Source organism: Cannabis sativa, chromosome 8, assembly GCF_029168945.1.
Source record: "Cannabis sativa cultivar Pink pepper isolate KNU-18-1 chromosome 8, ASM2916894v1, whole genome shotgun sequence".
Taxonomy (NCBI): Eukaryota; Viridiplantae; Streptophyta; class Magnoliopsida; order Rosales; family Cannabaceae; genus Cannabis; species Cannabis sativa.
In genome coordinates, this window is record NC_083608.1 from 25,239,487 (window position 1) to 25,311,575 (window position 72,089).

General features: G+C 32.9%; 7 protein-coding genes across 11 annotated transcripts; 2 read left to right on the forward strand and 5 right to left on the reverse strand.

The window, feature by feature from the left end:
* The first annotated feature begins 24,868 nt into the window (after positions 1-24,868).
* Positions 24,869-27,147, forward strand: LOC115698579 (uncharacterized). Its single transcript, XM_030625681.2, has 2 exons — positions 24,869-25,411; positions 26,129-27,147. The coding sequence occupies exons 1-2, from the start codon at positions 25,092-25,094 to the stop codon at positions 26,994-26,996; spliced, it is 1,188 nt and encodes a 395-aa protein (XP_030481541.2). The 5' UTR covers positions 24,869-25,091; the 3' UTR covers positions 26,997-27,147.
* LOC115698578 (pentatricopeptide repeat-containing protein At4g20770) lies at positions 26,994-31,502 on the reverse strand. Of its 3 annotated transcripts, none has more exons than XM_030625680.2 (5): positions 28,400-31,502; positions 28,163-28,225; positions 27,471-27,595; positions 27,276-27,376; positions 26,994-27,185 (listed from the first exon to the last, which is right to left on the reverse strand). In XM_030625680.2, exon 1 carries the CDS (start codon positions 30,828-30,830, stop codon positions 28,506-28,508), a length of 2,325 nt encoding a protein of 774 aa, XP_030481540.2. In that variant the 5' UTR covers positions 30,831-31,502; the 3' UTR covers positions 26,994-27,185; positions 27,276-27,376; positions 27,471-27,595; positions 28,163-28,225; positions 28,400-28,505. The 3 variants fall into 3 exon arrangements, with proteins under 3 accessions (XP_030481540.2, XP_060958623.1, XP_060958624.1); XM_061102640.1 differs by having other exon boundaries at positions 28,163-28,255; XM_061102641.1 differs by lacking the exon at positions 28,163-28,225.
* A 7,630-nt stretch (positions 31,503-39,132) lies between these two features.
* Positions 39,133-39,642, reverse strand: LOC133030507 (secreted RxLR effector protein 161-like). The gene has a single exon (XM_061103272.1). It carries the CDS (start codon positions 39,640-39,642, stop codon positions 39,133-39,135), a length of 510 nt encoding a protein of 169 aa, XP_060959255.1.
* A 6,503-nt stretch (positions 39,643-46,145) lies between these two features.
* Positions 46,146-48,501, reverse strand: LOC115700663 (small ribosomal subunit protein uS11x). The gene is made up of 6 exons (XM_030628282.2): positions 48,324-48,501; positions 47,549-47,671; positions 47,423-47,468; positions 46,863-46,948; positions 46,603-46,732; positions 46,146-46,480 (listed from the first exon to the last, which is right to left on the reverse strand). The coding sequence occupies exons 1-6, from the start codon at positions 48,324-48,326 to the stop codon at positions 46,413-46,415; spliced, it is 456 nt and encodes a 151-aa protein (XP_030484142.1). The 5' UTR covers positions 48,327-48,501; the 3' UTR covers positions 46,146-46,412.
* Positions 48,502-52,968: 4,467 nt separating this feature from the next.
* Positions 52,969-57,771, reverse strand: LOC115701383 (primase homolog protein). Of its 3 annotated transcripts, XR_009684084.1 has the most exons (14): positions 57,485-57,771; positions 57,275-57,396; positions 57,056-57,111; positions 56,929-56,980; positions 56,722-56,826; positions 55,836-55,916; positions 55,321-55,404; positions 54,913-54,978; positions 54,694-54,807; positions 54,528-54,575; positions 54,351-54,436; positions 53,992-54,052; positions 53,722-53,914; positions 53,303-53,437 (listed from the first exon to the last, which is right to left on the reverse strand). XR_009684084.1 is itself a non-coding variant. In XM_061102645.1 (13 exons), exons 1-13 carry the CDS (start codon positions 57,678-57,680, stop codon positions 53,348-53,350), a joined length of 1,161 nt encoding a protein of 386 aa, XP_060958628.1. In that variant the 5' UTR covers positions 57,681-57,771; the 3' UTR covers positions 52,969-53,347. The 3 variants fall into 3 exon arrangements, 2 of the variants coding, with proteins under 2 accessions (XP_060958628.1, XP_060958629.1); XM_061102645.1 differs by lacking the exon at positions 53,722-53,914 and having other exon boundaries at positions 52,969-53,437; XM_061102646.1 differs by lacking the exons at positions 53,722-53,914; positions 57,485-57,771 and having other exon boundaries at positions 52,969-53,437; positions 57,056-57,114; positions 57,275-57,399.
* A 9,858-nt stretch (positions 57,772-67,629) lies between these two features.
* Positions 67,630-68,666, reverse strand: LOC133030508 (uncharacterized). The gene is made up of 2 exons (XM_061103273.1): positions 68,358-68,666; positions 67,630-68,238 (listed from the first exon to the last, which is right to left on the reverse strand). Exons 1-2 carry the CDS (start codon positions 68,664-68,666, stop codon positions 67,630-67,632), a joined length of 918 nt encoding a protein of 305 aa, XP_060959256.1.
* A 384-nt stretch (positions 68,667-69,050) lies between these two features.
* Positions 69,051-71,091, forward strand: LOC115700756 (uncharacterized). Its single transcript, XM_030628397.2, has 2 exons — positions 69,051-69,906; positions 70,023-71,091. Exons 1-2 carry the CDS (start codon positions 69,587-69,589, stop codon positions 70,858-70,860), a joined length of 1,158 nt encoding a protein of 385 aa, XP_030484257.2. The 5' UTR covers positions 69,051-69,586; the 3' UTR covers positions 70,861-71,091.
* The last annotated feature ends 998 nt before the right edge of the window (positions 71,092-72,089 follow it).

Below are 72,089 nucleotides of genomic sequence, written 5' to 3' on the forward strand. Positions count from 1 at the left end.
GTTGACCAAATACAAGATCAACACCACTCATACTCAAACTACTTCATACTATTTTTCTATAGTTACTCAAATTTTATAAAAGAATCTTAATTGATTAATTTCTTTTAGTTACTTACACATTTTTTCTCATATTTTTTTAACACTCTTTCTCTTTCAAAAAATTAGGAGCGCTCCTCCTATATTTTTCTCTCTTACGTGATTAATAAATGTAGTATTTTTTTTTAGATATTTTGTAGTTTATTCAAAGTTCATTTATTAATTATTTGCATATTACAACCATGTATTCTATAATTATTATTTTGTTATTTTTATGTATTTATTTTATTTTACAAATGTCTTTTAGTACAGTAAAAATGTAAAAAATGTTGGGTTTTATGCCCTAAATAAAACTCATTTCAATATAATCAAATTTACTTATTAATATAGATCAGAAATAACATTTAATGTTGCATGGTTCACATGATTTATTTCATGATTATATGTACATAATGTATAGATTCATCTGAAACCCTTTTCACATACTTGATCCTGTTTATTGTGCCGTCAACACATTGGAAAGTAAACATGACTATGTGAATAAAGTTTCCTAGATTTATCAGACTTACTGATATGATAATCTACAACAAGAGTTTACTTGTATTTGGAGAAATACTATGTTCTTTCCAGAGCATTGGTTAAAGTAAAGCTCAGGTTGGATGCATGGAGTATGCATCGGAAGGGACCGATATTGAACTTTGACTTAGATTTAATTAAACTTACCGTAAAATCTATTCAAGTCAATATCGCCTAGTTGATCCTAGATCAAATGATCTTAATCCTGTTATGATTAGGCTCAATCTTGAAAGGCTATTCGTGTTCCTTGAATTGTTAGTTAAGCCTACCTTTTGGTCAGGGTGATACGTACTTTTTGAGAACACGGTAGTGCAATTGAGTGGGAGCGCTAGCATAAACATGGAATCTATAGCTTCTATCTGGCGAATAGTAAGCAAAGGATGATCACCTTCGAGCTTGACCAAACGAAAATAAATGGTGGAGATCTCATTTCACATAAGCTGAAATATCATTTATACGGGGTCAAGTGTTTTAAGGATAAAATACATAGTAGGGTGTTACGGTAATTTAATCCCTTTACTGTGTAAATCATTCATATAGAGGATAATTGATCACATTAGGATTATAACAATGGATAACTAATGATGTGTCTATATGGTGGAACATATAGAGCATTCTATATACTGAGAGTGCAATTCTAAGTTCTATGCGTGGATTCAACGAAGAATTAATAAGTTAGTGAATTTTAGTGCTAAATTCTTGATCTACTTATTGGAAGCTCGGTTATATAGACCCATGGTGCCCCCACTAGTTGAGATAATATTGCTTGTAAGACTCATGTAATTGGTTTTGATTAATCAATTATAATTCTCAAATTAGACTATGTCTATTTGTGAATTTTTCACTAAGTAAGGGCGAAATTGTAAAGAAAGAGTTTATAGGGGCATATTTGTTAATTATGATACTTTGTATGGTTCAATTAATAAATATGATAAATGACAATATTATTCAATAATTATTTATAGTTATTAAATAGTTAGAATTGGCATTTAAATGGTTGAATTAGAAAATTGACGTTTTTGAGAAAATCAGATGCAGAAAAGGTAAAACTGCAAAATTGCAAAAAGTGAGGCCCAAATCCACTAAGCATGGCCAGCCACTTTTGTAGGAAATTTAAACTGATTTTTTCATTATTTTAATGCCAAATAATTCAAACCTAACCCTAGTGGAATGCTATAAATAGATAGTGAAGGCTTCAGGAAAATTACACTTAAATTTTCTACTTCTTCTGATTCAGAAAACCTGAGCTTTCTCTCTCCCTATCTTTAGCTGCCACTTCTTCTTTCTCTTCCCTCTTGATAATTTCGAAATCCTTAGTGTATGAGTAGTGCCCACACACATCAAGTGATACCTCAATCATAGTGAGGAAGATCGTGAAGAAAGATCATCAGCAAAGGAGTTTCAGCATCAAAGATTCAGAGAAAGAGATCCAGGTTCAGATATTGATAATTCTCTGCTACAGAAAGGAATCGAGGGCTAGATATCTGAACGGAAGGAGTCATTATATTCCGCTGCACCCAATGTAAGGTTTCTTAAACTTTATATGTGTTTAATTTATCGTTTTAGAAAGTTCTTATTTAGGATGTTAATAAATATACTTGTGAGTAGATCTAAGATCCTGGTAAAATAATTTCCAACAAAAAATATGTATAAGAATTTTCTAATATAGGGGTATCAAAAAAAGACCCCATGTATGGGAGTGTTTTGTAATGAATCTTGTTTTGATACGTCATTAAGTGAAATTTGTTTTTTGTTACCTGTAAAACACTGGATTATTATTTCTTTCTTGTATTTTTTTTTAGGTTTTTTTTTTTTAAATGGTATGAAGTTAATCATTCCAAATTTATTTTCTTGTTTTTGGGGTAATGTAATTTTTTGTTCCTGATTTATTTATTTATTATTTTTTTATCTTTTTTTTCTTTAAATAATAAGATAAATTTTCTTGAGAAAAAAAGAAGAAGCTACAACCAAAAAAGATGAGCATCGTCCGATTCAGGGTTAGGAAATTCTTGGGGTGATTAATTTTTCGTTCTAGTTTATTTATTTATTTCTTAAGATTGAGAGAAAAAGAAAAATGAAACTACAGCCAAGAGATGAGCACTGATAATCGTCCACAAAACAAAAAACAACCAAATCACGATTATAGTTCCATTAGTTTGAGAAAAAAAATGAAACTAGATCTGGTTCATTGACAAAGCTTAACGAGACCTGATTCGTTGAAGACATCTTACTGTTCAATAGAAGCTAGATCTGAGAGAAACTCGAGAGAATAAAGGAATGTGAGGATCCATAGTTGATGGAATATCAAATCTAGATTGAAATTTCATAACTGTATTTTTTTTATGGATATTCATAACTATATATATTTGTGCTTTAATTAGATGTGTTAGCTCCATCAGTTGGGGAAAAAGGAAACTTAATTAGTTTTTTTTTAAAATGGGGAGAAGACATTATGTTCTAGTGTTTCACACCCTTCCAAAATTTGCTTTCACTTAATGACGTGTCACTTTAATATTGGTTTTGAGACACCTAAATTGATGGGGTCTTTTTTGGAGCCCCTATAGAAGAAACTCCCTATATGACAGTAAAAATGTAAAAATAACATAAAGATGTGTATTTTTGTAAGAACTCTAAAAAAAATATGGGTTTGAGTACAACACGGTATGGAAAATGTAAGTTTAAGCACAATATGACACGAAAAATCCGTAAGACACGATATGTAAGTACGAATAATCTAGTCTGAAAGCTCAACACATTAAAAATCTTATAATTTAATAATAGTAATAATAATAATTTAAGTATTTATTAGTAAATATTTAAATTTTAATAATTCTAATAAATATTTATATGATTTTTTTAGATAATATTGTTAAGAAATTATATAAAAATAATTGAATTTATAAAAATATAAATACAGTTTAATAATTATTTCATTAATTATAAAAATAAAATGTAAAAAATAGAGCACGGATTTGAGTCAGTACGTATAAGAAAACCGATCAACACCACACAACTATATTTATAACACAACTCAACTCGTATTTTTTATAGCATGATATGACACAACCCATATTTATAATACGATATGCATTTACACCTCATAACATTAACATATATAAATGATATCATGTAACGTGCCAAAGCCCCATTTTCTTAAAAAATAAAATGTCATGGTTGCTTATGTTATTTTAATAGATGTATAATTAGTTATATATAGTTTCTTGCCTTATGTCACAATTACATTAATTTGGTTGATCACATTTTATAATTAGAAGACGTATTTGCAAAGTATAACATGCACGAATTATTTTTGTTAAAAAAAAAACATGGACGAATAAAAGTATAATTATTTTTGTTGGTTTTATGAAATCTTCCCTAAAAAAAAAAAGAAAAAAAAAGGAAAAGACAACATGACGAATTATTTGTGGTTTTGGCCTGGAGGCTGGAACCACATACAAGACAATAGTTTTGCGTGTGAACGTGTACAAATTAATTATACTAACAACACATCTCTAAAGTAAAGTATTTTATGGTTCATCTAAGACGCAAAACCATAAACTAATCGAGACATAGGAATCTTAAATGTATAATACTTAGATTATTTTGTTTGTTGGGGAAATTTTTGGCTTAGACTTGGATTAGAAGCAATGGTAATTTATATGTATTTATATTGGTGGAAATTACATAAAATATGTTTGTTTTTTACTTTATGTATTTTTATGGGTTTGATTTTTTATTTTTATTTATGACTATTTTTTTCCTTAAAAGTTAAATATATGAGATTATTTCCTCATAAATTTGAAAGAAAAATATTATAATTACTATGATTTTAAGGATTATTTTGTAATTTCATTGAGTTTTTTATATTATTTTAATTCTTTTAATTTAGAAAAATTACATATTTTTACATAAATTTTACAAATTTCATTATTACATAATTACTTTGTTAGTTGTTATATACATGCATTATTCTACTACATAAGTTATGTGCAATACACACATACTTAGTTTTATTTTAGATAATGCATAACTTATTTTGGCCAATTTATTGTGTATAATAATAGCTAAGTTAAAACCAAAATGAACAATACTTGAATAGAGCAACTATCAAAAAATGACAAAGAGATAGATAGCAAAAATAATATTGACACTAAAACTCAAACCTCAATGCTCTCCTTACAAGTAAGCTACTGTAGAGATCAAAATAAAATCTTTTGTATATTAGGCAACAATCCTACTATATATGGAACAAATTAAAATTTAAATCTAACAAAATATGGCTTTTTTATTTTTCATATATAACTTACTGCATTAATTAACTATTGTTTTCTTTTGCTTTAACATTTACACCACTGAAGCGTAGGAATAGTGCCTTTTTTGGTCTGTTGCGGTTAAGTGATTTTAACTTCCTTTGCTTTCTTTTTAACTAACTTCCCTTTCAAATTCTTTGTTTTTCCCTCCCCTTTTCAGTTTTTCTGGGTTTTTTTCCTTTAGCCTTCAACCTGTTTGTTTCCCCTCCGTATTCCTTGCACCTCATGTTCCTTGTTGTTCCATCTTTCGCCTGGTTTTATTCTGATCATGGATCCCATTGTTAATGCTCTCAACACTACCCTCTCTCTTACGGAAGAGGAAGGCTCTGTTTTTACTCTGCCTCAGGAGTTCACAGCTTCGTCATCCACACATTCCAACCACATGTTCATTGCTCGTGTTCTTACAGAGAACTATGTCCATAAGCCATCTTTTATTGACCAAATGTCTGGACACTGGAAGGGTCGTTTTCCTGCTGTTATTTCTGCATATGGTGAGGATTTATTTAAGGTTTCTTTTGGTTGTGCGGGTGACAAATTAAGGGTGATGAATAAGGAACCATGGCACTTCCAAAACCATCTTATTGTAATGTACACTCCAAGTGCTCTGCAGAATGTCTCAATGAATGATCTATCCTTCACCCCTTTTTGGGTTCAAATATATAGACTGTCCTTTTTAAGTAAGTCAAAGGCGCTTGGAAAAGCTTTGGGTAATCTCATTGGAGAGTTTATTGATGTTTTTGAAGATTCACTTGATGAGGGTTGGGGTCCCTTCCTTCGGATTCGTGTCAATTTGCCAATTAACAAACCCCTTCCTCGTGGCCGTATGATAAGCCTTCCCAAAGTTCGTGATGAATTTTGGATTGATTTTCGTTTTGAGCGTCTCCCAGAGTTTTGCTTTGAGTGTGGTCTTCTTGGTCACCCCTTTGAAAAATGCATCAAATTTATGGAGAGAATGGATGATGGTAATGATGATGACCTTCCTTATGGTCCATGGTTGAAAGGTGCCAAACTTCCTTCTACGGGTTACGATAAATATCGTACTGATTTTGCTAAAGGGAATGCTTGGCCTTTATTAACCCGCCTTGCCCGAAACACCCTCACTTCAACCTTTCCTCGCCTTCACTCTGCTGCCAAGCCTCAACCAAATTCGCTTATTGGCTTTGAATCTTCATCAACGGCCTCTGATCCTAGTCTGCCACACAACACTCCAATCCTTCATCACCAACATAATCCTCAATCTTCCACCCCCATTTCCCCACTGCCTCCTGCCCCTACCAATTTCCAAAGAAAGTCTCCTCAATTACTTACACCATCCTTTCACAGTAACTCATCCTCCAAAACTGCTTTAATTGATATATACTCTCCAGATATTGGCTCTTCATCACGACCAACTTATCCTGTAGCTACTTACCCTCCCTCATTGACACCAATTATCTCTACTACTAACCCTCCTCATAATCATTTATCTCCTCGGTCTCAACCAATTTACACTCCTTCAACCTCCACTACACTTTCGGGTATCCTTCCTAACCCTTTCTCTGTTATGGCTGCTACTAACAAAGAGAATTTACCTCCTGCTTCCACCCCTAAACGGCACAATGATTCTCTCACCATGAGACAATTTCTTAAACGCTGCCGTAATCAAGGTTTTCAGGCTGATCCCTCCCCTTTGTCATTGGGAGAAATCTCTGGTCAAAACGTTTCCTGTGATGTCATGGATTCGGATGGCTTCATTGACAACTCCGCGGAGATTGCTTTGCAATCCCGCAACTCATTATGAAAATCTTGAGTTGGAATGCTCGGGGATTGGGGAACTCGAACGCATTTAGACACCTTCGATTGCTTGTTAAACAACAATCGCCCCAAATTTTGTTTCTTATGGAAACAAAACTTCCTTCAAACTCCATCTCTCGTTTCAGACAATCTTTGAATTTTAATAATGGTTTAGAATCACCACGTTCTGGTCTTAGTGGTGGTTTAATGCTCCTTTGGCAGCCAAGTATTGATGTTACTTTACTTAATTTTGGGCGTACTTTTTTTGACTGCTATGTTAAGGAGGACAATGAAGCTACTTTCCATTTTTCTGCATTCTATGGTTCTCCGAGTGCTATTGACAAGGCTGATTCCTGGGTTCTTTTGAAGAGATTGGCTGATGTCTCTCCCACCCTACCTTGGCTTGCCATTGGTGATTTCAATGATATCCTTTCCAATCAAGATAAATCGGGGGGCTGTCTTCGCAATGAGAAACAAATGGAAGCTTTTCGCAAAACTTTGGATCATTGTAAACTTCATGAATCTCCTTTTGAAGGTGATCCTTACACTTGGATCAAAAATAGGACTGGTGTTGATACAATAAAGGAGCGCCTTGATTGGTGTTTTATTAATCACCTTTGGGACTCCACTTTTAACACTCCTCTCATTCAACACTTGGACTATTTTAGTTCGGATCATAGAGCAATTTCAGCTGTTTTTGCACCAGTAGGTAGTCGGCTACAGCAGGACAAAAGAGTTAGTAGATTTCGATTTGAGAAAATTTGGCTTTCAGACTCACAGAGCAAAGATATTATTACTTCTTGCTGGAACACTTCATCTGCCATTAATCCTATTCAAGCTGTAATCTCCAACTTAGGAGATTGTGCTAATCATTTGCAAAAATGGCACATCAGTAAATATGGTAACATGAGGAAGAAAATTTCTGATGCTCAGCTTCAAGTCGAATCTCTGAATAATGCTCCTACTCGTTCGGCTAATACAATGCAAAATCTGAAGCGCTCTGAAGCAATTCTTGAGGACTTATTAGAGCAAGAAGAAATCTATTGGCACCAACGATCTCGGGTGGATTGGTTGTCTGCGGGTGACCGTAACACTAAATTTTTCCATGCTAAAGCTTCAGCAAGGAAATCTAATAACTCCATCAAATTTCTGGTTAATGAAGGAGGCCATCGGGTAACTTCTAAATCTGGTATGTTGGATGCTATCCATGATTATTTCTCCTCCATTTTTACTGCTTCAACTTTGGATGAAGAGGCGCTGGCTGCTACTTTAAATGTCATTCCCACTTCAGTCACGGATGATATGAACCATGAGCTTATTAAACCTTTCACTGAGACCGAGGTTGAGTTAGCTTTACATTCAATGGCTCCTGACACAAGCCCGGGTATAGATGGAATGTCTCCCATGTTCTACCAGCATAATTGGGATACTGTTGGTGGTTTAATAACTGAAGCTGTGTTAAGTGTTTTGAATAATGGTGCTGATGCCACTGGTCTCAACCGAACACTCATCACTCTTATACCCAAGATTAAAAAACCGCAACGACTTACAGATTTCCGCCCAATCAGCCTATGTAATGTGGTTTCTAAGCTTATCACCAAAGTGCTCGTCAACCGGTTGAAACATGTTCTTCCATCTGTTATATCTGATACACAAAGTGCTTTCTTGCCCAACCGATTGATAACTGACAATATCCTTGTAGCCTTTGAGTTAGTTAATGCTATCAAGAACAAAACGTTGGGACGCAATGGTATTGCATCACTGAAGTTGGACATGAGCAAGGCTTTTGATCGTGTTGAATGGAGATTCATTGAAGAAGTCATGACTAAAATGGGATTTGCTTGTGAATGGATCACTCTTATTATGAACTGTTTGCGCACTAACAGCTTTTCGTTTCTGCTGAATGGTGAACCTTTGGGGTCTCTTATTCCATCTCGGGGTCTTAGGCAAGGTTGCCCACTCTCTCCTTACTTGTTTCTTATCTGCTCCGAAGGACTTTCAAGATTACTTCAACATGAAGAGACCAGCGGTAATCTCAAGGGTTTCAAATTAACTCGGCATGCTCCTTCCATCTCCCATCTATTTTTTGCCGACGACAGTCTCCTCTTTTGCCAAGCTAACGAATCTTCATGCCTTGCTCTTAAGAGATCTTTGGAAATTTACAAGCGAGCCTCGGGTCAGGTCTTAAATACTGATAAATCAGTCATGTCCTTCTCTCCCAACACAACTTTGGCGGCTCAAATCTTTTTCCATCGGCAACTTGCCATGCCTATATGTGAATGTCATGAGCGATATTTGGGGTTGCCTTCATACTCAGGAAGGGATAAAAAACGCATGTTCAGTGACATTAAAGAGAGAATTTGGAAGCTCATGCATAATTGGAGTGAAAAAATCTTTTCCGCAGGAGGGCGCGAAGTGCTTCTCAAAGCAGTGGTTCAATCTATCCCAACCTTTGCAATGAGTTGTTTTCGCTTACCTGTTTACTTTTGCAATCAGCTGGAATCTATGATGGCCAATTTCTGGTGGGGTTTGAATGAGAATGGCAACAAAATTCATTGGAAATCATGGAACCTTTTATGCAAACGGAAAGATAGTGGTGGTATGGGTTTTCGCTCATTTGTTCACTTTAATCGTGCTATGCTTGCCAAACAAGCTTGGCGATTAGTACAACAACCCGATTCATTGCTGGCCAAGGTGTTGAAGAGCAGATACTACCCCAACAACTCTATACTTGAAGCTAATCCAGGGCATTCTCCCTCTCTAACGTGGCAAGGAATTCATTGGGGTAAAGGCTTACTAGTTGCGGGTCTACGATGGAAAATTGGTGAAGGCTGTAGAGTGAAGATTTCAAGAGATCCGTGGATGCCAGGTCACTCCACTTTTCTACCATACCATTACTCAGGTCCACCTGAAGCAGTTGTCTCTAATTTGATTACAGATGAGAGGATTTGGGACTTGAATCTGCTCAATGAGTGGTTTTCTCCTCCTGATGTTGACCGAATTCTCACCATACCTCTGAGTTTTTTTCGAAAGGATGATGTACTTATTTGGAATCCTAACTCCTCGGGTATCTACACGGTTCAAACTGGGTATCATTTCGCTGCTTCACTTGAAGATTCGGACAACAGCTCTTCTTCCTCTTCAACGGCTGCTTGGTGGAAGTTTCTATGGTCGCTGAAATTACCTCAAAAGATTAAAATCTTTGTTTGGCGTACCTTTAATGAGGCTCTTCCAGTTGCTACTGCCCTTGTTAAACGAAAGGTTATCTCAGATTCAACATGTTCCATCTGTCATCAGGCTTGGGAATCAATAGGACATGCTTTATTTGGGTGCAAATATGCTAGAGCGGTCTGGAGGCACTCTAATTTTCTGCTGGACTGGAATAATTCTTCAACTATGCGTAAAGGTGACTATCTGGTACATTTGTCTTCTATATACTCTAAGGTTGAGATGGAACAAATCCTTTGTATCATGTGGTCAATTTGGACTGAGCGAAATAGAGTGATTCATGGCAATCGGGCCAAATCTGCCAAGCTACTATCTTCCTTTGCTTTGAATTACTACCAGAATTTCTCCATTGCACAGCTAAGGCATAGTTCAGATCATTCTCCTCAGAATTCTGGTTCACCAACAGCAGCAGCAGCTATGCAACCGTCTGCTACAACAATTCCTCAATCTTGGAAACCTCCTGTTACAGGTCAGCTAAAGCTTAACGTTGATGCAGCAGTCGACTCAACCAAGAAAATTACTGGAATTGGAGCTTTAGTCAGAGATTCCAACGGACATGTAGCAGCTGCCTTCTCTAAACCAGTAGTAGGCTGTTTCGATTCACACGAAATGGAGGCCATTGCACTGTTTCATAGTTTAAACTGGGTGCTTCAGCTTCAACTTCCAATATCACAAATTGAAACGGATGCTCTTCGGGTTTCTAATGCTTTATGCAAACCTTCTTCTGCTATCTCTTCTTTTCAAGATTTGATTGTAGATATTTCTAGTCTTTTATCCTTTTTCCCTAATGTAAAAATTTCACATGTTAAGCGCTCAGCTAATATGGCAGCTGATTGTTTGGCTAAATTTGCTTTAGGGGTGGATGAGACTTGTTTTTGGTCGGATTGTTTACCTCCGCCAATGAACTCTGTTATTGTAAATGACTTTCATATCTAATTTATAATAACAAGTTTATTTCTCAAAAAAAAAAAAAAATCTAACAAAATATGACTATAATCATGCCAATTGACCAAAATAGAGTAGTACTAATTTATTGTGTACAGTAACGACTAAGTTAAAGCCAAAATGAACATACTTGATTAGAGTATGCAATTGGTAGTTTAGACTCGGCAAAAGGAGCATGTCCATGATTTTTAATGTAACAGATTTCCTAATAAGTTGCACTAATTATTAGGACATGTGAAATTTGTATTCCAAACAAAACACTTTTTCAAGCAGTTCCTGTGATGCTTCTTGTCACATGTTTAGCAAGAAACATCCTAACCCAAATACTTATGGACAGACTCTAAGCAACCAACTCAGATGAAGGCAGTAGTTGTGTGATTAGCAACTGTTAGTGAACAGAATAGTTAGTTAGTCTGTTATAGTTAGTTAGTTTGTTATTTATACAGCTGTAACTTCTAACTTACTCTTGTATATATATTCCTCTCTGCCTTTGAGCAATAATAAGACTATTCATTTTTCCTCAAATCTTTACTTTGACATGGTATCAGAGCTCTTTTTCTCTCTGTGATATTTTTCGTCTCCTTCATCAACCTTTGTGATCTTTCTTGATTCATCAATGGCGGCTTCTGCTTCTGCCAATACTGTAACTACTCCTCCAGTTATCTTCTCTCACAAACTTTCAGTGAAGCTCGACAATCAAAATTTCTTACTCTGGCGTCCTCAAGTCCTAGCTGCAGTCCGAGGCCATGATCTACTTCCTTTTCTTGCAGCAACACCTCAGATTCCAAGGAAGTTCCTCACTGAAAATGACGAAAGATCAGGTACTATCAATCCTGCTTATCTTTTTTGGATCAAGCAAGATCAATTACTCTATGCCTGGTTACTTTCGTCTATGTCTGATACAATTCTTATGCGTATTGTTGGCTGTGACACGTGCTCTGCTGTCTGGAGTATTCTGGATCAATGCTTTGCCTTTCAATCTGCAGCAAAGATCGATCAATATCAGACTCAGCTTCGAAACTTCAAGAAAGGGTCCAAATCGATCAATGATTATCTTCTTGGAGTCAAAACTCTCGTCGATCGTCTTGGATCTGTTGGACAGTCTCTTTCTGCAAAAGAACATATATCAGCCATCTTTAATGGATTACCCCAAGATTATGATATCTTCATCATCTCCATCAACTCTCGTCATGATGAATATACAGTTGCCGAGATTGAATCACTTCTGCTAGCTCAAGAACATAGAATCGAGAAACACAGTCAAGATCTTGATTCAGCTCCCTCAGCTAATCTTGCTCATAACAGAAGTGCCTTCAAGAATCGTTCTTCTTTTTCTGATCAATCGAATCAAGGAAATACTAATCAACCTAGAGGATCTGCTCCTCCATCTGCAAGAGCTCCTTATTGGAATCCCTATGCTACAGGATCTCGAAATTTCTCACCCAACAGTCAGGGCCAAGGTTCTCCAATGTCTTCCACCAATCCCAGAGGTCCCTCTCCCACTCAATTTGGCAACAAACCTGTCTGTCAATTGTGTGGCAGGGTTGGTCATGTTTCCTCAAAATGCTATCAACGGTTTAATCTGGAGTTTCCAGGCCTTGGTGCTGGCCAAAATGACAAATCGTCTCCGATGCAAGCCATGCTTGCTTCTGCATCTTCTGTTAATGATCCAGCATGGTATCCAGATTCTGGAGCCACCAATCATTGTACTTTCAATGAGCAGAATCTGATGCAGAAACAAGAGTACTATGGCACTGATCAGATCCATGTTGGTGATGGCACTGGTCTTCCCATAAACAATGTTGGTAAGACTTTCTTTCATACTAATCTCACTTCTAAAACCTTTATTCTCAATAATCTTCTCCATGTACCTAATATCACTCGAAATCTTCTCAGTGTATCCCAATTTGCTCATGATAACCGAGTTTATTTTGAATTTCATCCTGAGTTTTGCCTTGTGAAGGATCAGGTCTCACACCAAGTTCTGATGGAAGGCAAACTTAAGAATGGCCTCTATGCCTTCGATTCAGACACTGTCTCCCCTAGTCCTGCAAGTTCTTCATCTGCTGCATCTGATTTGCAGCCTCAAAGTCTGTCTTTAGCTGTCAATGTAACTAGTTCAGACTCCAATGTTTCCCTTTTTTCATTGTGGCATGGCAGATTGGGTCATCCATCTGCCAAGACTGTCAAAAGTGTACTGAATATATGTAATGTTCCTAATGTCAATAAAACTGTCTTTGATTTCTGCACTGCTTGCTGTAAAGGTAAGATTCACAAGTTTCCCTTTCCAAATTCAGAAACTAAGTACACCAAACCATTACAGCTTATTCATTCTGATCTTTGGGGACCTTCCCCAATCTTGTCCTCATGTGGTTACAAATATTACATACATTTTATAGATGCCTTCTCTAGGTACACTTGGGTGTTTTTACTAAAATGCAAATCAGATGCCTTACCAACCTTTTTAAACTTCAAAAACCAGGTGGAAAATGAGTTTGATTGTAAAATCAAATCACTCCAATCTGATTGGGGTGGTGAATTTCAAGCTTTTGAACAAACTCTTCTCACACATGGAATTTCCCACAGACTTTCATGCCCCACCACTCATGAACAGAATGGTGTGGCTGAAAGGAAACATAGGCATCTCATTGAGACAGGCCTCACTCTTCTTGCTCATGCCTCTCTTCCTCTTCAGTTTTGGGATGAAGCAGTTCGAGCATCAGCCTATCTCATTAACAGATTACCCTCTCCTGTGATTGCCAACATGTCTCCATTTCAAGTCCTATACAATCTCCAACCAGACTATAGCAAACTTAGAGTGTTTGGCTGCTCTTGCTACCCTAATACTCGACCTTATAACAAAAACAAGCTTCAGTTTCGATCTGAGGAGTGTACTTTTTTAGGTTATAGTATTAAGCATAAAGGGTATAAATGCTTAGCTAAGTCTGGTAGGATCTATATTTCTCGTGATGTTCTGTTTAATGAGTATGCTTTCCCATACTCAACTCACATACCTCCTACATCACCTCACACTAATGCCTCCTCATCTGGTACTACTGCATCTATCCCTACTGTCCAAAGTCTCCCCTGCTTACATCCTGCAGGGTCTACTAGTTCTATTTCAGACTCTGTTTCCACATCCACCAGTCATTCCATTCCTCATTCACCTTCCCATTCCATCTCCCCTCATGAGTCACCCCCACCTGAGTCTCCATCATTGTCCTCCACCTCTGCTTCCGCACATCCATCCAATCCTGAGACTCAGTCACCATCCAACACATCTGTAGTACCTCCTGTTACAGTGAACAATCACAACATGGTTACTAGATCCAAAGTTGGGGTTTATAAACCCAAAGTCTACATAGCAACAAGAGAACCACCCACTGTTCAAGAAGCTTTGAAAGACCCCAACTGGTTCTCTGCTATGCAACAGGAAAACACAGCCCTGAAAAATAATGGTACATATGTTCTAGTGCCACTCCCTCCAGGCAAGAAAGCTATCGGCTGTAAATGGGTTTATAAAGAAAAAGAAAATGCAGATGGCAGCATCAACAAGTTTAAGGCCAGACTTGTTGCTAAGGGGTTCCTTCAAACATATGGTTTTGATTACCATGAGACTTTCAGTCCTGTAGTTAAACACACTACTGTTAGAGTGATTCTCACCATAGCATTATCAAAAAATTGGGGACTACATCAGCTAGATATTAATAATGCGTTTTTGAATGGTGAGTTAAAAGAGGAAGTATATATGGTACAGCCACCAGGCTTTGAAGATCCTTCACACCCTGAATTTTTTTGCAAGTTGAACAAGGCCATTTATGGTCTCAAGCAAGCTCCCCGAGCTTGGTATGATACACTCAGTTCAACCTTGTACAATCTCGGGTTTCATAATGCCAAGTCAGATCACTCTCTCTTTATTCGAATCACTCCTCAGCACACAACATTTCTTCTTGTTTATGTGGATGATATCATCATCACAGGGAGTTCATCTACTGCTATCACTGATCTTATTCACTGCCTTCACTCAAAGTTTGCTCTCAAAGACCTTGGTCTTCTCAATTACTTCCTTGGCATAGAAGTTCACTACACAAATGAAGGTATGATTCTTTCTCAGAGAAAGTACATTACAGACCTTCTCTACAGGTCTAAAATGCAGTTTGCTAATCCCTTAACTACACCAATGACTGGTGGGGAGAAACTCTCATCGACAGGCAGTGATCCCATCTCAGATCCTCATCTATATCGAAGTTTGGTGGGGGCACTGCAATATGTGTGTATCACTCGACCAGAGATTGCTTTCTCTGTTAATAAAGTCTCGCAATTTATGCAGAACCCCCTGCAATCGCATTGGAAAACTGTGAAGAGACTATTGCGATATCTCAAAGGGACTCTTCATCATGGCCTACATCTACAAAGAACTCCCACTCTTGACATCACAGGCTACTGTGATGCTGATTGGGCCAATGATCCAGATGATAGACGAAGTACCTCTGGATTCTGTGTCTTTCTTGGCACCAATTTAGTCACCTGGTCTTCCAAAAAGCAACCTACTGTCTCTCGAAGCAGTACTGAGGCTGAATACCGAAGTCTAGCTCATCTCACTGCAGAAATCACATGGCTTCAATCCTTGCTTTCTGAGTTGAGCATACCTCAGTCCCGATCCCCCATTGCTTGGTGTGACAACCTCAGCACTGTTCTTATGTCAGCCAATCCAGTTTTACACTCAAGAACGAAACATATAGAACTTGATCTCTTCTTTGTCAGAGAAAAAGTTCTTAGCAAACAACTGTTTGTCTATCATATTCCTGGGTGTGATCAAGTTGCTGATATCTTTACTAAGGCTTTAGGTTGTTCCAGGTTCACTTTACTTAGATCCAAACTCAGTGTTCTTGATTCTACAACACTGAGTTTGAGGGGGGCTGTTAGTGAACAGAATAGTTAGTTAGTCTGTTATAGTTAGTTAGTTTGTTATTTATACAGCTGTAACTTCTAACTTACTCTTGTATATATATTCCTCTCTGCCTTTGAGCAATAATAAGACTATTCATTTTTCCTCAAATCTTTACTTTGACAGCAACAAAACCTTGGCTAACATATATTTAGGGGACCATAAACACCATGAGGAATAAGCGGTAGATCCACTACTTCACATATATCTTACTTCTAAATGTCACACCATAAATATTCTATCACATTGAGAAAAAAACCTCAATGAAAAATCTTAGTGATACGACCAAATGTCATAAGGTAAGGAAGCAGAAGATAAATAAATGATATGTGGAATTCTACAAATGAAATGGCACTAATAAAATGAAAGTAAAATGCAGTTGAGATATACCTTTTATCAGTTATTCATTTAGAAATAAACTCATCTTATTTTATGAATAACTCAACGTGAATTTCCATAATCATCCTCACCAGAGTAGTATTATAGGAGAGATTCAATCTTTTACAAAGAGGGAGTTGGAACTCAACAATACATACATCGTATAACAATTAGTGGAATGCATATCCTATATGAGCATAAAATAGTAATATAATATCATACAAGGTGCACAATCACACAAATATAACATCTCAATAAATACTCAAAATAATGAATTTTGGTCTAACATTATCCTGTTGTAAGTAATAACAACAAAATCAAAAAAAAAAAAAAATTAAAAAAAGGGACTTCACTCTCTAAACAAAAACAAGTATAGTAAGCTACACCTTGAAGTATTGGCAAGTTTTAAGGTGCATCAACATTTAGGTATCTATAAATCAGATTTTGGATTCCTAAAAGTAAAGTGACACCCCTAATTTGATTGTTTTTTTTTTAAAAATCTAAATTACAACTAAAAATAAAATCAATAGTTTAATTACTCACCTACATAATAAAGTTAGCTTCTCAATCATAACTATTACAATTGTTACCAATTGGTTTACTTCTTATAAAAGTTGTTTATACTTTTGTAACACCCTTAAGTGTTACTGTGCTTTCTTAATTACTGAGCACTTCTTTGTTAATCAAAAAGTTTATAAAAAAATATAAATAATTAAAACTTTTAAAAATAAATTTAGCTTAAATAAATATAAAGTCGTCGCTAATCAAATGGGATACTTTTTTCTTTTCACATCTGTTTACAAAATACATGTATTACTAAAGTCGTCGCTAGCGACTATCAAAATAAGGTCTAATTGTCCCAAAGATTTGAACACTCTAGGTCTAACCCTTTCGATATGTACAATATTCATCTAGCCCAAACTCATTGTTGTTCAGATTTTTCCTTGTCTTACCTACATATGTAAATAATATTTGTGAGTTGACAGACTCAATAAGAAAAATATAAACATAAACATGTACCCCAACCGTAATCAGGTTCCCATATATCCGACCTTGATCTGTTCTTGGTACACTACTACAAATAGGGATTTTAGAGGCTACTCTTTCCACTCGTATTTTAAAAAGGAAAGCTAAAGAGTGTAAAATACTTGTCTGGTTCAAAATTGACATTTAGAAATGATTTTAAAATCAAAATTAAAGAGTGCAAAAATCCTCTATGGCGTCAGTTTTTTTGAAAATAATTGGTGCCATATCATATACTGACACATGTAACATTTATAGCATATGGCGTCAGTTATTTGATAACACTGATGACATAAGGTTATTTATCAAACCCTTTCAGCACTCGAACCACACTTTGTCTACTACATCACGAAAGAGCAGTAGCTAGCCAAAACCAAAGAAACCCACCACCAAAACCTTCGTCGACCACCCCTAAAAAATCCTCTATCTCTACCATTTTTACACTATTTTACCTCAATTTTTTAAGAAATTTCTATTTTCGATATCTAACCCTATACACCTAAAAAGTTAAAATTTCTCCCTTTTTCATTGTAAACCAAAGCCATGGAAATAAAGTGGTGGTTATAACTCCTTTCGAGGTTTTAAGGACTTTCTCTATAGTTAATCCTTTCGTCAAAGGATCGGCTAAGTTTTCATAAGTGCATACATGATCCACTCTTAATGCTCCAATAGAGAGGAACTCTCTCACAATATTATGTTTACGATGAATCTGTCGTCTCCTAGTGTTATAACAATGGTTCTGAACTTTTGCAATATTCGTGGGACTATTGCAATGGATCAACACATCTGGTTACGATCTTTCCCATAAAGAAATCTCAGCTAGCAGGCTTCTCAACCAACCTACTTCTTCACTAGTAGTAGCTAGTGCTATCATTTCAAACTACATGGTAGACTGTGCTAAAATAGTTTATTTCTTTGATTTCCAAGAAACAGCTCCACCAGCTATAGTGAAAATATAGCCACTAGTTTTTTTGGATTTATCTAATAAAGTGTTCGAGTCAACATCGTTGTATCCTTCAAGGACAGCTGAAAACTTCTGATAATATAATCCAATGCTCATAGTTCTCTTTAGGTATCTCATGACCCTCTTAATAGCATGTCAATACTCTATACTAGGTCTACTAGTAAACCTGCACAATAATTCCACGACATAAGAAATGTCGGGTCTAGTGCAATCAGTAGCATACCAGAGACTACCGATTATGCTAGCATAATCTGACTATCTTAATCCATCTTCAATGTTCTTAAATAATTTTACACTTGGGTCATATGGGGTACAAGAAGGTTTACAAAGTTAAAGTAATTATATTTCTTTAGAATCTTCTCAATGTAGTGAGATTGATCTAGAGAAATTTTCTTATCAGACCTCATAATCTTTATTCCAAGGATTACACTTGCTTATCCGAGGTCTTTCATATCAAAGTTCGAACACAACATTGATTTCACGGTGTTCACGTCATGAATGTTAGAACCAAAATGAGCAAGTCATCCATGAATAGACATATGATTATTCATATGTCATTCTCAAATTTGTAATAGATGCAGTGTCACTTTTATTCACTTTAAAGCCATTTGAAATGACTAAAGTGTCAAATTTCTCATGCCCTGTATAGGTGCCTATTTTAGACCATACAAAGATTTATTGAACTTGCAGATTTTATGTTCTTGGCCAGGGATCACGAACCCTTTAGGTTGATCTATGTAGATTTCCTTTTCTAATTTACCATTGAGCAACGTAATCTTAACATCCATTTGGTGCACAACTAAGTTGTGTATAGCAGCTAGTGAAATTAAAACTCTAATGGATGTTATTCTAGTCACAGGTGAAAAAGTGTGAAAGAAAGCTACATTCTCTCTCTGTCTAAAACCCTTGGCTACTAAACGAGTCTTGTATTTATCAACAGTTCCATCGAGTTTCAATTTCTTTTTCAAAATCTACTTGCAACCTATGGCCTTGTAGTAAGGTGGTAAGTCTACAATGTGTCAGGTTTTATTGGTCACAAGATAGTCCATTTCATCATCTATGGCCTCTTGCAAAGATCCATATCTAAGGAAGACAATGCTTCTTGGAGGTTAGCAGGATCCTCCTCTAAGGTATCAGCACAGAAATCAGAACTAAAATCTTTAGCTACCCTCGCTATCTTACTTCTTCTAGGTTTCGTTTTTAAATCCTCAGTATGTTCATCACTCCTAATCACTAGAATGTTGCTAGTTGATGCGTCCCCACTATATCTCAATTTAAATGGAAATCTATCTCTAAAAAAATTAGCATTGTTAGATTCCACGATAACATGCGTATTTAGATCATAGAACCTATAGGCTTTGCTATTTACACCATACCTTAAAAATATAAATGCATAGGCTCTACTTGCTAACTTAATTCTCTTAAGATCAGGAATACGAACATAAGCTAAACAACTCGAGCTTCTAAAATAGGATATGTTTGGTTGTCTATTTTTCAATTTCTCATAAGGAGAAATTTTGTTCTTTTTTTTATTTAGGTACCCTATTAAGCACATATCATACAGATAAGAGAATTTTTCCCACCAATAAGAAGCAGCACCAAAATTAAGTAAAATGGCAACAATAGATTCCGTAAAAGTTCTATTCTTTCTTTTAGATTTTTCATTCATTTTAGGTGACTACGGTGCAGTCTTATCATGTATAATTCTATGTGAGTTATAAAAATCAACAAAAGTAGTAGAATACGTAGCTTCTTGATCTTCCAACTAAGTTGATTTTTAAATTCAGCCACAAATAATTTAAACATATTTAGAGCTTCAATTTTATGATTAATTAAATATAAAAGTAAAATCAGAACAATCATCAATAAAAGTGATAAAGCAACGTTTTTTATTTCTTGTTAAAACACCATCTATTTCACAAATATCAAAGTGAATTAATTCTAGAGGCTCACTTTCTCTAGTTATAGATTTATGTGGTGTTTTTGTGATCTTAGCCTGGCTACAAAAGTCACAATTTTCAAAATTATTCATTGATAATTTAGGAATTAAACTTAAACTACTCATATTTTTAGCTATTCGTTTGTTAATGTGACAAAGTCTAGCGTATCAAGTATTAAAAGAACACAACAAGTAAATAGGAATATTCACTTTATTAACTTCAACATTAAATGTAAACATTCATTCAGTGGCACACCCTTTCCCCACAAAAAATCTCATTCTTAGTTTAAGTAAACAAGTCTGCCCCTATAGTCTGTGTGAACCCCACTTTATTGAGGAGATAACCCGAGACCAGATTCTTTTTCATCTCTAGAATATCCATGACTTCTTTGAATCATAGTTTTTCCAGAGGTAAACTTTAATTCCACATCACCAGTATCAGCAACAATTGTAATGTGAGAGTCGCCTAGCAACACTTTCTTATCCTCAATCACAGCAGTGTATGTCTTAAACATAACACTATCATAGCAGACATGGCGAGAAGTGCCAGTGTCTACCCACCACCCTTCTGATCCACCAATTAGGTTGATCTCTAAAATTATAGCTGTATAAGACAGCTCTTCAATCAAATTAGCATGGGGATCAGAATTAGAACTGTTCCGACACTCGTGTGCCATATGACCCGATTTGTTACAAATAAAGCACAAAAATGGTCTCAGATCATTCTTATTATTAGGGGTTGCTCCTGTTTGTTTTGGTTTCTTAGAATCTAATTCTAACTATTATTCTGAGAATAATTGTTGCAGTTTGGAGCATGCTTGCAATTTTGATTCCTGACATTTTTTCTAGTGGGTTTCAGAATTGCACTAAATTTCTTAAAGTTGTTGTTTGAAACAACAAGCACTTCTTCTTTCTGATCTTCTTTGCGAGCCTCTTCCTCAATGCGAAGGCGAGTGATCAGACTTTTCAAAGAGAATTCTTTTGTTTTGTGCCTGAGATTATTTTTAAAATCTTTCCAACCAGAAGGCAATTTTGAAATAATAACAGTAATTTAGAATTGTTCATCTAAAACATACCTTCAAAATTATTTTATGAGTAATTTTTTGAAGTTCATGAGACTGAGCCTCCACTGACTTATCGTTAGTCATTTGGAATTTGAGGTAGGGGCTGACAGTGTACTCCTTAGTTCCAGCCTCCTCAATGTCATATTTCCTTTTAAGTGCATCCCAAATTTCCTTAGCAATTTTATCAAAGTTGTAGTAGTCATACAAGTCATCAAATAAACCATTCACAATAAATTTTTTGCATAAAAAATCATTCTCGACCAAGCTTGCTAAATCAGTAGTTTGCTTCTACTTTTCATCATCCTTAGCAGTATCACAAACAACAAGTTTATCAGTAGTCAGAACATAAGTAACTTTTTCATAGTGAAGAAAAATAACCAATGTATCAAAGCTTTATTACAGGATAGAGAACCGTCAAAATACCACATCTAACAAAACATTACTGCTCGGAATACATAATGTAATATAATCATATATAACAATATATATATGTATATATTTTCTGTGAGAAAAAGATGTATTTCTCCTATTGGTTCTAATACATTATATAGGTAATGCACAAAAGGTAATAACTGGAAGAAAGACGCATCTGATCATGGGAACATTAGAATGTGAGATTGTGGGAATAATGTTAAAAATCAAGACAAAAAAATGTCTATGTTTACTAATTAATTAAGCACATTTAAAAACTTTTTTAATTAATTAAATAAAATAATAATTTAATAAATAAATTTTCTCTAAAAAATAAGGTGCGCACCAGCTAGCTCAATTAAACAATGATGGCAGCGCGTATGTGGTGTTTAGGTGAGCCTTTGTGTGACTCCTCCCTCTTCTACAAAAGTGAGTACCCCTTGGGACCGAACCCAATTGCTCATATTTACACTATATATACACTTATAAGGAAGTGTTCCTAACAGTTTTCTTCTGCTTTCATCATCCTTAGCAGTATAACAAACAACAGGTTTATTAGTGGTCAAAACATAAGCAACCTTTTTCATAGTGAGAGAAAATAATATTTTTTATCTCCATCTTTTAAAATGGTTTCCCTCAAAGCGAAAAGTTTTATTAATATCAACAATACCATAATTCTAATTAATAGTCATGGCAGAAGCAAATTGTCTTGAAACTGTTGGAATAGTTGCTGTAGAAAATAAAGAGGAACAAAATTACCAAATAAAAACCTAGGTTGAGTCGCAGACTAGGTTGCTCTCTTTAAGACGTTCGCGACACTACTGAGAATTGTGCAAGTAGACTATCAGCCTCGTCATTCTCAGGATGAAACATCCCAATCGAACCACTATATCGAAGCTCTATTGCACGATAGAGAACCGTCAAAATACCGCACCCAACAAAATACTATTACTCAAAATACATGATGTAATATAATCGTATATAACTGTATATATATTTTTTGTGAGAAATAGATGTATTTCTCTCGTTGGTTCTAATACATTATATAGGGAATGCATATAAGGTAGTAACAAGAAGAAATAAATTTCTGATCATGAGAACGTTAGTATGTGAGATTGTGGGAACGATGCTGGAAATAAGGACAAGAAAACGTCTCTATTTACTAATTAATTAAACACATTTAAAGATAGTTTTAATTTATTAAATAAAAATAATAATTTAGTAAATAATTTTTCTCTAAAAAACAAAGTGCACACCAACCAACTCAGTTAGACGGGGGAGGTGGCGCGCGTGTGTGGTGTTCAGCTAAGCATTTGTGTGACTCCTCCCTCTTTCACAAAAGTGGGTACTCCTTGAGGTCCAACCCAATTGCACTTATTTACACTATATATACACTTATAAATAAGTGTTCCCAATAGTTTGCTTCTACTTTTCATCATCCTTAGCAGTGTAACAAATAACAGTTTTATTAGTGGTTAGAACATAAGCAACATTTTTCATAGTGAGGAAAAATAACATTTTTTGTCTCCATCTTTTAAAATAGTTTCCCTCAAAATGAAAAGGTTTATTAATATCAATAACACCATAATTATCATTGGTAGTCATGGCAGAAACACATTGTCTTAAAATTGTTAGAATAGTTGCTGCAAAAAATAAAGAGGAACAAAATTACTAAATAAAAATATGGGTTCAAGTCGCAAACAGGGTCACTCTCTTTAAGACGTTCGCGACACTGCCCAGCATTGTGCAACCAAACTATTAAACAACACACTCGAACCACTGTATCAGAGCTTTATTACACGATAGAGAACGGTTGAAAATATTGCACCCAACAAAACATTATTGTTCAGAATACATAACGTAATATAATTGTACATATATATTCTGTGAAAAAAAATATATATTTTTCTAGTTGGTTCTGATGCATTATATAAGAAATACACATAAGATATAGTAACATGAAGAAAGATGTTTCTAATCATGGCAACGTTAAAATGTGGGATTGTAGGAACGATAGTGAAAATCAGGATGAGAAAACATCTTTACTTACTAATTAAGTAAACACGTTTAAAAACTGTTTTAATTAATTAAATAAAAAAATAATTTAATAAATAAATTTTCTCCAAGAAATAAGGTACACTACAGCCAGGCCCGGCCCTGGGCATAGGCGGGCTAGGCTTGTGCCTAAGGCCCACCTAACCCAGGGGCCCAAAAAAAATATTTCCCTTTTAAAATTATACAATTTTTTTTATTGATTTTAAAAAATGTCATATTTTTATCTAAATAAGGGGAGGAAATTACACTCTATACCCTTTTTATATTGTCCTATTTTATTTTTACCTTCTTTTTTAAAATCTATCATTTTTACCTCTTTTTTTAAACATTGTACCAATTTTACCCCTGTCACTTCAAGATACTCTCCATGTGATTCTCTTATGTAAGGGTATTTTGGGTACAATACATATAAAAAGAGGTATGTTTCAAATAAATATAAAATTAGAGGTAAATTTGATTAATTGATGAATAAAAGAGGCATTTTTCAACTTATATTTGGGGCCCAAAATAAATTTTTTTTCTATGTCCCACTAAAAGTCAGGGTCGGCCTTGACTACAGCCAGCAATGACGGCGAGCGTGGTATTCAGGTGGGCCTTTTGTGTAACTCCTTCTTCCACAAAAATAGATACCCCTTAGAGCGGAATTCAATTGCTCATATTTACACTATTTATACACTTACAAATAAGTGTTCTCAAGTAATATGAGACTAGTCCTCTAAGAACTTTGAAAAAACACGTTTCCAATTTTCAATAATTCACAAATATGTTCTAACAAAATTTTGTAACCTAAGTTACAAAATGAGTAATTATTATACTACGTAACTTCCACATATATTATATATTATCCTTTTATTAATATATAATATACATCACAATTCTAACCTCAACATCATATTTATTTAATATATAAGTAATATAACAAGGTATACATGTCAGGGCGGAACCATTGACTATCGAGCTGCCAGTATAACAATGCCTGTACAATTGAATAAACCATATTATATAATATATACATAAATATATACGAACCTTCCTGATTTATTTTTGTTGATCATTTATATGACCCGCCAATTATCCTATGAAGTATGAAGAGTCAGCCACTCAGGTGTTCTTGATCATTTTAAATTTATTAATTTTACTTGTAATTAAAAACAAACGAAAAACAAAGCTGAGCTAACGAACTCGTACCAGATTAGCATTAGTATAAATATATATTATAGTTTAGGCTTAGTAATACTGTTAAGGAAGCCACGTACATGTATCTATCTCAAACTTGGGCTGACTTTTATGATCCTTCCTACCAAGTTCAACTCTAAATTTCTTCTTTCTTCTCTAAACCTCTAGAGTTTTTATGTGTATGAAAAACTTATCATAACATTAACATACATAAGAGAAAGAGTAGAGTAAAAGGAAGATTTTATTTCTAAGTCAAGAGAGAATCATGTACGTGACAAGGCCTCTGTCTTTACTTAGAAGGTCTCCTGAGCTACTGAATTCAGTACCCGAAGAGGGTCCGAATTCTGGTTATTTGGTTATGTTTGACGAAGAATGTGAAACCACAACTTGTTTCGGTTTGTGTAAACAAAGGTCAATCAAGGCCCTGCCTTTTCCTCAAAACAAAGATCTAACTGTTACTTATACAAGACACAGTGGAGAAAGCAGCGTCACCTATTATGATTCTGTCCTCTTCGTTCCAGTGCTTGGTCAACCCCTCTCTTCCAATCGTTACTATGTCATTCGCCGCAAAGGAAAACATAAAGGGTATGTTTTGATTTTACTTTTTAATTTCTCCTCTTAACTCTCTATCTTCGTTCAAAATGCTTTACTAACAAGAAAAAGAAGAAAGAGGTGTGTTTATTATTTGACTCCCATTATCCCATATCATAAAAAGTTAGTTACAAACACTTAAATTATAGTTTTTTTTTTCTTTGATCTATTTATCCAAGATGAAGATATTAATCAATCAACTGCCTAATTTGCTAGCATATCAACAGAGAAACTAATTAAAAGTTGTCTCATATTTATATGACACTTTAACAATTAATTATTATTTAGAAGTAATATTATTTGTTTTTCCTCTAGCAACTAGTACTATTTCTGTTTGAGAAATAACAAAGGGCATCTTAAGATATCGAGCACAACAAGAACTAATATATTCTTATTTATGCGTTTTAATATCGGTTCTAATATATTTAGATATGAAAAACTGCTAATTAATTATTGAGTATCAATCGGTATATTGTTAAGAGTTTATGGTGTCATACTCTTTTTTATTTTTTTTGAATAAAAGATGTAAATTTATATCATCTCTTGAGCAATTACATCAAGAATACTCAGGATAGAAGTCGCGAGTAGCTACGATCAGCATCTAACTATGAGACTCTAGCTAAGCAATGAGCAACACAATTAGCGGACCGTGTCATACTCTTTTTGTTTACATAAAACTAACATGTTTTCTTTTTTCTTTTTTGGGTGCAGTGAAGCTAGTGCTAGTTCAACAGAAAATGACATGGGAACATGCTTTTGCTTCACATACATTAGAGATGTAAAGCCGAGACCTTTCGATCCTTTAGATATCTTTCAACAAGTTGAGATCATCCAAAAGCGTAGTGGACGATTCACGGCAGCATCTGTTGCCGAAAATGGCTTTCCACCTACGTTTTTGAGGAGAAAATACTGGCAACTCTGCATGGGGACGCCTCGCCATTACCAATTAGACGAAGCCCCAGGCCTCAACTCCTCGCTGCGTTCGCAGCTTCCTGATCTGAAAATCTTATCTGATTCGAGTACTAATGAAAGTGTGGTTGTGGGAAAATGGTATTGCCCTTTTATGTTCATAAAGGAATTAGAGGGAAAGCTCAAGGAGCAGATGAATTCCACGTTTTATGAAATGACACTTGAGCAGAGATGGGATAGGGTTTTTGAATGTGACAATATTGGAAATGAGATGAAAATGGTGAGTGTTGATGTGTTTGTTAGCAGAGAGGAGGCTTGTGTTGATGGAAAGGAAGCTCTATGTGAGTGGGGTCATGTTGATGATGGAGTCATCTGGTTTAAAAGTTCATTAGAGGGCGGTAAAGGACAAAATCAATCAGAAAGGTTATTGGGGTTGAGCAAATTGACAATGGATAGAATAAGGTGGGAAGAAGAGAGAGTTGGGTTCAAAGTGGATGAGTTTGAAAGGCAAGTGAATGTAAAGAGAACAGAGGAGTTTGATGGAAAAGAGTGGAGCAAATTTAGATGCTATGTTTTGGTAGAGAGATTTGTGTTGAAGAGAGTAAACGGCACCATTTTGTTGACACTTGATTTTAAGCATACCAGCCAAATTAGGTGCACATGGGAATAAGAATAATATACAATTCAATACAGAAGAGTTTGTGTTCTGCTCTATTGTTTTGTCATTGTTTTTACTTTTGATTTCAATAAATGTATGTGATATTACTACATGGCCAAGTACGTTTTGGTTCATGATTTTATTTATTAATTCATTTTGCGTTTTGGCAGCACATATACTTCTCCCCACCGCAACACCTTCCTATAAATTAGAATGAAATATCTTTTATCATCATGAAATGAAATTATTAAAGGGAGACAAAGAAGAAAAGGGAAATTAGCAGGATCTTACAGTGATGAAAATAATGCAGGATCATAACTCCAAGATGAGAACCATGGAAAACCAACATGTTCCATGAAGATGGGGCTTAATCCTTCTTGTAACTTTCCAATCTACCAAATAAAAATAATATTTAAAAAAAAAATACAACATACCACTTAGCTAATCCAATAATAACTCTATGTGTGTACCTAAAAGCTTACTCACCACACTGATGCCATGGTGTTGAGCTTTGAATGCTAAAACAATGAGTGTGGACTGTGGAGACATACTATCACACACGCCAGTGGGGCTCCTGCTGAGACCCAGAACAACTTTGGCCTTTCTATGCTCTGCAAAGATTCATTTCCTAAAAAAGTTAAATACTGTATCACTATTTTAGAGTCTATTGCTATTATTATTGTACTTGTATATTTATCATCCTGAGAGGTTTTGATTCCTAAAATATGAAATAGTTCTTGTAACACTTCAATTATTGCTATCCAAGATAATTCCTCCAAACCAAAAACAGAGAATCTATTCTTCTGAGATTGCAGCCTTGCCACCAAAAAACCAAAAAAAAATTATAAATCTATACATAATCAATATTAGAAATCTATATAAAATAACCAAAAAGTTCATATTGTGGAACAGCATGAACTCAGCTCAAGTATTGTTCCTGATATAGCTAAGCAATTATGTCACTTAATCCTTTATTATTGGGAATATAATGTTTGCTTGTTTCAAGCTTAAGCCAGGATTAAAATAGAGATCTCTTTATAATATCAAGTCATGTTTCAATATCCTTGCAATTTTTGTGGGGAAAAACCTTCATTTCCGAGTTTTAACTTAATGATTTAGCTGAGCATCTTTGTAACTTTTTTTATATAAAAGTAAATTTAATTGATGAAACTAATTACCTTATAAAGTCTCCCGAACCTTTCAATTGATGGTTGACCCTTAAAACACATCTCCTTAAATCTCTAAAGAATCCATGAGAAAGATAAAACCATCTATCATGACATTTATAAAAATATATGTATGAAAAAAAGAAATGTTATGTAAAGATACACATCAATACTTTTTTTTATATTGTATATATGTATATACACAGAGAGAAAATGAAAAAGCAATGTGTCTTCAAGTTTGATTAATACCTCAACAGTTCCAGACTACACCAATCTGAATGGTAATAAACAGTCAAACACAAAAGGATTTTCTGTGCATCAGAGAATAGCTTCACTTTGTAAAATGAAAATATTATCACCCTCCAAGAGTGCCAGCATCTTGACTTTTATATTCAATCCAGCTATAACCTGGACTCTTCATAACCTGATTATCACTCATCAGATCCCTCACAGCCCTAGCATCATCCCATCTTCCTAAAGAAGAATAGATATTGCCTAAAAGCACGTATGGAGTAGCGTTATGCGGGTCTAAGCGGAAAAGCTCATCTGCTGCTTTTTTTGCTAAAGTTACATTAGTATGATACCTACAAGAACTAAGCAAAACCTCCCATATGACTGTATCATCTTTATATGGCATCCTGTCTATTAGTACTTCTACTTCCTCAAACCGACCCGCACGAGCCAAAGAATCAATGATGCAAGTATAATGATCCAAAATTGGTTCCACTCCATGTTCTTGCTCCATTGAATTGAATATTTCAATACCTACATCAGCCAAACCTGAATGGCTACAAGCAGTTAAAACAGCAATAAAGGTTATGCCATCAGGTTTCTCACCTGATGCAATCATTTGCTTGTAAAGAGAAACAGCCTCATCTCCATAGCCATTTTGTGCATATCCATGTATCATTTCATTCCAAGTAACAGTATTTGTAGTAGCCATTGTATTGAAGAACTGTTGACCCCCATCTACGTCACCACATTTGCAGTACATATCAATGAGAGAACTCCCTACAAAGACATCATTTATGTATCCATCTTTTGTTATGAGTGCATGAACTTGTTTTCCTTGAAATGGAGAAGAAAGCTTTGCACAACAACTTAGTACAGTAGCATAAGAAAATTGGGTGGGAAACATCTCATATTGCCTCATCTGCCTAAAACATGTGAAAGCTTCCTTATCTAGAGAATTCAATGAAAAACCTGCTATCATAGAATTCCAACAAACAATATCCAATACAGGCATTTTATAGAATATGTTCTTTGCCAATCCTGTCTTCCCACACTTTGCATACAAACCAATAAGTCCACTTGCAACATATATGTCAGTATTATATGCAGCTTTAAGTGAAGCGACATGGATTTGCTTTCCGGCTTCCAGACATCCCATTCCTGCACACGAGCTTAAAGTAATGGCTAGAGTTGTTCGATCTGGCTGCACATTTCGAAACTGCATTTCTCTAAAAAGCTTTACTGTCTCTTTGTGGTTACAAGTTTGAAAATAGCCAGACAGCATGGCATTCCATGAAACAACACTCGGGAATGACATACTATCAAACATTTGGCGCCCAGTTTCTATATCCCCTGACTTTACACATGCAGCAAGCATGTTAATATATGTGACCTCATCTGGTTCAAAATCTAGCTGACACATCCTTTGGAGGCATTCTATTACTTTCTCAGTTTGATATTTTTGGCCGTAACCAGATATCATAATGTTCCAAGAAACAACATTCACTTCTGGCAAGCTATCAAAAACCTTCTCAGCGGAACTCATGTCTCCATTCTTTGCGTACATATCAAGCAATGAATTATTCAAATGAAGATCCTCATCAAATCCAAGCTTAAGTGTTAAACAATGTACTTGTTTCCCACTCATACCACATAAGCCACTGCCCTGGTTAAAGTCATCAAATTCTTTGAATCCTCCTCTAGCACATACACCCATAATGCTTGACAAAGAAACGGAATCTAAATCAATACCTTTTCTCAACATCAGTCTAAACAACTGCAGCGCCTCCAAGACTCGATCTGTCTGCGCTAACCCACTCATCAAAGCTGTAAAAGTGACCTCATTAGGCTCAATCATGTAATCGAAAACTTGAACTGCATCCCTGATAAGCCCACACTTAGCATACATGGACAGCAAAGCATTGCTCACATACACATTGTTCTCAAGACCAATCTTAATAACAAGGCCATGACATCTTTGACCATGCTTAACATCTAACAATCCTCCATATGCACTGAAAACACTTGCCAATGTGAAACGGGTAGGCAAAAATCCTTCCAAAATCATGGTATCATAAACATCCAATGCTCTCTGTTCCAACCCATTACGGACCAAAGCACTAATAACACTATTCCACGAAACTACATTCCTCTCAGGCATTCTCACAAACAACTCATAAGCTTCTTGCATATTTCCAGCTTTGCACTGAGCACCCAGAAGGGCATTCCAAGAATACACATCTTTCTTAGGAATTTTATCGAACACTTGGTGAGCATAAGCCATATTACTGCATTTGGAATACAATTCAATGAGTCTATTAGAGAGGAAAGTGTTAAAGGTCATTCCATTGCGCAGTATATAGCCATGAATTAGTTTTCCAGCCTTGTGGGTTTTCTTGTCTATGCAAAACTGCAAGAGATTACCCAAACGAATGCTCTTACTTTCCATTGACGGAGCTATGTAAATACAATTTGAAATGGCTTCCACAATTCAAATAGAATTGGTTCTAGTTCAAAAGGCACTAACTGGTCTGGTTCTACGTAAGTTTATGCTACTCTTTTTTCTTTTTGCTAATAGTAAAGTCTACTCTAGTCACTCGAGCATTTTATAGACCTTTTTGTTTTTTTACCTCGTATACCATACGTAACACTTTTGAATTGATGACAAATTTTATTAATTTTAAATTTCAAAAGGTTAGTAAAACTTTATCTAAAGGCTAAATATTATTTTTGGACTCTGTGTTTTGCAAAAGTTATCGATTGAACTCTCTGTTTTGTTAAATGATAAAATAAATCTTGTATTTTTCAAAATGGTAAAAATAAGATCCTGAGTTTAATTTTCGATAACTTTTTTTTAAAATATAACAAATTTGAAGAAAATTTCTAACACGAACGGATACAGAAAATGTAAACAGTTTTATCATAACACTTATAGATCAGATTATTTATCTAGCTTAGGCTGATGAACCTAAACATCATGATTCTATAAGTAAATACTATTGATCCACTCAATCCATAGTATATCATGTTTTATTGTGATAGTCCACAAGTATTCGGCCTTTGTTCCACTTAGTTCCCTCCCTAAAACCTAAACCTCTAAATTGCTTTGGTTTGCAAACCAAATCCCCTCAGGCTAGATGGAATTTGCTTGAGTTTCCTCTTTTCCCCCAAAGGAAGTTCTTGCACAGTTTATCTACCTCCTTAATCAAACTCTGAGGAAGCATAAAAATGCTCATACAATAGCTCTTGATGCCAATCAAGATTGAATTGATAAACCTAAGTTCTTCCTGCATAAGTAAGATGTATGCTTGCCCAAGTAGCAAGTTTCTTCCTGATCTTATTGATTATAACTTCACAGTCAGGAAACTTCCATTTGGTTGGTCTCGACAAGGCCAACCCGGACCCGGCCAACCTGCCCAGAAATGACCTGACCAACTTGAAAATTTTAAGAAATCTATTCAATGCGGGTTGGTCAGGTTCAACCCATTGGACCTTTCGGGCGAGTTCCGAGTTTGATTTTTAGGTGACTGAGTTTCGGGTTGAACCCAAACCCGCCCGTGAACCCAAATATACTCTTACCTAAACTTTAATTATAATACAAGTTTACATTTTACATTGAACCTCAATATAAGAATATAAATTATTCCTAAAAAAATTATATAATACAATATACATTATATGACCATACACTTCTTCAATGTGTTGAAAGTTTATATGTATATATATAACTATATATTTTTTTTTTCATTAAATAGTGATTTAATTATATGTTCATATAATTAGGTAATGTTTAAGTTTATTTATATGTTTATATATAAGTAGGTAATGACATACATAATTAGGTGAGTGTAAAAAAAAATTGACTGGGTCAACAACCCGCCCGACCCGAACACGTCAACATGCCAACCCACCAACCTGCAACATGTGAACGGACGGGTTCGGGTTCACTTTTTTTACCCAAAACCCGTAAACCTGAAACCCGCCAACCTAAAATCTAATAAACCCACCCAATGTTCAAACCTAATGGTTACTCCCAAGTATTTCATTGGAAATGAGCATTATCCAGTTCTACCGTCTCCATGAATTTCCTCTTTTTTTAATCTTTGATTCTAGACAAATATACATTCAACTTTGCTTTATTTTCATTCAGACCCGAGCATTCAGTAAAAATCTTGAATGCCTTGTAACACATCCACTAGGAATGTCAATCTAGGCTATTTTCGCGGGCCGGGCCGGGCCCTCGGCCCGACGGGCCGACCGTGGCCCGAATTATTCGGGCTCTTATCGGGCTTCTGGCCCGGCCCGGCCCGGCCCGGTATATGTTATTTCGGGTCGGGCCCGGCCCGGCCCGGTTTTAAATATTAAAAAAAAAAACCTAAACCGATATGCCCGAAACTATCTCTACTCTTTGCCTCATCTACTATTTAGAGGAGACTGAAGCTCCACCTTCATTTCTCCCTTTCTCCGCCGCCTCTCTTTCTCTCCTCTCCCTTCCCTGGAAATCTCTTCTCTTCTCTCTTTCTTGTTTCAGATCACTCATTGATTTTATGCTTTTTATTCTGCTTACCTTTCATTGATTTACTACTCAGTTTTATTTCAAACAAAGCAAAAAAAGCTTGCTCTTTGATTATTCTGTTGACATGTTTTCGATCGGTTTAGTTTAAGATCTGGATTTTTTTTTCTCTTTTTTATGGATCTGTTTGAAATTAGAGTCTGGGTTTAGTTTCTGATTAGTATTAGTTCAGTTTTAATGATTACCAAGGGAGTCTTTAAGAACTTGTGTTAGTTTAAGATCGGTTTACTTTGATTATTTGGTACATTAGATGAGAATATATATATTAAAACAACTTTATAAACAAAACTACTTTTGGATAAGAAGTGTGATTGTACAGTTCCTATGTTAAAATAAATTTTCATATCTTTATGAGTAATTTTCATGCAACAATAAGCTTTAAATTAACATGTTTTTTTTTGTTGTAAGGTTGAATAACATGTTTAAAATATAAGGTATAGATAGACTGTAGAAAGAATGACAATTATTTATACTTTGAATGATCAAATCATTATTGTATCGAAAATATAATTATTTAAGATTATAATTTATCAATAAAATAATTAATTTTAAAAATATTGTCCAGCATAAGGTGTGGAAGGAGCAATTTCTTTTTTCTTTTTTCAAGATTCCTTTTATTCAAATCAAATTTCAAATTGCACCTTTCACTAGTTACCATAATTTTCCATTTTCATAGGCCAAATGTAATGGATAGAATTGCATAACCAATATATAAATTAAATTAAAGGATAGAATTGTCATGTCAACTTTGTATCAGTCTAGTACTGCATCTTAGTGTTTTAATAAAGGATATGACCTTAATTATATTTTACTTTTGCAATCTGACTATATTATGTGGTCTTCAAACATCAATTATTGGCTCCATTTGATTTACTCTGTTTTATATTTTTTTTATAGGTTTTGGCGTTTTGCAAGTGTTTGAAAAGAATTTGAGTCAAGTGGAACTTTCAATCTCGATTCATCGGAGGTATATATATTTTTTTTTTATAATTGCTTTATTATATTACATATAATTTTATAGAAGAGTTTGAATATCTTATATATTCATCCATAGTGAAGTAGGTTCTGCGAAATTTGTGTGCTGCGGTGATATAAGGATGATAAATTGTGTGTTATCTGATTATTTATAGTTAAAATTGACAGATGGTTAGGTTAATAAAATAGGGAAAATGCTGCCCGATTTTTCGTAGATATGTTTATCATGGTTTTAAAGCAATTGCATGGATTAATTGATAGATATGAGAATATGGTGTTAATGTAGGTTAAAATAGAATGTCTGGTCAAATTGATTCTAATTTTGAGGATGATGTTGATTTTGTGCCATCAACTACAAATGAAGTACAATCTGTTAGCAATACAGTAGATGAAACTCAGAATCAGAGAAAAAGAACTTCTCGTGCATGGGATCATTTCACACGGGAAAAAATTGATGGAAAAATTAAAGCAGTTTGCAAGTATTGCGAGCGTAAGCTGGTGGGAGAAAGTTCTAGTGGGACTAGGCATTTAAATTCTCACGTGAAAACGTGTCCTGTAAGAAAGGCCCAACTTGCCGCCAATCCTAGTGCAACTGCAAGCCCTTCGGTTTCTTTTAATTTTGATCCTGATTTAGCAAGGACCAAATTGGCTCAAATGATCGTTAAGCACGAATATCCCTTGTCTATGGTTGAGCATAGCGGGTTTATAGAATATTCAAGCACTTTATGTCCCATGTTTCAAATGGTGTCAAGGAATACAATTAGGTCAGACATTATGAAAATGTATAAAACTGAGAAAGAAAAGTGCAGGCAAAATTTGGAAAAAAGTAGGAGCAGAATAGCCATAACCAGTGACATGTGGACTGCAAATCATCAGAAGAGGGGATATATGGGTACATGTGACTCATTTTATTGATGATTCTTGGAACTTACACAGTCAGATATTGAGTTTTAAGTATGTTCCGTGTCCTCACGATGCTCCAGCACTACTTGAGGCCTTAAGATCTTGTCTTAATGATTGGAAAATAGAAGACAAGATCAGTACAGTGACTCTCGATAACTGTACTGCCAATGATTCCATGATTGATCTTTTGAAAGGACAATTTGAGCCTGACAGTTTTATTTTGAAGGGAAAGTTGCTACATGTGCGTTGTTGTGCACATATTTTAAATCTAATTGTCAAAGAAGGCTTATCTGTCATTGGTGATAGTGTTGACAAAATTCGAGACAGTGTTGCTTATTGGTCGGGCACACCAAAAAGACATGAAAAATTTGAAGACACTGCTCGTCAACTTGGAGTACCATACACCAAAAAAATATCACTTGATTGTGTAACGAGGTGGAATTCAACTTTTCTAATGCTTAGCACAGCTTTATCCTACAAGACAGTATTTGAACGTGCAAGGCTGCGGGAGTTGCGTTTGAGGTGTGCCCCTTCAGAAATTGATTGGCAAAATGCTCAACAATTGTGTGATAAGTTAGAGTTGTTTCATGAAGTAACCGAATTAATTTCTGGAACAAAGTACCCTACCGCCAATATTTTTTTTCCAAAAATATGTGAAATTAAGACCAACATTCAATCATGGATGTTATCAGAGGTGCCTTTTATTAAGGACATGGCAACTCAAATGATGTCCAAGTTCCAGAAATATTGGCGAGAGATTCACGGGCTTATGTGTGTGGCGGTTGTTTTAGACCCGAGGTACAAGTTCATGTTGCTCGAATACTATTTCCCTGTAATTTATGATGAAGATAATGATGTTGATCCAACAATGGCAATTAGTTAAGTTTTTGTAATTTATCAAATAAATTATTTATTTTTATTATTAATACTTTTTTCTGTTTTTATTTTTTTGCAGGAGCCTTACGTAGTTGATCTTGATGATTAGAGAGTACATTGTTCTTTTTAGTATATGAGTGAGGACATGGTAGTTATTATTGATGTATTAAACATTGTTAGTAACAAAAGTACAATCTCAAACTTTCCTCTATTATGCATAATTGAATCACTCATTTATTCATTATAACAAAAATGCAATTATTCATTGAAAACCTTAGTTTCCAACCTTATCTATTATTAAAGTAAAATTGAAAAAAAAACATTACCATCACACCCTTATAATTCTCTTCATTAAAAATAAATTGACTTACATAATTATTATAATATTGATTTTAAAACATAATCAAACAACATAATAGTTCTCCCATTACCCATGACTCAAAACAAGACAAAACCAAAGAAAAAAGAAATCCCTTTTAATAAGGCATGTCATATTGTAATAGTATAATAGTTATAACTAACCACTTCCTAATAATAATAATAATAATTTTTAGAAAGACAATAAAAAAAAAAAAAGAGGACAAATAATAATAATAATCAATGGTGGGTTTTGATGCATTATCTATTTTCTCATCAAATTTTCTCTCTCTAAAATAACATAATATATAAAAAAGGTGTCTATAATGAATTGTCTCAACCACCACCAAAATTAAATACCCAAATGAAACAAAACAAAATAATAAGTATTCTTAAAAAAAGAAAAAAAAAAAAAAAAAAACCGGGTCGGGCCTAACCCGGCCCAATTATCTCGGGCCGGGCTTGACCCGCTAGGCCAAAAGAAGGAGTCGGGCCGGGCCGGGCCGGGCCAAAGTGATGTCGGGCCGGGCCGGGTTTGTAGCGGGCCGGGCCCGGCCCGGCCCGACTGACATTCCTAACATCCACTAATTCCACCTTCCCCTTGCAATACACTATGAGATCATCTGCAAAATATGTTAGTTTTATGGTACTAATTCAGGTACGCAGTAGAAGAATTATATATCTGATTATCATTGTACCATAGTCCCAATGATCTTTAGATGTATATATATTAAATTTAAAAAATAAATTGCATAAAAGAAATAAATACCTCTGGATGCCTATCAAGGTATCCTTGATTGTTTTCGTAAGTTGTATCCTTTTGGGTTGATTAAAAACTCACATTGTAGTCTTATAGATTGATCCACCACACACAAGGAATAGTGTGGGCTATTAGGATAAAGTGTATATGAAGTTCTTATTGGTTTTATGGTACTAAATCAGGTACACAACAGAAGATTTGTATAACCGATTATCATTGTACCATAGCCAAGGATCTCCAGATGTATAAACATTAAATCAAAACATAAATTGCATGAAAGAAATATATGTATACATGTTGATGACTATTAGGGTATCCTCAAAACTTCTTGTAAGTTAGAACAAATAATTCTCACACCATAGTCTTCCAAATCGATGCACCACACACAAGGAGTAGTTTGGGCTACTAAGATAAAGTGTATAATTTGTTCTTGTTAAATTCTCAACACATGAACAATAACAGTTTGAGAGAGAAAAACAATTTCCCTTTTCTCCATGTATTTCAAAAATTATAGTGTGAAAAACTTTTTCTGATTTCTTAAATTAGGCTTATATTTATAGTAGTTAATTCTATATTAATTAAATCATATTTAATTATTTAAATAAATATCTATAACCAAATTTGGTTATTGATATTTTTGATGAGGGAATTTCTCAACTAACTTTGAGAGAATCTCTCAACCAACTTGAAATATCTTTAACCACTTTTTAAATACAAATATTTATCTAATTAAATTAAATAATTAATTAATTGACCAAAAAAGATAAAAACCAATAGGGATACCCTACTATAGGGTAGGCGCTTACCTTGTCTCAATTAAGACAAGAATGGTGTCTTTTGTCCTGATAACTTTTATCTTACCAATTATTGTCTTGAAAAATATTGTCTTAACAACTTTTGCTTTTTTCTCTATTTAATTAATTTAAAAAATTATTTATTTATTACAAAAATAAATAATTACTATTTTTTCAGTTCAAATCAACTCTTTATTCCTACCCTTGATAATGTTTCAAGGTGGTGATTCGGGGACCATGGAACTATAATTCTAAGCTCCAATAAAGTGTATTATTTATTGAGTCTCATGAACTAAATAATCATGTTTATTAATATCATGATTACACCACTATAATATGAAATTAAACTCTTAGTAATTATAGAATTATATTTATTGAGTTTTACTGCAGTGTCTATTGATATAATCAATTCCAGTTATTAGCCCTCCTTGTGTCAGTTCGTAATTACTTTTAGTCAAATTACTGTTTTAGCCTTCTAATTACTTCTTTATCCTTTAGAACTATTAATTTACTAGTGGAAGTATAATTTAGATTTCATCTAAACTTGTGCGCAACTTTTTAGTACTAGAATTAACACATAAAGGGAGCCAACACTCAATTCGTTAGGAAAGTTAGGATTTCATAATTGTAGATCATGTTCCCAACCATCCATATTATTAGATTCCCAAAATAGAAGTTGTAAGAATCATCTTCTCTAAGAAACTTTAACGAGTGAATCAAAAGAAACTAATAACATGAACAAGAGTTCATGATTACTCAAGATTTAGGTCAATCTACTATTGATCATTGTTATAATATGAATTAGGTCTTTATAGTAAACGGTAAGTTTGATAAAGACAACTTTATTTATATCAGTCTTTGTCATATATAATTTCTATTATATACAACACCTTCACTTAGATATCATCGTACATCAGTAATCTGAACCGAGATTACTTGCACCGAAGAACGGGCATCAGTGAACCGTGCTAACAACCATTGATTAAATGTTCCTAAACTTTTATATGTTACTGCTATTTTATTCATGGCTAAGTGATCTTAGTTCTCTGCACAGCTACAAGTCACAACCTCATATATGAATAAGGAATATTCCAATATTTATATATAAATTATTCAATATTAAATATTAATAATTTAACATTCATGCATATATCAAAATATTCAACTATTATTTAATAATTAAGAATATATTTACAAGCTTTTCAGGGCATAAACCCTAACAATCTCCCACTTGCCCTTAAAGTAAATTGGGCATCTCCCTAAATTCCATATTAGTCATATGACCCATAAAAGATTTCGTTGGTAGAGTCTTTGTGAATGAATCTACCAGATTATGTTCCGGCGTAGTCTTTAAGATCGTCACATCACCTCTCTCTACTATATTTCTTAGTAGATGATACTTTCTCTCAATGTGCTTGCCTCTCTTGTTGCTTCTTGAGTCCTTGGAGTTGGTCACCGCTCCACTATTGTCACAGTACAGTACCAGTGGTTTTTCTACTTCTGGAACTACTTCCTAATCAATGTAAAATTTCTTCAACCAAACCACTTCCTTAGTTGCTTCACAAGCGGCTATATATTCGGCTTCCATGGTTGAATCTGCAATACTGGTTTGCTTAATACTTCTCCAGACTATAGCTCCTCCACCAAGAGTAAATAATGACCTAGATGTCGACTTTCGACTATCTTTGTCTGATTCAAAATTAGGATCAGTATATCCAGTTTGATTTAACTGTCCACTAGAATATACAAGCATGAGATCTCTTGTTCTCCAAAGATACTTGAGAATGTGCTTTACAGCTATCCAGTGTTCCAAACCTAGATTAGATTGGTAACGACTAACAATCCCTACAACGTAGCATATGTTAGGCCTTGTACACAATATTTCATACATCAAGCTCCCAACTATTAATGCATAAGGGTCCTTTTTCATGTCCTCCATCTCATGAGGAGTCTTTGGATATTGATCCTTACATAGAGTAATTCCATGTCTGAATAGTAATTTTCCTTTCTTAGAATTCTCCATTGAGAATTTTTTCAACACCTTATTAATATAAGTTGCTTGAGAAAGTGCTAATATTCTCTGCTTTCTATCTCTATAGATTTTGATCCCGAGAACATAGCTTGATTCTCCCAAATCTTTCATTTGAAATTTATGGTCTAACCACTTATTTACGTCTGATAACCATTCTACATTATTTCCAATAAGTAGAATGTCATCAACATAAATAACTAGGAATACAACTACATTACCTTTAATGTATTTGTATACACAGACTTCGTCTTCATTTTGGTCGAAGCAATACTCTTTAATAGTCTTATTAAAGGTGATATTCCAAGATCTAGAGGCTTACTTCAATCCATAAATGGATTTATACAACTTGCACACCTTTCGATCTTTCCTTTGTAGCACATATCCTTCTGGTTGTTCCATATAAATGATCTCATCAAGATCTCCATTTAAAAAAGAAGTCTTGATGTCCATCTGCCATATCTCATAGCCATAAGTGTCAGCTATGGAAAGAAGAATGTGAATGGAAGGAGTGAAGGTTTCCTCATAGTCAATGCCTTCTCACTGTGTGTACTGTGACCTTTGGCTATAATCATAGCCTTAAAGATCTGTACCTCCCTTTAGCATTTCTCTTCTTCTTGAAAATCCACTTACACCATATGAGTGTAATGTCCTCCGGTGGAGTTTCATACTCCCAGACTTTATTGGTGCACATGGAATCTATCTCTTGATCCATGACATTGTTCCACTTGTCTGAGTCAGGGTCTTTCATTGCTTCTTTGTAAGTTAATGGATTGTCCTTGTCCGTGTCAAAGACAAGAACATGTGCTTCATGCTCATAGTTGAGAGATTATCTCACAATTCTCCCACTATGACGATGTACCGGGGTTTCCTTTTTAGGAACCGTGGTAACTGCTATCGGTCATTCAACTAATGATGCTAAAATTATTGGTTATGTAATCTATTCATTTCTGATTTCCTCGATAACCACTTGACTGCGTGGTTTGTGACTTTTCATATAGTCATGTTTAAGAAAAGTAGCATTTATCGATACAAATACTTTGTTGTCTTAATGACTATAAAAATAGGCACCTCAAGTTTCATCTGAATATCCTATAAACATACACACTTCACTTCTATTAGCAAGTTTTCCAATCTTCGGTTTAAGAACATGATCAGGACAACCCAAATATAGAAATGTTTCAAATTGGGTTTTGTCCCATTTCACAATTCCATTAGATTGTCGCTCATACTCTTTGAGGGTACTACATTCAAAATGTAAGTACCCGCTAGAAATGTGTATCCCCAAAAGTTTAGTGGCAGTGATGAGTAGCACATCATCGATCTAACCATGTCTAACGAGGTTCGGTTTCTTCTCTCTACAACCCGTTCTACTAAGGTGTTCCAGGTGTTGTAAGTTGGGACAAGATCCCTTCTTCCAACAAATAGTCTTTGAAGTCAGAATCCAAATACTCGCCACCACAATCTGATGAAGTATCTTTAATGATTTACCTAATCGTTTTTCTGCTATAGCTTTGAAGTCTTTGAACTTTTCAAAAGTTTTAGACTTTTTGACCATTAGGTAAGTATGACCGTATCTTGAATAATCGTCAATAAAAGTGACAAAGTATTTATAACCACCTCAAGTTTGAATATTAATATGTTCGCACACATCAATGTGAATAAGCTCAAGGTTTTCTTTGGCTCTATTGCCTTTTGCAAAAAAAAAAAAGTCTTTTAGCCATCTTGCCTTCTAGACAAGATTCACATATCGAAAGAGTTTCAACATTTAGTTCTCTCAAAGGACCATCCTTTGTCAACTAGTTTATGTCATAGTTACGTTTCATCATCATTTGAAACCTTTTGCCTCTTATTTTGTTGAGGCAATGCTACTCTAAATAATTCATTATTTAAAAATAATTGCTCACTTGGCTTGAGCACATAAAGTTTGTTACTCTGTTTGGCAAAGCAAATAGGCGTACCATTCTTAGAAATAATAATCTCATTATTAATAAAACTAATGTTGAAAAATTATTCATGCAAAATAGATAAAAAAAATAATGTCCCTTGTACATTCGGGAATAAAATAAACATTGTTCAATAACAAATATTTATTATTAAATTTTGAATGGACTCTGCCAACACCCTTGGTAGACACTTGTTCTCCATTCCCAACATCCATTGTCACCTCCTCATCGGCCAACTCCCTTGACAATTTAAGTATCTACAACAAAGAACAAATGTGATTAGTGGCTCCAAAATCAACAATCTATAAGGATTTATCATCCTCCACTTTGTTAGTTTCAAGAACAAATGAATTGCATTTACCTTTATTAAGCTCGGAGAGATACTTGTTACAGTTTCTCTTCTAGTGTCATATCATGCAACAATGGAAACACTTGCCCTTTGCCTTTTTTTCCTTGAACTTAGGGCTGACGTTTCATTGAAGTCATCCTCGTCCCAGTTACAATCTTCAGATCCGACTGACACTCCTCCGTCGAAAATCTTCTGTCTCCTTATCTAACTCCTTCTCCTTTTGGTTAGCTTCTCCTACAGGTCTGTGGTGGTTGGCTTTGTTTTCTTTTCGTTTCGAAGTGAATCTACCGAGAGCATCTGCTTCTCGGTTGTGGTCTTTTGGCAGAGCTTTTCTCTCAAGTCTCCTTGGACCACTTTGGACTTGGTCTTTTTGGGGTCGCGATGAGGGTTCCAAACTTTTTTGGGTTGAAGCTCTTCGCGGGGAGGATTCAAGGGTGTTATTTGTCGAGTACTTTGATACTCCCCCATCTTCCAGCCCACTTGCTCCTCTTTTTCCTACTTTTGGTCCTCTTCACCCAATTAGAGGTGCTTTAGAACGACCTCTCAAGAGCTCCTCTAACGCCCTTTGCATGTTTGTGATTGTTTCTTCAATACGCAAGTTGCTTGTCCTCAGCTCATTCATCTTCTCATTATACAGTCGAGTCCGAGAGCTAGAACTCATCGAGTAGACTCACTTTTCCTTTTTTGGCCAGTGGTGTGAGGTTCCGGGATCCCCCAGCCTCGGTGGCTGTGGTGGCCTTATAGGAGATGGGGCCCCAAGCCTTTGCACTCCGCCTCCTTCCTCTGGCATGATGGAGGCAATCGCTCCATCTCGCTAGTTGTTTTGTTGGGTGGTCCTCGAGCTAATTGTTTCCTTATCCTACTGAGGGCTCATGGTCATTCATGCCTCCTCTGTTCTGATGCACCTAGCCAATTGCTCCTCCTCCTCCAGCTAATAAAGGTGACGGGTCAGGCCTTGAGGCGATCAGTTGAAGCCCATCAAGTCAAACCTCCACTTCCTAGCGACAGTGAGAGCGTCTTGGCTTTTTTTTTTAATGATTCTCGGTTAAGAAACAACGCTGCTTTTGCATGTCATTTCCCACAAATGGCGCCAAATTGTTGATGGTAAGAACTCATCAATAACATAAAAAGGACTTGAAATGGTATTTTAAGATCTTAATAGAAGAATACTTGAAGTAAAAATTCTTACAACATTTACTTTCTAAAAAAATTACTATTCAGATGTTTTTCTAAAAAAGTCTCCCTTTATAATAAGTTCAAGGGCTCTATTTATAGTGAGCCCTTGACACTTTACAACCTTACCAGATCCCAAAATCATAGGATACCAAGTCACTTTCACACCTAATAACCTAGTATCTCAGGTGGTTTGATTTATCAGACATCTTAAGTTACACTAAAATTACCTCTTTTACTTGTATCTTAGATGAAATGAACATTGTCTCCTATACAATTATTTATTATGTAGTCGCTATCTTGTCTGCAATTTCTTGCTTAAACATCTCGAGCCTCGATATCTTCTCCTTCCTTCTATTTGTATGAGTATATCAGGTACCTGGGAACCAGAGGCTACGGGTGTTTGAGTTAAGGAGGTCGCTCGCTGCTGCATGGAGGAGCTGGTTCGTGGAGCTTCCTTTGGTGCATGGAGCTCCTCTTGGTGCATGGAGAAGCTGGTGCGTGGAGCTCCCCTTGGGTGCATTTTGAAATTTACACTTGGCGAACTTCTAGACATACCACTAATGACTCCAAAGATTACACTTAAAAAAATTTGGGGGTCAATAAATTGTAATAAGAATTTATGTAATTTAAATTTTACATCTTAATTAAAGTGCAAATTATAAAATACATATTTTATTATTATATTAAAGATACAAGAGTAAGGAATATAGATTGTTTGAACATTATTTTTTATATTATAAGTTATTCTGAATTTTAAAATTTTGTGAGATGTTTTAAATAACTACAACATACACGACCATAAGAAAATGACTAAAAAATTATCATAGATGCCAAGACAGTAGGGGTGCGATGCACCCTTTTTAAGGAGTGCACTGTAGAAGCCTCCTGCGATATATACTACTATTAAATTTTCAACTGGTAATCATTTCAAAAAGAATTTTAGAAAAAAAAAAATCTGTAGTTCACCACTCCAAAAGTGAGTTCAAGTAGACTCTCTTATCTGTTTCGTGAATTTTTTAATTTATTTTTCTTTATAATCGTGTGTGTTATAGTTATTTAGAACTACTTGTAAATTTTTTGAAAAATTCTAAATAATTTATAATGTTGAAAATAAAATTCAAATATTTTGTATATATTTATAATATTTTGAGTATATTAATTTTTGTATATATATAATTACAATACAATATTATTTATTGAATAGGGTATGAGTTTAAAAGAATTAAAATTATTTCAAAAGACCAAATAAGTAAGAGAAATTAACTTTGAGATATTTTCATTTCAACAAAATTTATTATTTCTTAGATAGCTATATTATAAAATTAAATAACAAATGTTTACACCAAAGATACTTAAAATTTTATATTTGTAGTACTTAAGTACATACCAAATTATTCTTTTAGTAACAAAAGCATTTAAATTACAATGTTTCTGTACTAAATTATTTGATTACCAACAAAGCAACAAAGATATTTAAATTCTTATATTTACAACACTTAAGTAACTAAATTATTTTTGGAATTATTTCATTAATAACCAAAAATAAAAAATTACAAAAATACAAATTTACAGTATTTTTAACATTTTAAGGACTAATTTTTTTTCTTTACTTTTTTTACAAAAATACGAACAGTTGTTTTATGATTGTTCTCGAAACAACATTGTTGTCACATTGTTGCTACAATATACTATGTTTGAGCAACTTGAAAATAATATTGTTTTTAGAAGAAAAAATAAATAAATAAAACAGTTTAAAAATAATATCTGTAAAAATGTAACAAAAAAAAAATATGTAAAAGAATTATAAAAAAGGTAGGATTTTAAGTATTATGTGTAAAAAAATTATTATTTTTTAGATACTCTACATACGTAGTATCAAATTTGTTAATAATTTGAGTAATTTCACAATAAAAAAAAAATAACAACTTGCGGCTAAATCCTCTCAACTATCACTTCAGTTGCACTTAACTTTCTAAGCTCAAATTTTGACGATAAAATATTCTAAACTACTAAGTGTCATTTATTTTTTACAATTAATTGTTAATATAGATTGTTTATGTGCACACTTTTGTACGTCAAATTTATATTAGTAAACCTAATATTATTATTTTAAAAATATAAAAATTATTTCAAAATTTGTAATTTTTTTTTTTAAATATTTTATTTTTATTTTTTCTAATTTATTTAATTTTGAAAATAACTTTAAAATAATAATATTAGGTGTACAAAAAATATACACATAAGCATTAAACAGCCCATATTTGAATGATAACTTAAATTTACTACTAGTTTAATAGTTTGGAGAATTCTACCACCAAAATTTAAACTTAAAAATTTAAATGCAAGTAAAACGTGAGAAGGTTTTAATAGAAATAGTGTTGAAAAAAATTTTACCAACAAAATGCGGTAATAATTGTTGGTAAAAAATTCTATCTAGTCAAATGGAAAATAAGATCATCAGTATAGATTGTTACATTAATAGCATGGTATGGTATTGATTTATTGATTCCCATATAATTGTTTGGAAAGGGAGAAATTAGTGGGATCCACACAAATAAGGGAGGAAAGGTTCTCCCCCATTTTTATAGGGAATGCCTTTCCCTTTCCTTATTTAATTTATTTTAATTATAATTTTATTAACTAAAAATAAAAAAAGACAAATATGCCCCTTAAAAATTTATAAACAGAAAATATTTACATGTTCTAATAATGGCAATTTTGTCAAATTAAAGCATTCCGATTGCCTTTTCTAGTTATGTAAACAAAATAATATGATTCTAGTTTTCTTTCCAGACAATTTAATAAACATCATAATAAAATATTATTTCCGATTATTTTCTATTTTAAAAACGATACATCTATTGATTATTCTGATTCCAATTACAGTTTAATAAACACGTCATAAATTCTACATTTTCCTTGTAGCGATGCGTGCTTTTTTTTATATATAAAATCACTAAAAGGCCCACCAAAAAAGGCGAAATTGGTTTCCCCAATCAAAAATCTACGATATCATGAGTAAAGAATTAGAGTAAAATAAATTCTTTCAAAATTCATAGTGCAAGTACGATAAACACCTTAATTCAACTTAAATAAGTAGAAAAAGAATCGGAATATTTTATGATATCACAACCTCTCCCTACAAAATTAAAATCTTTGCAAAGTCTGAACAGAGAAAACTAATATGGCTCAAAACTGGAAATTCCAATCAACCTAAAACTCAAGTCCTTCGTACCATCTTGAACCACAACAATTGCCATTTTCGAGACTGAATTGTAGTAAATATAGAGAACTTATAGCCTTCTACCTCTTCTACCACCCTTTCTACGGGTACTGTCAGTTGGGATGGGAGTGACATCCTCTGAAACACAAATACACAACGTTAACAACTTTAAAAAGAATTTATATACCTATACATATATGAATATTGCCACTAAAGAAATGATAGTTTAAGAAAAGAAACACACAAGATGAGATCCTTACCAATACGGCCAACTCTCATTCCAGAACGAGCAAGAGCTCGAAGAGCAGACTGGGCACCTGGACCGGGTGTTTTGGTTTTGTTACCACCAGTGGCACGGAGCTTAATATGTAGAGCAGTAACACCCAACTCCTGCACAATTAAAATTATTACTAAATATTTTATAAAGTAAGACTCAATGCCAAAACTTCCAACAACCAGCAACACAACTATTTTCTGTTTACATGTACCAACTTCAAATGAGAGAGAGAGAGAACCAAACCTTGCATCTCTGTGCAACATCCTGAGCTGCAAGCATAGCAGCATAGGGAGAAGATTCATCTCTGTCAGCTTTGACCTTCATTCCACCTGTAATGCAAATTAGGAATAATTGAAGATTTTACTATGGAAACATTACCAAGCAGGATTTTCAAATAAAGGTATATCTTAAAAAGCAATAATAAAATACACATGACATGCTTTGAAACCCAGACACCAAAATGTTCGAATAATCGTAGTCATGTATATGATGTGATTCACATTAAAAGTTACAAACATGTAACAAACAGAAAGCATATAACGTCCTCTCCTGAATAAAAGTTTCGATCAAGTAAAAAATTAAATTATTGTAATTGAAAATATAGATACATCCTAACTAGTGATAAAAAAGCTTTCTACTCTACAAGGTAGTTCACATCATTTGTTACTGTGAGAATCAAGAAACTGTAAGGTGTTATATCACATCAAAACAGCAAACAGAAGACATTCACATGCTTTACGAGGCAAACATTAAACACGAGCTAAAATATACACATTAATGAAATTCACGAATAGAAGTCTTACCAGTAATACGAACAAGGGTTTCTCTCCCAGAAAGATCAGTCACATGCTGCACATAAAAATAATAAACACAAATTAGCACAAAATATCATCAGCAACTACATCCACAGAAAATTGAACAAGACTTACGATGAATGTATCGTTGAAAGAAGCAAAAATGTGGGCAACACCAAAAACATGCTCTCCTTCCCTGACAGCTGGGCCAAGGGTGACATTTTCTTCCTTTGGCTCCCTGTTCTTCCTCTTCGAGGCCTGTAAGAAACATATCACAATAAAATTAACATAAAATTCATAAGCAACATTAAGAAATATTTAAAAATTTAATCTATAAGAAAATCATTTATACCAGTGAACAATTTATAAATATAGAGCAATTGCAACATTATATTATAACAGTAAAGTATATTAATAAACATTTCATAATGTGCATCATGCTAATTTGAATCGCTCCTTATATTTTCTAAACAAAAGTTATCAATGTAGGCTACTTATAGGATGATTAAAATAATGGAAACACAACAAAATTTTCAAAAAGATTAACATATAAAAGAAAACAGATAATCGTGCTTTGAAACAAGCCACCAAAGAAAGACAAAAGCCAGATTTGATTCACGAAAACTTCTTTAAAATGAGCAATAATATAGTACATCAATATCATTATCGTGAGTACAACAATCTTTATTTACAATAATTAAGAACAAAGAATGTCATACTCGCCACCAAACCAAAATTAAAATTCTAAATCAAAAATAAACCTTAAATCTTCCTATTGTTCTCAATCTGCAATTTAAACAAAACTAAAACAGATTTCGAGCTGAATATTGATGTGTATGGAATGATACTAGTGTGCAAGTGAGAAGGAATGAAAATACGTTGAGAAAGCATTGGATTCGTATTGACTCACCATGATTTCGAAGCTAGACGAGAGAGACTGAGAGAGCTAGGGTTTTGATGAAGTGTTTGGAAGCTAAACTAGTCGCCTTCCAGAAAACCCTACGGAGGAAGAGGATAGTGAGGCTTCGCTTTCGATTATATATGAAACTAGGGTTTTGCTATATTACGAAAATAACCCCCTCATCTACTTGCTTATTGGGATAAAAGGTAAATGCAGTTTTATGTCATTCTTTTTCACTTAAATATCATAAATTTACTTGTTTTAAAAAAAAAAAATAAATAAATAAATCTAATTAGCAATTTTTTTTTTTCGAACTTTGACATATACCAAATCATGCTTCCTGAACTTTTTTGGCCGTTAAAAATTCTTCCTGAACTATTGAGATTGTTAGATTTAAGGCCCTTTGTCTAATTTCATTCAATTATACTGTTTCAGTAATTGTTTATGTACTAAAACATGCTCTCCAGACTTTGATATCTACCAAATTATGCCCCTCAAACTTTGATATGTACTAAATCTTGCCCCCTGAACTTTTATCCTTATTAGAATTTTTTTACTAAAATTAGAGAAAAGTCCTTAAATTTAACAATCTTAATAGTTCAGGAGGAATTTTTAACGGCCAAAAAAGTTCAAGGGGCATGATTTAGTACATGTCAAAGTTTGAGGGGGAAAATTACTAATTAGCCAAAAAAAATATGAAGTTTTTTACGGCTAAACTCTCTTACTTATTATTTTACTTGTATTTAACCTTTTAAGTTTAAAATTTGCAAATTTAAAGAGTTATCTACTTTCTACAGTTAACTACCAATATATAGACTCTTTATGTGTACACTTTTATAATACACGTGACACGTTTATATTAATACACCTACTATTATTATTTAAAAAATATAAAAAAAAATATTTCAAATTTTAAATAATTTTTTATTTTTATAATTTTATTTAATTTTAATTTAAATTTTGAAAATAATTTTAAATAATAATATTTAGTGTACCAATATAAATGTACCATGTGTACGAGAGTATATACATAAATAGTCCATGGTGACAGTTAACCGGATGACACCTTAAATTTGCTACTAGTTCAGTAATTTGGAGATTTTTACTGCCAAAATTTGAGCTTGAAGGGTTAAATGCAAGTGAAACGACAGTTAAGAAGGTTTAGCCGCCAAAAACTCTACATATATATATTTAATAATATTGCAAACTTCATTAATTCAAATCATTCATCACTAAAGATGCAATTACAAAGGGTAGATAAAAACTATTAAAAGTACAATCAGCCTCATAAAGAGAAGATCGTGCAAAAGTATGTGTAACCTTATTAGCAGATCGTTTAACAAAATTGAAAGAAATAGTAGTGATAACAACAAATAATGACTTACAGACAAACAGAATATGGCTATAAGGAGAAGTCATATATTTAAAACTTTGTAAATCTCTATTGATTCCTAGACAATCCGACTCCACAACAACATTAGTCCACCTATTAGTCATGATCCAACTCAATGCTTCTTTAATTCCAATCGCTTCAACAATATGTGGTTGTAAGACCCTTACTTTATTCATTGTCTTCGCTGCCAGTACCAGACCAACAATTGTATGAGCCACTAAGCCAACTCCAAACCGTCGCTCGTGCTCCATCAACATTAACTTTGATTGTAGGAAATTCTGGGGGTCCAATGCTCCATAACTACCACATTTGAAACACCATCATTTATAGCAGCAAAATTCTATTTTTGAGCATTATACCATTCAATAAAGTTTAGTTTAGCTAACGAAATCACCTCCATTACATCAAGTTGTTTGGAGTTCCATACCAAATTATTCTTGAGCTTCTAAATTGCCTAATATATCATTGCAACTTCCATGCAATCAGCTTTGTTCCAAAATTGTAAACCTTCTTTAAGCCATCCTACAAATGTCACTGCATCAGTAGAAACCACAGGCACATAAGAGGCAGACCAGCAACCTTAAGCAAAATCATACCTCACCAAAACATGAATGGTTGTTTCTGGAGCTGCTAAACAAAATAAACAAGTAGTTATAATCGACACATGCTTGATGTGTAGCTGAAATCTTGTTGGAAGGCTATTCGTGGAGGCTCTCCATATAAAAGATTGGACTTTGGGAGGAATCTTAAGCTGCCATAATTTGTTATCTCTTAACACCTTATATAGTGTAGGAACAATCACTAGCACTAACCCATATGATTATATTATTTAATGAAGTCATTTGGGGTCATTTTTATGTTTTATGAAACCTTAACATTTCTCATGTAGAGCTCCAGGTGACATATCTCCCATCATTGGGCGACATGTCGCATGCTCCGGATGTAAAACATCAAAACCGTAACTTTGTCATGTTCCAAGCGACATGTCACATAATTTTGACATAATCTCTATTTCCGAAAATATGATGTCTAGAATTTTGACGGTGCTTCAATTTTGTAATCCCAAAGATGTTCCAAGCGACATATCGACCAGTACTAGGCAACACGTCACCTGATATTGTGCAATCTCTCATAAAACATGCATTACAACACCTCTATTTGACCCAAAACTTGTTGGGTGGCTTAGTTTACTTAAAACCAAGTTTTGGGACACAAGAAGAAGTTCCATTATGCCTTACAAGTTCAACTATTAGGCTATATTTTCTTAATGTATTTTTCCTTTTAACTTGAACTATTAGGCTAAACATATCTCATTGATTAGTCTCTACTAATCATGTTAACCTTAAGTATATAACCAATTCTAACATTCTCCCATTTGGTCAAATACTTATGCGTTTCTCATCTCTAAGTAGACAATGTTGGTGCATAAAACAATATATCTTTCGAGTTGAATATTGCCTTAGTGAAAACACTACAAAGTTTTGTTGAGCTACTCGGTATTCCTATGGATTGAACGTCTAAGTCTTTAATTGATAAAACTAGTAATGTTGTGTTCAAGCAAACTTTCATGCACCTTCATTTGCTCTTTACTCCTACTTTTACACGTTAAGCACTATTATAGCCTTGTGCTAGTCCATTAATGAGCCTTCTAAGGAGAAAACTCCTACTCCCATTAGAGGTGGCACCACCTCTAAGCTCAAATAAGTGACATTCTTACAGAATTTTTGCTACATTTAGAGATGCTTGTTTCTCATAAACTGAATTTCAATAAAACCTTTTGGTTAACCCTCAATTTCATAGCAACCAAAATTAACCATCCTTAGATGAGACTATTATATTTGTTAGTGTCTGATATGCAATTTTCACTACAAGTGTGCAGTATTTTTATAGAAAAGTTTAATTCAAAAAATGTTATCAAACTAATAGGGATTAATTTTTAAATTTTACTAATTACTATACTTTTTTTTGGTTTTATGCTTTAATTAAATAATTCGAAGTATATAATAATTAAGAATAAAATAATAAAAATTATTGAAAAGTAAACAAACAAACAACGATTTTAATCAGAAAATAAAGACCTGGAGCATTGATTTCCCTATTTCAAATTATGAATCTCAGTTTACTAATTATCTTAATTTATTCTATAATTTGTAGTTTCAAGAATTCTAATGTAATCTATTAATCTCTCTCAAGTGATGATAGAATTATAAATTAATCAACTATGATCAATCAAGCAATAACAAAACAATATGATTCTCTTTAAATGAAACTCATAGAATAAATGAAATCTCTCAATCTCACATTTTTCCTATGTCATGCAATTCTAATTTCAATTTTTGATTACCTTTCCCAAATATAAAACTTAAAATCTCAATACTAATTAATGGTGATCAAGCATTAACAAGATAATAATTAATACAAAATTGTATAAACAAATAGCAAGGAAAAATATGGGAATAATCTAAAACTTTAATTCATAGTCTAAAATAATTTCATCAACACTCTAAAAAGAGTGTCATAATGACAAACATAATCACATTAATAATCATATTCATAATCAAACAACTACATAGAAGAATAAAGAAGAAGAAAATGACTCTGATAAAAGTTGATGATGCTCTCTCCCTCTCCCTCTCCCTCTCCCTCTCTCCCTCTCTCCCTCTCTCTCCCTCTCTCTCTCTCTCTCTCTCTCTCTCTCTCTCTCTCTCTCTCTCTCTACAAATAAAATCAAGGATTTAAGTGATAGTTGTAACTTTATCATTTCCTGATTTGTGTGATTTTATTCTATATTATAAATATTGTGTATAATTCCAATATAAAGGGAACGATTTGTACTGTTCGATGTATCAGAAATAAAAAACACTATTTCTTCATTATACTCTTCAAAACATACAAAAATCAGCTCTAAAAATATTCTAAAATTTGTCATTAGATCGCTATTTATGCATATATTTTTTGTCTAGACTCTTAAATTGCGTCAGATAAACGTCACATTAATGTTATATCAACAAACTGTTTCGAAAAATGAAAACAATGCAAATGTAGGTACAAATTTCTAATAGTTTTGATAATTTGAGTGATTTTTTTAAAAATAAATAAATATATCTGGGGGCACTCTATATAAGTGACAGTTAGGGAAAAAAATCATAATTATTCTATAATAAATGAGTATGTACACAAAATAATTATAATTTTTTTCCATAAGAAAATATCTAAGTTGGACTGTAAGAACTTTTGCTTTCGCAGAATGTAATCAAGCTATATAGAAACATTGAGACAACTATTCAAATTTGTTCAATAGAATATTCTACAAATGATATTCTGTGACCTGTAATTTTCTCTCTTTCTAATCTTTGTTGATGCAACTTAGTTCACGAATCAAACGAACATTTCTCATAGTAAATCATGACAACCATAAGCATCATTACTAAATAGTAGACTACTTGTTCTATCAAAACTAGTTCTATGTCCCACTCTCAGTTTCATATACAAGTACAACTACACTTTATCTACAATCAGATTAAAAGAGAGAAACTCACTTCTGTCGACACTATCTACACCATTTCGCGTCCTTCATCTGTCGTTGCAATTGCATGATAGAGAAATTCTGTATGACAGTATAGAGTATAGAGTATAGACTTCATACTTCTTGGTCATCCATGGATTTGTGATATGGCTTGGCACTTACAATTAAATTCTTCAAAGCACTTGGTCCCAAATATATCAAAACCTGTGGATAAATCAAACATTGTAGAGAAGCATGCAAGAAGTAAATCCAATGCGTAAGAAAATTTTCTTCTAATCAATTCATTTTGTTTTACTACTTTTCAGAACTAATCCATAAACTTTTTATGATGTATAAATGCTAATGTTGTGTTGTCCCAGTTTGACCTATAGAAAAAGATTCTTGAAGATAACCAGAAGCAGTTAATTTATAATGTGTTTATTGATGCTTAATCCAATCAACTACAACAAAATATTGCACCGCCTTTTGGGGGGTTAATAAGAGCTTACTTTGGAATCAGTTATGCCAATTTCACATCATATGTTCTATATCTGTAAGCAACCATTATATGTATTTTTAGTGTGGATGATAAATGCAACAGAATTTACACAATACAGATTCTTTGCTTATTCCTGAAGTTGAGTAAGAATTTTCCCGTGTTCTCTGTTTTCACATATCTTTATCAAATCCATATTTTGGCATCTAAAAAATAACAGCAACCTCAGTCAATATGAATAAAAGATTGATAGCAGAAACAGAGAGTGGGAACAATGTAGCACCTCATTAGCATCTTTGTAACAACTATGTTCATCTTTCTTTGGCCAACTTACTTGCCAACACCTGACAGACAGAAAATTGTGGAATTCACAAATGGTCAACCTCACGATTCAATTGTACATTACTAGCTCTATCTACATTTTAGAACAGAATTGAAAACAGTAGTTTATCATATGTGAAAAGAACTCCTCACTTGTCCAAGTACTACGTAGGCATCTTGAAGTTCAAAACCTCAATCTTTATTTGCAAGCACAAGATGTGCCAGTCAAGCATCATCAATTGAGTAAAAATTCTCAAAATCCAAATATTCAGATTTAGGAAGAAAATATATAATAATGAAAATTGCAGCACATTCAACAACCTGTCTTTTCCAAGACGACGAGCTAATTCTTCAGCCAAAGCTCGGCCAGGTGTGTCACTGTCAGTTGCAAGGATAATTCGAGAAGCCTTCACGTATAAAAGAAAATGTTAGGAAATATTCTATTGGAAAAAAAGAAACTTAATTCTTATTGCTGTTAACGGGCAGCAGTCATTTTACCTTATCCAAATATCGTTTGTCGTTCCAAAGGTACTGAAATGCAACGTCCTAAATTCATGCAAACAAAAAAACAAAAAACAAAACAGCATGTAAATCAAGGGATGTTAATATAATTTAAAGGGAAATATGTTACTTTTTCATGTATTTGGTTGGATTTTGTATTAACCTTCTCAGAAGATGGTAATGTATGAGATATCTTTCCTGGCGCACCACCAGGAACACTCACACAATTGTAAAAGCCAGCTTCCTCCACCGAGAGCTTATCTAACTCACCTTCAACCTAAAAGCAGCATCAAAATAAAAACAATCAAATCAGAGGGGCATAGTTTAACCCAGAGAAAAAGAAATAAAATAAAATATCTGTTATCCAAATAAGGTAGCTTACAATGATGATTTCAGATGCATCAATAATGTCATCCAGTCCATATAGCACTTTTTCAGTATCCTTCATCTGAAAAACAAGGGATGATAGGAATCAAATGACATAGAAGAAACTTTTAAAAAGGAAATACACAGCCTAATTTTTCAAACTTTGTTCTGTGCAGGGGATTTCTAATAAAATAATTATCGGTTCTTACAAAATAAAACTAAACAAAAACATTCAAGAACCAATCCAGATCACACTGAACAAGCCAACATGGTATCATCATATGATTTTATTTATTTTTTTCAATTAAAATATACAAAAAAAATGATGGGCAAACAAACCAAATGAGCAACTAGGATGTAACACTCTCATACCAAATGTTCATGTTCCCATTTAGAGACTTTAAAGGAATAAGGAGCAATGTACCTGCCAAAATCTTCTTTTCTCTATTGCTCGGTATTTGCAACCAACTAGAAATCCATTTCGTCTATAAGTAAATGCAATGACAAGCTGCAAATTTAGTCTATTTAGATATGATAAAACCTTTCATCAGTGAAGTTACTGAGAACTGAAACCAAAATTAACTGCTTGAAAGAGTCGGTACTGAAAAACTAATCATGCAACTATAATATTTCGGCAATTATACCAATAGTTTAAAATAAACTGACAGTGTAATTTTAAAAAGATATGGATAAGTATGTATGCAAGGCATGTTTGTTAACATTGCGATAGATATCAGATTCCACAATCCTTAGATTTTATTTGCAAATTCATATTAGAGAATGAACTGGTCGTGTGGGATACTTTAGTTGTTAAAGAAAGGTGTTGACTGAAGACAATATCAGCCATAAGAGACTGGTGCAAATACCCAAGAATAGTTTAGGATATTTTGAGGAACTGTATGGTCGGATAAATTTAACAGTTCATGCAATTGAATGTACCTTATTACCAGAGAGTTGCATAACACTATTTCTATGCAGAGTCTCCTCGGAGATCATTCGCTCACGGAAGTAGGCAATAACCTGAAGAATAAGACAGAGTAAACACCTCTTAAGGTAAATAATTGTTCCTGCAATCTCAAATTGATGCTTGAGGTGTAAAGGAAGAATAACAGGAGATGACTTAACAAACTTAATCAGTACAACACGAGTTTCATGAAAACCTCCAAAGGGAGCTATGGCACAAGAATTCTAAATCCAAGAAGCTAACCTCACTAAACAAATTCTATTGAATAGGAAGCATAATGATACCCTTATTTTGAAAGTACACACCAACTCATTTTATGGCTGTAATGCTAATTATATGTAATTGTGACTTTTCTATGTAGCTCCAACAACAGGCCAATACTTGTTGCATACCTTTTTTGAAAAAAAAAAGAATTTTAGAATGGGATAAGTTATAAAAAAAAATGCCATAGTAATTGACAATTGTTAATTGTACATCCTGGTACATCTTCTAAAAATAGGACTTCAGCAAGAATACAGATGGTAAAGTTTGACGGCCACTGCGTCATTTTACAATGCGCTGCTGGAATTTTAGGAAGAAATGTCACAACATTTTGCATTTGAAATTGCTTATACACTCCTGTAGTATCAAACATAATCCAATATTGAATGCTTTACCTTCCTCCTAACAGCATTTAAGTTATCTAATACACATTAAGTATTCAAAGCCTATGATCAAGAAATCCAATTAGCCCTTTTGAGGACTACACATGACAGGAACAGAAATGCTTTACGAAAAATCCTACCATAATAAATAACAAGGATACCAATGAAAAGAGAAAGCACATAACACGCATTATAGAAGAGAGGTTAATCCATATACCCCTGCACCAAGAGGCACTAAACCCAGGCTCTTTTCTGTCGATTCTCTAGGTGATTTGAATTTCCTTTCTGCTCTATTTTCTGCTTCCCGGTCATCTGAAAACACCTGAATTGCAAACAATGAATTTCCTGAGACTAAATCAAATTCAAAGCTTTTGAGCATAAACAGAACAAGAAAATAATTACATAGCAAAATGATATTCTGTACCCGACCAGCCCAACCGCAATCAAAGCGAAAGCACCTCCACATAGCAAATTCCCTACAACATCAAATTAGAAAAGTTCACTACAGCTACAATATCTCACAAACCACTAAGGAACACAAAGTAACTCACCAATTTAGGACAATGTGAAATGACAAACTCCTCTCCATTGATTGTCCACCATTGCACTACTTTATCAGAACACAAATAGTTCAAAATAGCTACTTGAAATGTCAATGTCAAATAACCAGAATATTCTCTCATAAGAAATGGGAGTTTTCTCTCAAACTTTTCAACAATATACTTGAAAGAAAAATACATATTCAAAAAAAAAAAAAGGCCAATAACTACCTTAGGACATAAAATATTATAGTATCGTCCGGGCACCCAAGAATGATTGCAAGAAACCCCAAGCAGCTCGATTTTCTGCTTCAAAACACTCACTTTACCCTCATCGAATGGCTCCAACTTAGCTGCAATGTACAAACGAACAACAAATAAGAAAATGGGTATGGTAAAATGGAAGCAAGTGTTGTGAGCAAAGTAAAGAAAAGAAGGAACCTCGATTCGGAAGAGCAGATTGAGTGTGGAGATTGGTAGAGTTAGAGAAAGAATGAGAGCAAAGTTTGGTTATTCCGGTGGGCGAAAGGGCCGGAGTGGTGGTGGTTAGAAAGCAAGGATTGGAGGAGAAGAGGGCTGTGTTGATTGGACGCAAAATACTGTCAATTGATAAACTCATTCTCATTCTCATTTTCATCTTCTACTGACTACTGGGGTCTATCTGTTCAAAGAATCAGAAAGATGCTTCCCAAAAACCAAGTCTCATTTTCATAGTTTTTATAATCTACATTTTTATGAGGATAAATGGGATTTTCAAGACAAATTATGCAAATCAATACTTTTTTTTTTTTGGAGAAAATATTTGTTAGGCTAATTAGTAATTTTTCCCCCGAATTTTGACATGTACTAAATCATGCCCTTGAATTTTTTTGGCCGTTAAAAATTCTCCCTGAACTATTAAGATTGTTAAATTTAAGGACTTTTATCTAATTTTAGTTAAAAATAAATTCTAATATGGGTGAAAGTTCAGGGGGCATGATTTAGTACATATTAAATTTTGAGGGGCATGATTTGGTAGATATCAAAGTCTGGGGAGCATGGTTTAGCACATAAACAATCACTGAAACAGTAAAATTGAATGAAATTAGATAAAAGTCCTTAAATTTAACAATCTTAATAGTTTAGGGGGAATTTTGTAACGGCCAAAAAAGTTCAAGGGGCATGATTTAGTACATGTCAAAGTTCGGGGAGAAAAATGTTAATTAGCCTATTTGTTATTATAAATTAAAGCAAGTCATTTACAATAATAGAAAAAATAATAGGTAATCTCCTCTAATTAAATACAATTATTATTCAGCACTAAATCTTGTTTTGTCGAATTGTGAGCAGCTTGGTTTGCATCAACTTTTATTATTATGCTCCAATGTATAATTATAAATCTTAATGCAAAATTTAATATATCATTTAATATTCATCTAATACTCTATTAAAAATATATAATAATAATACAAAAAATAAATGTAAAATTTAATAATAAAATAATAATAATTAAGAAAATTATTTAATGTAAATTAGCATGCTAACTAAATTTTAATAATAAAATATTCAAAATGGTATAATAGTAGATATAGAAACATAACATTTTATTGTGATGTAAATTTTGCATCATGCAATTTTGGGATGCAAATTTGGATTATTTTTGATTATGTGAGATTTTTGTACCATAATTTAGCACACTATTGGAGTAGATTTTTAACAAAATGAGCTATATTTTATTTTTGCATCTCCATCAGAGATGCATAATAAAAATTGATGCAAAAATATCACAGAACTATATTTTATACCAAATATAGATCAATTTCTATATCTCCTATTAGAAATGGTCTTATAGTCCTAATTTTATGAATGATCGCAATGTTGTTGTAATAATACTTATCCATTGATCCGATGATATTTACCACGTGTTACACAATTAGAATTAGAAAGTAAAGAATACACAAAATTTTATAGAGGTTCGACCTCCTTAGTTAATGGGTAATGACCTACTCCTCTTTTAATTGTATTAATATCGAGGGAAAATACTATTCAGATCACTATAGGTGGGATTTGATATAGCTCCCTTATGAATACAAAATGGGAATTAAGATAAAAAATCTCAAGTGTTGAGAATGCTTGTATAGGCGTGTGAGAGAGTGAGAGTGAGGAAGAGATATTATAGATTTAGGCTTAGAATGAGGCCTTAGCGCTTAATGACTTGGAGGCTAGGATTAGACTTAGGTCTTTTAGATTAGAATTAATGCCTTTTATATAGTAGAGCTTAACCCTAATTTACAATTGAAATCCGTAGATATTTGTATATTAAATTAATTAATTACAAAAGACTAAAATGCCCTTAAACTTAGATATTTTTTAGCTACTTTATTGGGCTGTTAGGGCCCAATTCGCAGTCCACGTGTAAAATTGTACAAAAAATCCTACCAGATCCTTTCCTGGCTGGCTGACCACGTGTTGTGTAGAGGCTGGTCGGCCAGCTTCTTTAAGCAAGTTTCAACCCGGCTGAAGGTTGAAGGAGATCTAAAATGACGTGTCGTTTTTTATTTTTATGGCAGCCACCGTTTATGTAAAATGACGTGTTGTTTTTCACACTCTGGAAAATGACGTGACGTTTTTTTTCATTGTGGGCTGTCGTCGTTCATATATTGTTTAATCAGTCTTCTCCTCATGTAAAACGATGTGTTGTTTTGCCTATAGCAAAAACGACATGTCATTTAAGGCAGTAATTTTTTTTTTTCAAAAGAAAGAAGGAAAATTAAGAAAAATTTAAGGAAATTTCGAAAATTTATAATTTTAATTTATTTTAGAATTTTATTTTATTTCCTCATTTTTGTTAATTTAGTCAATTAAATTACATTTGTTTAAATTTTTCATTTTTAATTAACACATACTTTCATATATGTTATTTAGTAAGAAATAATTATGAAATTTTTTTAATTTTGGTATTAATTACATGTAATTATAATAATTGTAATATTTTAAAAATGTGAATATTTAAATATTCTACAATTAAGTGTGCAATTATTATATTTATTTACCAATTGATTGAATTAATTGATAATCTGCCATTAAGTATATATTCTTGGATTTTGCATTTAATTCATTTTTATATAATTAAATTGTACTAATTTAAATATTTATCTTATTTATACAAATTTATTATTAGTACAAATATTTAAGATATTATATGGTTGTAAATGCATAATTAATTATATATTATGAAATTTACATTTAATTAATTGTCATACAATAATTATATTAATTTGTATTTGTTTGGCAAGTTTATTATTAGTACAATTAATTTAGATTCGTATGATTTAAATATTATACATAAATTCCTGCTAGATATATTTAGAAATATTCAAACATTAAGATAACTTGAATATTTTATTTAATACATTAAGTTTCATAAAACTTCATAAAATATTCATAAAAATATTCCTAAAATGAATAAAACGTAAGTAATTTTGTAGTTTGACATAAGAAAACATGAACTTGGAAAAAATGCTCATATCTAAAACAGTTTTTAATGATCTTCGGACGACCACACTAGGAACACTAATCTCAGTGATTGTCTATTATGATAATAATGAAATTACTTTTAAGTAGAGCCCAATGCCTAATGTCGAAGTAAAAATATAATTTTATATAATTAAGAAGTAGCCATAGTATCCTTATTTGTATAAAAATATAAAAACTATAAAACGCCACCTCATAGCAATAATTTAAGGGTGTTTGCGATGCGGGTGGTGCGGTTTTTGACTATTTTTTCAAACTAACCCGCACATGCGTTTTTTTTAATTTTCCAAACGGCACTCGCACCACGAAACTAAAAAAATCGCAGAAACTGTACCACAAAAAATAGTGCGGTGCAATTTTTGCGGTTTGAACTATCATCAATATAAACTATCACAAATACAACAAAACTTGAGCAACACTTGTCAAAAATACCATAAGGATTGAAAATAAATATGAAAAAAAATATTAAGTTTCAATAATGTAATAATTAGTGGGCTTTGGATTAGACATTACATATTGGACCTAAATAAATATAAAAAGTGAAAATTATATGAAAAATGAGATTTTATAAAATAGTTACAAAAATATGGCATTTATAGATTTGCCACTCTTTTATGCCATTTTTTCACATTTAAGATTTTTTATGGTATTTGATATGCCATATTTTTGTAAACTTATTATATAAGAGGAAATTACACTTTATTGTTAGGCTATTTTTAGCCAAGGTTTCAGATCTATTTTGTGTGCGTTTTTCGCTGTGTTGGGACAGAATTACGCTTGTTTTCTATGTTTTCAGGTTCTTTGGAATAATAGAGGACTCGGGATGTAAAAGTCTAGTAAAAGACGAGCTGGGACAAGAAAGACACCATTTCGAGGAAAACTGGATATCTGGCCGCGGCTAGACACAGCTTGGCCGCGGCTAGATCATGAAATAGATGGGGGAACATCGGAGCTACAGTCGCCACGGCGAGATACACCCTCGCCGCGACCATAGTGAAGTTACAGAATGGTGTTCTTTAGACACCTATCTGGCCGCGGCGAGAGGAAGCTTGGCCGCGGCGAGATCCCGTACGGACCAGGGGCAATTTCGTCCATCGAACCCTAAATTTTAGTTATAAAAACTACGATTGGAAGTGAGGGGAAGCAATTTGGAACCCTAAAATACAGCAGAGAGCGGCAGGAAGAGCACAGAGATTCAAGTGACGATTCAAAATTCATCCACCAATAGTTCTTTTCTTTATTCCTCTTTAATTTATTTATGTTGAATATTGCTTTAGGAATGGTTATGGATTTGTTTCTGAACTAAATTTCCCATTTAAGGAGGATGATGATTGTTGTTTAATGTTTTGCCTAGTTAATGTTTAATTACCATTCCTCCATTCTTGTTTGTGAAATTATCTTAATTTGTGTTTAACTTCATGTTTAAGATTGATCACCTTGTGCATGCTTTATGATCTCAATTCGAAATCTGAAAAGTGAGAATTGAGAATGCTAAAATTGAGATAATCGATGCTCTATGTGAAACGAGAGTATTTACATGACTTATGTGACGAGTAGATTATTACTTAGGGCTCGTTTGGAACACCGTATTAGGTCGTATTGTATTGTATTGTATTATATTGAATTGTATTTTATGCAATATTTTTATGTAAAACTATGTGTGGTATTAACTTTTATGGACACTTAAATATATAATGTTTTAGTATAAATTAAAGTTTAACATAGTATTATATAAAAATATGATACATAATCCAATTTAATATAATACAATACAATACAATACGACCTAATACGACGTTCCAAACGAGCCCTTAATGTTGATTTCATGTTAGTTTAATTAAGGAATTAATTAGATAACATGTGATTTAGAATCTAGAAGATCTGAAAAGAGCTAGGTTATTTTATAATCTGTCATTCACTTCAAGAATAGGATAGTAATTAAGCATTAACGATTTGGGTAAACAACAACAGGATTCTCCTCCCTATCTTCTCATCTTGCTTAAACTTTAACTGTGTTTTACGTTTTCTGATTTACTTTACCTTTCTTAAATCATAATTGTTTTCGATTTACCAAATAGAATTATAAGTATAGTTTAGTGGTATTTAATCCAATTCCCTGTGGGATCGACCTCACCTGTGTGAGTTTTACTACTTGATTACGTATACTTGCGTAGTGTTTATAAATTATAGCAACATTTATGCCCACTTTTTGTCTCATATTTTAATTTTTACCTTCATTTTACTACTCTTTAATTTATACCTACTTTTATAAGTTATATTCCCATTATGTGCATTAAGAAGTCTAATTTTGATAAGTTTTGCGAGGTTATATTTGGTACTTTAATTATAAAAGAGGGTATTTATCAATTAAAATTATTTTAGAGTTATATTTAGTTAATGTGTAATGAAAAGGGGTAGTTTTCAACTTATCCCATTATATAAACCCATATTTCATGTTTTTGTTTCTAGCTTAATCAATTTTATTTTTTTTAGTTTATTTTACATTTACATTTTAGGGTTTCTTTCTATTTAAAAAAATTTACATTAAATACTAACTTTTTTTCAAACATTACATTTATAATTTAACAAGAAAATTTTCACATTTATACTTTTCTTAATTTTTTTTTTCTTTTTTACTCTTTTCTACTTATTAAAGCTTCAAAAAGCTTTTTTTTTTGTTTTTTTTGCCTTTTTTTATATATATATTTTTAGTCAACTTTAGTTCTCTTTTTTCTTTTCATTTTTTTAAGTTTGACTTTTTTTTTCACTCTCTCTTTCTCTCTCTACATATATTTTTCTTTTTTATTTTTTTTTTCTAATTTCTCTTTGTGTCTCTCTCTTTTTTTTTTCTCTTTGTATATATATATGTAAATATATAATAAGTGTACATTTTTATATCTCATTTTTTTTTACAGAAATTAAACTTGTTTTTTTTATTTAAACTACTATTTATTTTTTTTTTGTTAAAAACTAATTATTTCATTAAAAATAGCAGAAAAAAAAACCGGTTTCATCAACATCATCCTGAAAAAAAAAACAATATAAAAATCATAATCTAAAAAGAATACAAACTTTAAAAATAAGTTTCATCAACATTAAAAGAAACTAATAATTTCATTAAAAGAATAAAAAAAAAAATAGTTTCATCAACAAGATAATGAAAAAAATTACAATCTAAAAACGATACTAACTTTAAAAACTAGTTTCATCAATATTAAAAGAAACTAATTATTTCATTAAAAGAAGAAAAAAATAGTTTCATTAATAACATAATGAAAATTACACAATGCCTAATAACTAAACTTTTACAAACGATACTAAATTTAAAAACCAATTTCGAACATATAAATATTATATCAATACCTCATAACCAAATTTGTAGCTTCATTCTTTATTTTGACATTTAATTTTTTATTTGCTTGCTAAAAAATCAGAGTTGATTTAAACATACAACATTCAGCAAATATAACAAAGAGAATCAAAAATTAAAATCAAAGAGAAACAAAGAAAATTAAAGAGATAAAAATGCAATAAAAACCATAAATGAATAACAAAAAAAATAGTGAAATGTGAGAAACCAGTTAGTAAAACAACCAAAATAAAAATAAATAAATAAAAACCAATTTCTTGAAATAATTAAATAAAAAATTGAAACTTAAAACTCAATTATGAACAACAATAAAAAAAATCAGTTATAAAAACTAGTTACTTAAAAAAAACCAGTTATGAAAATAATAAAATAATATGTGTGTCAGAAACTGATTATTTAAAATAAAATAATAATGTTGTTCAAATACCATACAATAATAAAACTGGTTTTATACAAACTAAAACATATACAATAATATCATAAAAATGGAGTAACCTCATTACAGAACAGTTAAACCTGTGACATCAGTTTCTAGGGGTATTCATCCGATATAATCCCCACTTTTTTGTTCAAACAACATCCAATTCGCACTAAGTGGGGATTTCATATTTTGGATCGAATCCAATCTGCATAACAGTTTAAATCCAATCCGCAATAGTGCGGATCAGATCGATTATTTTGGATCGGTTATTTTTTAATGATAAATTACTTAATATGTCTTAGAAAAAAAAATTAACAAAAGACTATTGTTTCTTAATGTCCAATAATAATCTATTTCCATCGCCATTTATATATAAATCAATCCAATATACATATATGTTAATATATATGTACTCATCTTTAGATTTAAACTAAAATATATATGTATTCATTACTAAAATAAACAAGTTAGATGGGTAATACCCATTGATGGGCACTAAAAAAAAAATTAATAAGGTAACAATCTAATAACCTTTTATGGTAAGTTTCCAATAATTATTTTTTTTTTTTTAAAAAAAATTATATTTATTTTTTATAAAATTAGAAATAATAATTGCAACCAATAAATTAAAAAAATTATAAATTATTTTTAAAAATTAATTAAAATTAGTACTTTATTATTTTATGAAATTTTGAGTCTTAATATTATTCATGCTCTTAAAAATAAAACGCTACAATACTTCTTAGTTCTTACTTAGGGTATCACTGTTAGAGAAATATTATTATCATCTAATGATTTTTTTGACATTACCATGCATCATTCTCCTAGAATAACTAATGAGGTGTTGTTCATTATTTATATTCTTAAGTTTGGAAGATGATAATCTTGTCTAGGGGTCAAGTATAATTTTTTGTGCTGAAATTCTTGTGTTGGCAACTGCCATTATTCAATAATGTTTATGACACTTTTTTTCTTCGTTCATTTTTTTTTGTTAAAATTTTCTTCATTGATTTTATTCTTATAGAATTTGGTAAGCTCAAGTATTTTAAAAAAAATAAAAACATATAAATGATTGTTAATTATTATGAAATTAAAGATTTTAGGTTTAGAAAAAATCTTATACATTTTATATGTATTAAAGCTTAAAGCTTATTTTTTTTTTGTTCTCGGTAATGCAATTTAGAATTCTAATTTGAAGAAATTTTATAAAAAGATAAATATACACTTTTTTTCTTTTTAATCTTTAAAATGATTTTTATTAAAAAAAAAAATAGTTTGTTAGTTTTTTTAGCGTGCTTTATTTTTTAAATAACAATTCTATCTATAAATTTTTTATTTCTATTAATAGTTTTATCTATTTTAGGAATATAGAGAATAACAAAATTGGCAAAATAGGAAATATTAATGTTATAATATTTAATTAATGATTGTAAATATCAACCATTAGATATTTGATCCAATGATCAAGAATTAAATACCCATACATGGGTAATATCCATTAAGAGCATACCCAATAAGAATAATTTTTCTAGTATTTTTTATTATAAAACAAATAAAATACACCAACTCAATATATTACTAAAAAAAATTAAGAAATTAAAAGATTGTGTCCTTTTTTTTTTAAAATTACTAGAAAATTAATATATATTTTATATTATAATTTTTTAAAAATATATATAATTAAGTGCGGATTGGATTGGATCGGTTACTTTTTGAGGTCAAACAACATCCAATCCGCACAAGTGCGAATTTTAGATTTTTCAATCCAATCCAATCCGCGTAAGTGCGGATATCCGCATTTTACAAATTGGATTGGATTAGATCGTGCAAATTAGATTGGATCGGATACTTAGTGAACACCCCTACCAGTTTCGACCTGTGAAACAGTTTTGACGCTATAAAAAATCATAACAAAATATAAATGTAAATAATGAAGTTAACTGAAACCAATTTCATCAGACAATCAAATAAAAAAAAATACACACACACAAAAATACAAAAAAACAAAAAAAATACTAATCACAAATATAATCAAAACAACATACAATGCATACCAATAATTTAAAGGGGAATTGCCCCATATACTGTTTTTTTAACTTTCTTTTTTCAAATTTACGGTTTGAATTTCTAAAGTGGTTGCAACGCTAGTTGCAATAAGGATTTCTATACGATTTTTTGTTGTGATTTAGGTTGCAGCGCTAGTTGTAATAGAGGTTTTTATGTAGAATTCCGTAAAAATGCAAAAAAAAAAATTATTTTGAAGTGTAAAATAAAAAAGCCCCTAATTTAAAAACAAAATATAAGTGTAAGTTTCGAACCTAAAAACAAATAACAAAAAAGTAACTTAAAATAAAAAAAAAATTTGTAATAACATAAAGAAAATTTGTAATAACATAAAAATTTGTAATAACATAATAAATAACAAAAAAAATACTAATCACAAATATAATCAAAACAACATACAATGCATACCAATAATTTAAAGGGGAATTGCCCCATATACTGTTTTTTTAACTTTCTTTTTTCAAATTTACGGTTTGAATTTCTAAAGTGGTTGCAACGCTAGTTGCAATAGGGATTTCTATACGATTTTTTGTTGCGATTTAGGTTGCAGCGCTAGTTGCAATAGAGGTTTTTATGTAGAATTCCGTAAAAATACAAAAAAAAAAATTATTTTGAAGTGTAAAATAAAAAAGCCCCTAATTTAAAAACAAAATATAAGTGTAAGTTTCGAACCTAAAAACAAATAACAAAAAAGTAACTTAAAATAAAAAAAAAATTGTAATAACATAAAGAAACTATTTTTTCAATTCTTTTAATGAAATTATTAATTTCTTTCAATATTGATGAAACTGATTTTTAAAATTTATATTATTTTTAAGATTATAATTTTTTATATTATTTTATTTTTAAGATGATATTGATGAAACTGATTTCTTTTTTTGTGTTGCTTTCAATGAAATAATTTGAAAAAAAAAACAAACAGTAGTTTAAATAAAAAAAACAAGTTTAATTTCTGTAAAAAAAAAATAACATCTACAGTGGAGATCATTTTTTATTTATTTTAGTGTTTTATTATTTTTTTTTTTAAAAAAAAATAAATAAAAAGAAGTACAATTTTAAAGTTTTTTATGGCATTTCTCATGACTTTTTTCTATATTTGTAAGTTTTTTTTTTAAAAAAAAATGTCATACTTAATGTAATTAAGTTTTTATGCCATATATATACATCAAAACTTATCTTTTTTTTTTTTTTTTGAGTAAAAAGTTATATCATTGATAATCAAATAGCATCCGCAATTACAATATTACGCAAAGAAGAGGGAGCATTAGACTCCAAATAGATTCGATCTGACGAAAAACAAGACCCCCTAGCAATACTATGGGCAGCCTTATTTGCAGAACGATTAACAAAAGAAACTTGAACATTATTTAAAGAATTCAAAATTAAACGACAATCCTCCACCAATAAACCAAATTGAGATGGCATATGAATAGAGCTTTGAATTGCTTGGACAGCAACTAAAGAATCTGATTCAACGACCACCTTACCCCATCCTTTGTTCTTAATCCAGCTTAGCGCCTCCTTGATACCAATTATCTCGGCAATCTCAGGGAGAACATAACCTGTCCTACTTCCCGAAACAGCTTCAATAAGAGCACCAAAACAGTCCCTAGCAATGTACCCGAAGCCAAACTTCTGCTGATCTTCGAATATAGCTCCATCGACGTTTACCTTGATTGTTGATTGATCTGGTTTTCGCCACAGTTTGCTTCCAAGAGCAGCACCCGTAGCAAAATAAGCATTAGGTGACTCGAGATTAACAACTTTCCATTGATCAAGGACTAGCCTAGCCGACTTCACTACTTCCTTAGCATTTCGACTTTTATTCTGCCAAATCAACTCATTTCGAGTTGTCCAAATACTCCAACTGATCATAGCCGCATCCAACATACATTCCTCTTGACACTCTGCCACTCGAAAAACCAAAGTAAAGTCGTCCTTCGCACCAAAGAAGCAGGGACTACCACACCAGAAAAAAACCAGCAGGAGCGCGCAAAACTACAACCCAGCAGCACATGGAAAATTGATTCCTGATCCCTGCTACAAAATGGACACAATAGATCAACGTTGACATGTTTTGTTTGAAGCTGAAGCTTGGTTGGAAGACAACCTGAGCAAGCACGCCACAAGAAATGGCGAACCTTAGGTGGAACAGCAAGCTGCCATAGCTTTTTCCAACTATTCTCCTCGTCCAAGAACAACCATATAAAAATTGGTATTTTATAATGTGCGGTGTAGTGCGGTTTAAACCGCATATTAACAATTCAAAACTGCAAATTGTACTGCACTGTGCGGTTTAGGATGAATCCAAACTGCAACCGCACCACAAAAAATTTCAAACCATATTTATTTTACGGTGCGGTATGGTGCGGCGGTTGAAGTGGTTTAATTGTCTATATATGTTTTGGTAGGAAACTTGTATGCAAAGTTATCTCATGATTATAATTTGGTCACGACGGAATTATATGTTACTACTAATATTTTCAATATGAAAAAACAAATCAATATATTATATAATATGAATAACATTATGAACCTTCCCAGTTCCACCTAATAAACAATAGTATTAATTAGTTAGCTCTATTATTTAAATTATGTTTCATCTTTATTAATTTCTTTAGTCAACAGGTACGTATAGCGGTCCAATGTCAAATAATTGTACAATTGGGACTATATGTTGTTTTTGAATCGTTTTCCATATCAGAGAAAGAATATACAAAAGGATTTCACTCACACATTCTCCAATATACAAACAAACGTTATCCCAATTCCCCACCTATATGAAAAGTCAGTTTATTAGCTACTCACTACTCAGCTTCCTAATCTTTCCAAATTAATTAGATTGTTTCAATTCGATTTCTTCACTTGTTTCGCTTAGATCAAATGGTTCAACGCGGAAAGAACAAAATTCGTACCGCAAAACATATATTTATAATTTCGTATGGTTTAAGGTAAGACACGTAACATTTATCCCAAATTTAGACTGACTTATGAACCTTCCTACTGGTTTTCAAAACATTCACATTCCACAAGTCTACAGGATATTTTTTTTATCCTACATATATGAAAAACGTATCATAACATGATACAGAGAGAAATTAAAAAAAGTAAGCCAAAAGCAGAAATAGCAGGGAAAAAAAAATAGAGTACTTTAGCAACAACCCAAGAGAGAATCATGTACGTGACAAGGCCTCTGTCTTTGCTTAGAAGGTCCCCTGAGCTACTGAATTCAGCACCCCAAGAGGGTCCAAATTCTGGTTACTTGGTTCTCTTAGACGAAGAATCTGAAACAACGACCTGTTTTGGATTGTGTAAGGAAAGGTCAATCAAAGCCCTGCCATTTCCTCAGAACAAGGATCTAAGTGTTACTTATACAGTAAGCACTGGAGAGAACACTACGACCTATTACGATGATGTAGTGTTCGTTCCAGTGCTAGATCAACCCCTCTCTTCCAATCGGTACTATGTAATTCGCCGCCAAGGAAAACATAAAGGGTATGTTTTGAATTCACTTTTTAATTTCTCCTCTTAGCTTGATATCATAGAAATTAATTAATTACAAGGTTTGTCTCATATATGACACTTGTTCTCTTTCTTGTTTATGTGTGCAGTGAAGCTAGCGCAAGCTCAACAGAAGATGACATGGGAACATGTTGTTGCTGCACATATATTAGAGACGTCAAGCCGAGGCCGTTGGATCCTTTAGACACCTTTCAACAAGTTGAGATCATCCGAAAGCGTCGCGGAAGCTTCACAGCAGCATCCGTGGCCGAAAATGGCTTTCCTCCTACGTTTTTGAGGAGAAAATATTGGCAGCTACATATGCAGACACCTCGCCATTACCACCTAGATGAAGCACCTGGGGTGAACTCCTCGCTAAGATCACAGCTTCCGGAACTCAATATAATTGTGGTCGTGGGAAAATGGTACTGCCCTTTTATGTTTGTCAAGGAATTAGAGGGAAAACTCAAAGAGCAGGTGAAATATTCCACGTTTTATGAGATGAGACTTGAGCAGAGATGGGACAAGGTTTTTGAATGTGACAACGTTGGGAACGACATGAAAATGGTGAGTGTTGATGTGTTTGTTAAAAGAGAAGAGGCTCGTGTTGATGGAAAGGAAGCTATATGTGATTGGGGCCATGTTGATGATGGAGTTATCTGGTTTAGAAGTTGTGGTAAAGGAGAAGAAGAATCAGGAAGGTTACTGGGGTTGAGCAAATTGATAATGGATAGAATAAGGTGGGAAGAAGAGAGAGTTGGGTTTAAAGTGGATGAGATTGAAAGGCAAGTGAATGTGAAAAGAACAGAGGAGTTTGATGGAAAAGAGTGGAGCAAATTTGGATGTTATGTCTTGGTAGAGAGGTTTGTGTTGATGAGAGTAAATGGCACCGTATTGTTGACTCTTGATTTTAAGCATACCAACCAAATTAGGTGCAAATGGGAATGAGCTAGCAATATCGGTGACACTTCAATATACTGAAGTGTAGTTTATGTTCTGCATATTTCTCTGTTTTTTTTTTTCTTTTCTCTTTTCCTTCTTCCACTATTTAAAATGTATGATATTATTCACTATTTACTTATTGATATGTTAAATTGCTGATGAAACATGGTAGTGTTGTCATGTGAGGATTGTATTATATTTAGTGTGTGTATAAATAAACCATTTATTGCGAGCTAAGTTGATTTTCTATGATTTTTATTTTTGAAATTCGTTTCATTTTACAAACCAGATTATATTAGTGAAGAAGGGATTGGATCTATAATATGATAAAACTCAGCCCACTTCAAACGTGGGTGCTGCCATAAGTGATATTCATCCGTTACAAAAATACTGTTTTTTTACCAAATATTTTAAAAAATATTGGGACACGGCAAATTTTACATTTTTACTGTCCAAGCCCATTTTTATTTCTTTTATACTGCCCATGCCTAATATATTTACTTTTATATTGTAAACAATAACAAAACACAAACGGCACCTCTCCTTCGTGGTTGGGGACGGACAAATCAACACCAGAATAATAGAAACACCAGGAAAAAACCATAAAATCTCGCAAAGAGAAAAAATTACTAAATCAACAACTAATTACTGTTTTGTAGTGTTATTTTACTGTTGTTTTAATATGAAAAAAATGCCACGTAAATAAAATATTGTGAAAAATGACAGGACCTGGAATCTATACCAGTTCTCATTAAGAGCAATGGACAATGGGAAAAAGAACATAATTATTTCAAGAGAGAATGTGACAATGCTCGAAAACAGCACAACAATACTTAAAAATAACACAGCAACAACAGAATCATACACATTGGAACACCAATTAGAAGAAGGAGGAGAGTCAAAAACAAGAGAATTTGAAAACGACATAGTTGACAATGGGAAGCTTGTTGCTAAAAAAAATGGTAGAAAAACTTGAAAACAACAGTAAAAAACTAGATCCAGAAATCGACATCAACAACGCGAAGCTAATAACAGACAAACACCACTTAGAAATTGAAAAAGGTCGGGCATACAAAGACAAGGAAACACTGAAGAAAGTTTACAACTACTACGCAATCAAAAACAACTTCCAATATAGTTTTTGAAAACATATTTAATTGGGTTTCAGTAAGAATTTTTTTAATATCTTCAATAACAAAGTAATAACCAGAGTTTATAACTCTGGAATGGTAGTA

Coding starts and splice junctions, on each gene's coding strand:
- LOC115698579 (XM_030625681.2), top strand. CDS start 25,092: ATGTACGTGACAAGGCCTCTGTCTTTACTTAGAAGGTCTCCTGAGCTA. Junction 25,412..26,128: donor CGCAAAGGAAAACATAAAGG/GTATGTTTTGAT, acceptor TTTTGGGTGCAG/TGAAGCTAGTGCTAGTTCAA.
- LOC115698578 (XM_061102641.1), bottom strand. CDS start 30,830: ATGGAAAGTAAGAGCATTCGTTTGGGTAATCTCTTGCAGTTTTGCATA.
- LOC133030507 (XM_061103272.1), bottom strand. CDS start 39,642: ATGGAGAATTCTAAGAAAGGAAAATTACTATTCAGACATGGAATTACT.
- LOC115700663 (XM_030628282.2), bottom strand. Junction 47,469..47,548: donor CTTTCAACGATACATTCATC/GTAAGTCTTGTT, acceptor TTTTATGTGCAG/CATGTGACTGATCTTTCTGG. Junction 46,733..46,862: donor ATGTTGCACAGAGATGCAAG/GTTTGGTTCTCT, acceptor TTAATTGTGCAG/GAGTTGGGTGTTACTGCTCT.
- LOC115701383 (XM_061102645.1), bottom strand. CDS start 57,680: ATGAAAATGAGAATGAGAATGAGTTTATCAATTGACAGTATTTTGCGT. Junction 57,397..57,484: donor ATCTGCTCTTCCGAATCGAG/GTTCCTTCTTTT, acceptor TGTACATTGCAG/CTAAGTTGGAGCCATTCGAT. Junction 56,827..56,928: donor ATTGCGGTTGGGCTGGTCGG/GTACAGAATATC, acceptor TTTGCAATTCAG/GTGTTTTCAGATGACCGGGA.
- LOC133030508 (XM_061103273.1), bottom strand. CDS start 68,666: ATGCGGTTTAAACCGCACTACACCGCACATTATAAAATACCAATTTTT. Junction 68,239..68,357: donor TGGTAGTCCCTGCTTCTTTG/GTGCGAAGGACG, acceptor TTGATTTGGCAG/AATAAAAGTCGAAATGCTAA.
- LOC115700756 (XM_030628397.2), top strand. CDS start 69,587: ATGTACGTGACAAGGCCTCTGTCTTTGCTTAGAAGGTCCCCTGAGCTA. Junction 69,907..70,022: donor CGCCAAGGAAAACATAAAGG/GTATGTTTTGAA, acceptor TTATGTGTGCAG/TGAAGCTAGCGCAAGCTCAA.